Raw genomic sequence first — 66,454 nt, 5'->3', positions numbered from 1 at the left:
CCTGTCTCGAAAAACCAAAAAAAAAAACAAAAAAAATTAAAGTTTCAGGCAAATAGCTGTATTAGGTAAGTATAATAAGTTATATGACTCAAACTTAGAATTAAAAACTGTATTTTCTCTCATATTTAGTACCTATACTGTACTATATACATGTAACATATAAATGTAATGTGTAAATGTAGGTAAAACCTAAAAACAACAGCAACTAGAAAGTAGACCATGTGAAGATAAAAATAGGTGATAAGAAGGATGAGTCATGGGACATAAAAGAGGAAAAGAGACTAAGAGGAGGTTACAAGGATGGATTTGAGTTGTACAGGGAGAATCTACTAAAACACACTTGTGTTAAAAAAATTCCATAATGATATGTAATACCTTGTGTGCTAGTTTACAAAGTAAGAAATATTTAAATATGTATTTTTATTGACATAAATTATGCTTATAATGATTTCAAAAAAATTTCAGCAGAGAAAAAGTATTGAAAAAGACCAGCTATGAGTTAGGTATAGTGGCATATGCCTGTAAACTCAGTACTCCAAAGGCCAAGATAGAAGGATTGCAGCAATTCTGTGGCCAGGCTGGGCTACATAGTGAGTTACAGGACATCTTAAGGCTATACACTGAGAGTATTTCTAAAACAATCCACCCTGTCAAAGATAAAAGAATTAATTATGAATCCAGAATTGAAAAAAAGCATAGTGTAATTTTCACCTGATTATTCTAAAAAGATTGTAGATTAAAGAAAAAGGAATAAAATCTTCTGAACATAGATGTAGAGAAATTATCCATTCTGGAAATCTGAGAGGATAAGAGATTTTTAAAAAGATAAGAAAATAAAAGAAAAAAGAAAGAAATTTTAAAAATAGGCCTGTGATGTTCTGTGTGAGACATAAGGTCTAAGAAATGCGTACAAAGAATCCACGGAGAGAGGAAAGAGCCCTGGATATATAAAATTATTGAAGAAAAGTAGGCCAGATCTGCTGTAAATCCAAGTACTCTGGAGTTGAGGCAGAAGGATCCAAAGTTTGGTAAGGGTGGGGGAAAAAAACCTTAAAGCTTTTGGTCTCTAATTACAGTAAAAAAAAAAATCCAATGGGGTGATAGTAAGAGATACACAATAACACAACACACAAACAGTAAGTAAAAGAAAATGGAAACAACTCGTCCCCATTCCTGTGACCCTGAGAACTGAACCCAGGATCTGTGCCCGTGAGCTCTACCTTCATTAATTTTCTTTTTCCTCTTTATTTCATCAACTTTTCTAAATTGTACAATCTAGCTTTCACTAATTGAACCTAGCCTCCCCAGCACCTAGAATTGTAGATTTGCGCCATCGTGCCTGGCAAGGATTAACTTGTTATTCCTTTTTGGGTTTTACAGATAGAGTCACATAGCCGAAGCTGGCCTCAAACTCTCTGTGTAGCTGAGAATGACCCTGAACTCCTGATGTACCTCCTTCTACTTCCATGACCAGTGTCCACAGCCACTCCTGGGTTTGTTCAGACCTGGGGCTTCATGAAAGTCACATCTAAACATTGTGCTAATAATAGAAATAAAGAGTAAAAATTATCAGCTAAGGGGGCACATGCCTTGTAATCCCAGCACTCGGAAGGCAGAGGCAAGCAGATTTCAGTGAGTTTAAGGCCAGCCTGGACTACAAAGTGATTTTCAGGACGATTGACGCTACACAGAAAAACCCTGTCTTTAAAAACAAAAACAAACAAACAAAAATCCCCCCAAAAACTATCAGCTAAGATTAAAGTTCACCATGATATTTGGGTAAATTTATTAGGAACACATAAAATTCATGTTTTTCAACTAAATAAGAAAGCTTCAAAATCGATTACAGAAAAGTCAGCCTCTTTACGCCTCTGTCTAAAGGACCGGAGGAAGGACCAATGAGCATGTCTATTACTTCTGGACATTTCAAGCTTTGCCATGTCAAGCCTTCGCATTGGTGGATATGCTCCCTGTTAACACTGGCTCCGCCCCCAAGAGCTGTTGATCCAATCATTTGCCATAGAGTAGTCCAGAATTTTCTTCAAGATACAGAGGGGGTTTATGGGAGAAACAAGGGATTCTGGGAGTTTGTCGGGTGCTTGAGAGCTTAACGTCTCGTCGCGTCGCTCGCTCGGCTCCGCCGCTCCGCTCTGCTGCTGAGGTGACTGGACATTCGCGCTTGGGACTCCCGAGGAGAACAAAGTCAGGGAAAATCAACAGTCAGGTAGGGACATTGGTTGGTCTAGACACTAGTTGCCTCTGGCGCCCAGGCAGGGTGTTCCGGGGCTGCCACGGTAGGGTATGGCGAGGGTGTGTCGAGGGCCTTGTTGGACCCGCCTGAATGAGGTCAGGCCTAGTCTAGTCCCTTGTGGCCACAGGATGGATGAGAAGAGGTTGCTTGGGTATAGGACACAGAAGGCTGTGGGGTGGTAGGCTCTGTCTGCAGACTCTGAGGGAGAGGTCAGAAGGGAGCCGTTGGGTGCAGCCAGTCACGCAGAGAGAGTGATGAGGTGCCGTAGTCTAGGCCTTAGGGTGCTCAGTATGTCAGGCTGCATGGGACTGGGCCCTGGTATGTATGTGCGTGTTCACGTGCCGGCATGTTGCGTGTGTGCGCGTGCGTGTGTGCGCGTGCGTGTGTGTTCCCTGCTTGCCTGCACGCATGTGAATGCCTAGCTATAGAAGGAGGGGTGTGGTAAATGGTGAAAGGCCGAGCCCCTGAACAAATGGTGCTCACACAGCGCAGATGCCTCACTGTGAAGTAGGCGTATGTGCCCATTTGGTCTTTGGCGGGAAAACATCTGTTGAGTCTCTTTGAGGCAGGGAGGGCTGCCTTTGGCGCACAACATGGCGGCCAACCTCAGCGTAGAGGAAAGGGAGAGGGGAGGGGCAACAGTCCTGACGGGAGATGGGGCAATATTTTCCCCCTGGTGAGCCAACTCTCAGTGGTGGGGGGATGTGTTAGGGTTCTGGAGCACCCTAATTTTGAGAGTGATAGGAGAGGCTTCGGGTGAAGAAATGAATACCTGCTGGCTTTGGATGAGGCAAAAGTCTATGGCTTTTTGGAGGCCAAAGGAGACCAACAATATTTAAGCACTTGGGGGGCACCCTGCCATCTAGCCTAGAGAAGCTTACTGCTGACTGAGTGAGCTTGTGTGTTGCCATATGCCAGAACCTTGTGAGTGGCAGGTGGGCAAGGATGTGGGGCAGATCAGAAGAAATGGTCACTGCTTGAGGGTGGAGGGCATACAGAAGACAAGGCTAAGTGGCTTCCTGGAATGAATGTGATAATCAGAGACCCTTAGCTGCTGTACACTGGTGGGTGAAGACGGAATGGTGCCTCTGTGGGCTGGTGCTGTGTATTTGGGATCAGAAAGGCTTGACAATCCCACAGATCAGCTATGGGGGATGTCGCATGTGAATTGCAGTGCTGTACATTGTACAATTTCCTAAATAGACCATACATGCATTGAGCAACAATTTTTTTTTTAAAATATCTTTACAGGTTACAAGCAGTAACGTGGGCTTGTACTCACAGATATTGAAGAGGCCGAGGTAAGAGGATCACTTGAAGCTAGGAATTCTATCCTGAGAAAATACCAAGCATTTAAAAGTATTGTATTTTAGTATGTAATCTTTTAAAACTATGGTGAAATTCTTTTTGAAATTAATACTGTGTATTTTTTTGGTAGTGTTGACAATAGAACAGCTGGAAAACTGTTAATGGCTAAATATTTGGAATCCTGTGGGTCACAAAAGTATGATTTGCCTTATATGTTGGTGATAAATTTAATTACAAGGAAATATTTCAAATTCAATAATAAAAAACACAACTTGCCAAAATTAAGAGGGCAAATAAAGAAGGGATCAGCAGAAAATTGTTTTAGACATTTTTTTTGGGTTATTCGAGACAGGGTTTCTCTGTAGCTTTGGAGCCTCTCCTGGAACTAGCTCTTGTAGACCAGGCTGGTCTCGAACTCACAGAGATCCGCCTGCCTCTGCCTCTCGAGTGCTGGGATTAAAGGCGTGCACCACCACCGCCCGGCTGTTTTAGACATTTTTTATTAGAAAAGAACAAATATAGGCTGACAAGGTAACTGAGAAGGTAAAGGCTCCTGACAGCTGGAGTTTGATTACCCAGGCTGACCAGGTGGAAGTGTAGGAATTCCTAAAGTTGTTTTTTATTCATTTATTTATTAAAAATTTCCACTTCCTCCCATCCTCCCATTTCCCTCCTCCTCCCTCCACTCCCCCTCCCTCTCCCTCTCCAGTCCTAAGAGAAGTCAGGGTGCCCTGTCGTGTGGGAAGTCCAAGGCTCTCCCGCCTCCATCCAGGTCTAGGAAGGTGTGCATCCAAACAGACTAGGCTCCCAAAAAGCCAGTACATGCTATAGAATCAAAACCCAGTGTCATTGTCCTTGGCTTCTCAGTTAGCCCTTATTGTCAGCCACATTCAGAGAGTCTGGTCTGATTACATGCTCCTTCAGTCCCAGTCCAGCTGGCCTTGGTGAGCTCCCATTAGATCAGTCACACCTTGTCTGTGGGTGAACGCACCCATCGCGGTCCTGACTTCCTTGCTCATGTTCTCCCTCCTTCTGCTCTTCATCTGGGCCTTGGGAGCTCAGTCCAGTGCTCCAATGTGGGTCTCTGTCTCTATCTCCATCCATCACCAGATGAAGGTTCTATGGTGATATGCAAGATATTCATCAGTGTCTCTATAGGATAGGGCCAGTTCAGGCACCCTCTCCTCTGCTGCCCAAGGACGTAGCTGGGGACATCCCCTTGGACACCTGGGAGCCCCTCTAGAGCCAAGTCTCTTGCCAACCCTAAAATGGCTCCCTTAGTTAAGATATCTTCTTCCCTGCTCCTATATCCAGCCTTCCTCCACCTCAACCATCCCATTCCCCCAAGCTCTCCCCAATCCTCCCCTTCTCCCCTCTCTCTCCCCATCTTCCCTTCCCCCACCCTCCCCCCACCCCTATGCTCCCAACTTTTGCCTGGTAATCTTCTCTACTTCCAATATCCAGGAGGATAAATATATGTTTTTCTTTGGTTTCACCTTTTTATTTAGCTTCTCTAGGATCATGAATTATAGACTCAATGTCCTTTGTTTATGGCTAGAATCCACTTATGAGTGAGTACATACCATATTCCTCTTTTTGGGTCTGGGTTACCTCACTCAGGATAGTGTTTTCTCTTTCCATTTTGCATGCAAAATTCAAGATGTCATTGGTTTTTACTGCTGAGTAGAACTCTAAAGTATAAATGTGCCACACCTTCTTTATCCATTCTTCTATTGAGGGGCACCTAGGTTGTTTCCAGGTTCTGCCTATTACAAATAGTGCTGCTATGAACATAGTTGAACAAATGCTTTTGTAGTATAATTGGGCATCTCTTGGGTATATTACGAAGAGTGGAATTGCGGGATCCTGAGGTAGGTTGACTCCCAGTTTCCTGAGAAACCACCACACTGATTTCCAAAGTGTTTGTACAAGTTTGCATTCTCACCAACAATGGATGAGTGTTCCCCTTACTCCACATACTCTCCAGCATAAGCTATCATTGGTGTTTTTGATTTTAGCCATTCTGACAGGTGTAACATGGTATCTCAAAGTTGTTTTGATTTGCATTTCCCTGATCGCTAAGGAGGTTGAGCATGACCTTAAGTGTCTTTTGGCCATTTGAACTTCTTCTGTTGAGAATTCTCTGTTAAGTTCAATACCCCATTTTTTAATTGGGTTAATTAGAGTTTTAATGTCTAGTTTCTTGAGTTCTTTGTAACATGAAGGGGCCTGCTTGTTGGGGTTTATGTCCTGCCCAGTTCCCCATAGCCAGCAAGCCCCCCAAAAATCACACAGAGTCTACATAGGTTATAAACTGATTGGCCCATTAGCTCACTCTTCTTATTAGCTCTTGTAGCTTATATTAACCCATTGTTCTTATCTATGTTAGCCACATGGCTCGGTACCTTTCTCATCCAGGTAGATTACATACTGCTTTTTCGGTGTCTGCGCAGGAGAGTGGGAAGAGCTTTCTTCTTCCCAGAATACTCCTGTTCTCATCACCCTGCTTCTACTTCCTGTGTGGTTGACTCACCTATACTTCCTGCCTGGCCATTCAGCATTTATTCAAAACATGATTGACAGAATACCGACAATTCTCCTGCACCAGTTCTTTATATATTTTGGAGATCAGACCTTTGTCTGATGCGGGGTTGGTGAAGATTTTCTCCCATTCAGTAGGTTACCTTTTTGTCTTAATGACAGTGTCCTTTGCATTACAGAAGCTTCTCAGTTTCAGGAGGTCCCATTTATTTATTGTTGCTCTTATTGTCTGTGCTACTGGGGTTATACGTAGGAAGTGGTCTCCAGTGCCCATGTGTTGCAGACTACTTCCCACTTTCTTTTCTATCAGGTTCAGTGTGGTCAGATTTATATTGAGGTCTTTAATCCATTTGGACTTGAGTTTTGTGCATGGTGATAGATATGGATCTATTTTCATTCTTCTACAGGTTGACATCCAGTTATGCCAGCACCATTTGTTAAAGATGCTTTCTTTCTTCCATTGTATAATTTTAGCTCCTTTGTCAAAAATCAGGTGTTCATAGGTTTGTGGGTTAATATCCGGGTCTTCGATTTGATTCCATTGGTCAATATCTCTGTTTTTATGCCAATACCAAGCTGTTTTCATTACTGTAGCTCTGTATCAGGCTATGCAGACATTTAAAAAGAGAATTGAATGTTAAGTGCAGATTTTCACCAAAGCTTGAAAACTTACAGATTGCAGGTTTCTTCAGGAGACAGAAAATATTAGAACTGCCACTAGATAAAATATTGTAAATAGATTTAATTTGTCAAAGATTTTCTTAAAACCAAACAAAATGGACCAAGTAGGACTGGCCCTACACTTTATGGGGAAGCTTGGTGGGACCTGGATTGCCTGCCATCAATATGCCTTTCTGTCTTTTCCACTCACAGGAGGAGAAGACTGCTTCAGTCAGCACACATCCCTCTCTGGTCATGTTTCCTTCCAAGTTCACTGCTATGGGACTGGCTATTCTTCAGGACTGGTGCAGGTGGATGGGTGCCAATGCCCAGCGCTCCCTGCTCATCCTGGGTATCCCGGATGACTGTGAGGAAGAAGAATTCCAGGAGGCTGTGCAGGCTGCCCTCAGGCCCCTGGGCAGGTACCGAGTGCTTGGCAAGGTCTTCAGAAAAGAGATCGGGGCAAAGGTCGCTTTGGTTGAATTCGCTGACAATTTAAACCAAAGTATGATCCCCCAACAAATACCAAATGATAGGGGGCCCTGGACTGTGATCTTCCTGCCTCCGGTCCCTGATATCGAGCTACAACAGGACACATTCAATTTCCCTGCACAGGCTCACGGGCAAGCTTTGGAAGGGTCTTCAGGTGGGGCAGGGGCTACAGTAGAGGAAGGAGATGTAGTTAGGGCTGTGGGTGAGGCAGGAGGAGCAGCTGAGGAAGGAGCTGAGGGTGAGGCCAGAGTACCTGTTGAGGAAGGAGCAGAGGGTGAGGAAGGAGCAGATGTGGCTCCTCCTGCTCCCTTCCTACTGGAGGAAGGAGCTGCAGCCAAGGCAAGAATGTCAGAAGAGGAAGAAACAGAGGGCGAGGAAGGAGCAGGTGAGGTAGGAGGAGCAGCCCAGGAAGAAGCTGCAGCTGAGGCGAGCATGCCAGATGAGGAAGGAGCAGAGGATGAGGAAGGAGTTGTAGCTGAGGGAGGGGTTGTGTATGAGGTAGCAGAAGTAGATGAAGCAAGATTGTTAGATGAGGGGGCTGTGGATGGGGAAGATGATGTAGTTGAGGCTGGGGCTGCAAGAATGTCTGATGAGGAGGGAGCTGGAGGTGACATGGGGGTCGCAGGTGTTATAGGAGCTATGGGTTGGGCAGGGGCTGCAGGTGAGGTAGGAGCTGCAGGAGAAGGAGGCGTTTTAGATGTGGGAGCAGGAGGTGATGAGGAGTCTGCAGGTGATGAGGACTCTGCAGGTGATGAAGGGTCTGCAGGTGATGAGGGGTCTGCAGGTGATGAGGGGTCTGCAGGTGATGAGGGGTCTGCAGGTGATGAGGGGTCTGCAGGTGATGAGGGGTCTGCAGGTGATGAGGGGTTTGCAGATGATGAAGGATTTGCAGGTGATGAAGGCTCTGGGAGCGATGAGGGGTCTGCAGGGGACGAAGGATCTGTGGATGATGGAGGGGCCATGGGAGAAGAAGGAGCTGTAGGAGAGGATGAGGCAGGAGCAGTAGGTGAGGCAAGACTGTCAGATGAGGAGGGAGCTGCAGGTGACATGGGAGTTGCAGGCATTCTAGGAGCCGTGGGATTGGCAGGAGCCGCAGGTGAGGCAGGAGGCTCAGGTGAGGAAGGGCCCTTTGATGTGGCAGGAGGGGCACATGGGGCTGGAGCCTGGACCCATCAGTGGGGCCAAGCCATGCAGCCCATCCTGGAAAACATGGCCTACCAGGAGCTGAGACACTTCTCTGGGATGGAAGAGCCCGGCTGTGGGGGTCTGTCTTTTGAGAGCTGGCTGGAGCACGCCAATGACATGCTATACATGTGGCGCCACATATCCGAGACAGAACGGCGTCGGCGGCTGGTCGAGAGCTTGGGCGGCCCTGCCCTGGATCTCCTGTGTGAGCTTCTGGAAGAGAATCCAGACACCCCTGCACAGGACTGCCTGGCTGCACTGGTGCACGTGTTTGGCAACAAGGATACCGTGATGACCGCGCGGATGAAGTTCCTGACTTGCTCCCAAGGGCCTCAGGAGACGCTCTTTGCCTATGTGATGCGCCTGGAAGGTCTGCTGCAGATGGCCCTGGAGAAGGGGGCCATTCAGCCTGCAACGGTGGATCAGGTGAGGGCACGGCAGGTGCTAATGCGGGCCCGGCCCAACCAGATGCTGCAGAACAGCCTGAGGAGGATGCGACTGGAGAGGCGGCCACCTGGCTTTGTTGGGCTGCTCAGACTTGTTCGGGAGACTGAGGCATGGGAGGCAGCTCTGGTAGAAAATGCAGTGATCCAAGTAGGGGAAGGGGTGGAAGTGCATGGTGGAGAGTTGGATGTGGTCCAGGCTGCCCTTGTTGGTGTTGGGGGCACTGAGCCTGCTCCTGCTGTTGGAGAGGCTCTTCCAGCCAGTGAAGCTGCTGGCCAGGCTGCTGCTGCTGTTGTTGAGCAAGCTGCTGAGCCTGCTGCTGATACTGATGGTGCCACAAAGGCAGGCCTTGATTCTGAGGAGGCCAAGGTCTTCCCTGTCACTGACAGAGATGAAAATGTGTTGGCCCCTGCTGGCTCAGGCCAGGCAGGGCCCACTGAGGGTCCAGGTGTGCCTGAGAGCTTGGCCAGTGCAGGAGAGCAAGTAGAGCCTGTACCAGAGGGGCTGAAGGAAGAGTCAGAAAATGAGGATGGGGCATGGGAAGGTAGTCACCCCAAATCCTTTGGCAAATAGGTTGACAAGGTTCAAGGGCTTCCTCCTTCCTCAGACAGTTAAGTCTTAGAGGCAGGCAAGGTAAGCCCAAGGCCCATGCTTCACCCCCAAAGTACAGCAGGGCCCAGAAGAAGTTTTACCCAACCTTAAACCAACTCTCTCCCACAAATCCCCAAGGGTTTCTGGCTACCACCAGCACCACCACCACCACCTCTCGTTTGAGTTATTCAGGTGACCACATTTGTCACCAACTGTTGTCAGGAGAGGTTCCCTTTCCCATGACAATGTTACCTCCAGAGCTAGTCCTGACTTGTTCTGGCTTGACTTGCCTGAAACACATTGCTGAGGTCCCAGCAACAAAATTAAGAATGTGGCCTGAGAATGCACCTGCTCTAGTCTGGAAGATGTGGGAAAGCGGCCATCCCCACACTTCAGTTACTTCATTCTCCCAGCACAGGCAGCCCACTACCTCCCACTTGCAGTGTCTAGGCAGGCAGGCTGCTTTCTGTCATGGAAGTTCACTCTTACCTGTCTGCCTTATAGTGACCCAGCTCTCCAGAGCGTTCACCTTCACACACTCCCCCTCATCCATTGGTTTTGTGCCAAGCCATGAGATATGTTAAACTGGGCAAGTGGAAGTTCTGGCCACCCAGTCAGCCACTTCCATACAGACGAGTGCAGTGAGCTGCTGTGCTAGTCAGGTCTTTCCTGTTCTTTGTGAGCTACTTATTTGCTTTCTCAGTGTGAACCTAGGTCTGCCACTGGCTGATTGTCTTCCAGATATGTGCAGTATAACCTGAGCAGGTCTTTTCTAGAGGCCCCAAGTCCAGCATGAGCCAGCTGGAAGAACAGAAGACACCAAGGGATTGACTGATGCTTATCTTGTGACTGTCACTTGATTGAGCTGCACAGGCAAAAAGACATGGACCTGGGAGGGACTTGAACACCATGTTTTTGTTCCATTTAAGTTGTTATTCATGACCCCTATATCCTCTACTTGGTGGGAGTATTCTGTGTTTTGATTTTTGATGTGTACTATAACTGGCCTGTGTCAATAATAGGGCAGCCCTGCCGGGTCATCCTCCAAAGTAAATGAGTATCACCAGAGGCCATTGTCTTGATAAGATGCACAGCTTGGATGTTTGTAAAGGTAGAAAATAGTTAGGGGCTCTAAGCTGCTTTCAGAGCCCTGAGAGGAGTAGTCTGGGAACTGTAGCTTCTGGTGACTATGATGTTTTCCTGACTAGTGTTTTACATTTTTCAATGGTTTCATTAAGTGTTTCTCTTTAATAAACTTTTGGATGTTTCAGCTGTGTCTTAACCATTTCCTTGGGCAGTTGGGGAAGGAATGGGTTTACAGGAGTATGAAATTTCAGCTTGGCACCCATGGGATATATCGTTGCTGAGAGGGTAAGGAGTAAGCACTTCAGTAAGCAAGCTAGGGATTGTGAGAGATGATTTGTAGTTAAGTTTCACTGGCCTAATTTGGGCTTTTGAAAATATTATACCAACCTGACATGATGACCCATGAGTAATCCCAGCACTTGTTAGACTTACAATTGTAGTCTAACCATGCAGGGACTTTCAGGACAGCCTAGGCTACAGCTATATGTAAAATCCTATTAATTTTTATTTATGCATATGTGTCCATTCATATGCCATTTGTGCAGGTGCCTGTAGAGGCCAGAAGAGGATTTTGGATACCCTGCCGTTGGAATTTCAAATGGCTGTGAGCTGCCCAGTGTGGGTGCTGGAAATTGAGCTATGGTCCTTTGCAAGTGCTCTTAACTGCTAGCTGTCTCTTAAAACATGCAAAATGACTTTTGTTGATGCTGGTTTTCTTAGCTTAGGGACAGTACCACATGGAGAAGACAATACTAACCATTATACCACTTTTCACGTTTTGTTACTCTGCCAGCTGTGAGCCACACTGACCTGAGGCCTGTGGTAGACTGAATACCTCTAGCCTCTGGCCTTCAGTCTTATTCACTGACAGTGCCAAATGCCTAGGCTAGCATAGGCTGTGGGGTTCTATGTAGCTCAGTGTGTAAAACAGAGTATCTTTCAAACCAGTGTCTTTCCTTACATCAATGTAGCCCCCAACTATGAAGTGTGAGCATTATAGACCCTGAGCAATGAAAGAGAGGCTGTGTGGTGACCTGTAAATGTTTGTCATAGCATTTACTCTGTGGGCCACCAAGCCAGAATAGCCCACCGGGGAGAGAGTACAGGTCAGGGTCACCCCATCCAGAGTTTCAGCCTGGATACCCTCAAATGATTTGAGTATCCATGGGGTGAGATGTATCAAGCCTATCATAATGTACTCGAAGGGCCATGAGTTGTACCTGTTGTATCTGTCTTGGGAATGCTTGTTTCAGCCCTTGGAGAACGCATGGGCCAAAAAGACAGATCAATAAACAATAGCCATCAGCCCAATTAGGGAAGAGATTAGTATGGCAAGCCATGGGGACCAATTAAACCAGATCTAGGGTTCTTGTAACTATCCCAGAATGGTCCACATAGAAGCAACATTCTCCAAGTGCCCTGCAAATTCATCCCTGTTCTATAAACAGCAAGTCCAAGCCTCTCCTATTTTGTAAGGTTACCCTTGATAAGGAATCCAAAGACTTTTGTAAATAATGTAATTCAGTCTCTGTCTTTTCTAATTATGTACAGTCCAGTCTGCTCACATCCCCAGGAAGAACAATAGTAATCAGGAGCTGCCCCACAGTTTCTAATAGCAGATGCAGTCCAGTTGCTTCCTGGACAGACATAAAAGGGTGTCTGCATGAGGGCATGTCTCCTAAGGACATTAGAACACCCAGGCTCATTAGGGTAAGATGCCTGGGGTAGGGTGCACCCCCGAGAGCTTCTGCATTCAGGTCTCCCTTCGATCCCCAGAATCTAGTCTCCCATGTCCCAGTTCCCATGCGCCAAATCACAGAGGTCAAACATCAGGTCAGGCCACAAACGTCCAGGGTGTTGTCATCTGAGAAGTCTGGAAGTTTAGGATCCCTCCAGTGCCAGTGCTGGACAAGATCCACATTACCTTCTGTGGTTGGTGGGGGCTTGCTGCCTGGACCTTGGTCCCCATGAGAAGAGTTAATATAATTACTGCTGGGAGGGCCATCTGAAATAAATAAACAGGCAACACTCTCCTCAAGGGTCAGTTTCCCTTGGGCAGTGGTTATTTTTCTTCTCTTGTGTTTGAATTTGAGGGTTGTTCACCTTAATCTCTTTCTTTCTTTCTTTCTTTCTTTCTTTCTTTCTTTCTTTCTTTCTTTCTTTCTTTCTTTCTTTCTTTCTTTCTTTCTTTCTTTCTTTCTTTCTTTCTTTCTTTCTTTCTTTCTTTCTTTCTTGGTCATCTTGGTTTTCTCCATTGTCCTGAGGAGATGGGAGAAATTTTAAGTTACGAGTGGGTAGCCATATAGGCGTTTCTCCTCTGTTTGGGAAGACACATCCATATCCTCAGCCCTGTGTCAACAAGGGATCTGGGTCCCTCCATTGGTTAGTGAGAGGATCCTTCCACCTAACCTTTAGGCAGGGCCTCCTTGGTAGGGATCCCCAATGTTTCTGGAATCTATTTTGTTCATCTGATTTTTGAAAATTTAAAGTATTGATGGTTAATAATGCCTTTTGCAGTTGTAGATAGAGGGAGACTTCTCCCCCTTTGTTTTATAAGGACTTCTTTGAGATATTGGTGATGTCTTTTGACAATCACTTGACCCTGAGGCTTGTTTGGGGTCCTGGTGGTATGGGATATATTCCATCTCTGGAAGAATTATTTTAATGTTTTACTTATAAAAAGGGCCATTGTCAGTCTTGACCTGTTGTGGTAGTCCCAGTGTAGCAAAACATTGTAAGAAGAAGTGGCTTTTGGCATGGGTTGCCTTTTCCCCAGAGTGGGCAGTAGCCTAGCATGCCTTAGAGTATGAGTGTATGGTCACAAACATATGTTTTAATTTTCCAAATGGAGGGTAATGTCTGTTTGCCAAATGATATTGGGGTCCTAACCCTCTGGGGTTCACCCCCAGCCCTTGTAAAGGGGGAATGCAGAGAAACTGTTGGCAAGTCTTACATCTATGAACAATTCTCTTTAATTATGTTGCAGGGATCTCTATGAGACAGGCTCCTGAAGCTGCAGCATCTGCATCAGCATTCCCTTGGGAAATGAGGACTGGGAGGTTTTGGTGTCCTCTGAGATGTTGAATATATATGGTCTTTTTTCTACCTTATAAGAGTGATCTGAGTTGTATAATCAAGGCAGAAATAGGATTAGCATCCAATCTGATATAGGCATAGGGTAAGTGTGGCAGTAGGTTCACCACATAAAAGCTGCCTGAATAGAGATTGCAGGGTTCTGGGACCTCTTGAAGGGCAATATATATGACCATCATTTCCTGATATTGCTGGATCCCCCACAAGGGAGAATTTTGGTAATCTTTGTCTTGACTCCCCCCCACCACACACACATGGGAAAACTACAAAGGTGGCCCCATTCTTCCCACCATCTGTGCAAACAGTGGATGCTTGGGGCAGGGGCCTAGAAGAAAAGACTAAGGGCACTCTCTGTAATGGTAAAAGTAAAATGCTGTGGATCCCCAAGTGGCTGCAGTGGCAGAAACGCTGCAGGTCCCCAAGCAGCGACAGTAGACAGCAGTTCCCGAGAGCAGCCAGTCCCAGGCAGGGACAGCACAGTTCCCTGAGTGGCTGCAGTGGGCCACGAACCACTTGGTGGGTGAGAGACCTCGATGGGGCAGCCAGTCTCACAAGGAGAGACAGATGGATGGACATGCCACAAGACCACGCCACAGGTCTCCAAAGGTGGCTGGTCCTGGGCAAGAGACAGAGACATGGATAGGCATGCCATGCAGAGTTAGGTTGGATATTTATTTAGCGGGTTGTGGAAGGGAAAGGGGAGAAGGGGAGGAGTGCAGAGAGGCAGAGACAGAGAGAGAGAAGGGAAAGACAGAAGCTGCCTCTTCAAGAGGGAGATGGAAAAAGGAGACTCAGGCTGCAAGCAGGAAGGAAGATCTGGAGAGGGAGTGGTCAGGGCTTTTCTCTTATAGGGACAGGACAGATCATTACACTCTCCAGTGTAGTTCGTAATATAGCTTCACTAACTGGGACTCCCCAAAGTGGGTGTCCAGGGTCCCCAGAAATCCCTCCAGGGCAAGGCTCAGTTGAGAAAAATGTCTGACCACCCATTCTAAATCCTTAGTTTTGAATAGAATTATTAATTTAGAGGCATCTTTTCCATAATGTCAGAGGGACGTGTCCCTGATTTTTATGATCATATCAGCTATTTGATCGACTAGAGAGTACACTCTGGTAGTGCCCCCCAGGGTGGTGTGTGCCCATTCTAGTGGTTGTGACTGCTGAACAATGGCAGCCAGCATGGTCTTTTTCCCTAATAATATCCAGCCTTGGATTGGAATGTTAGGATTATATCTCACCAGAGAAGCCTGATGGAGCTCACTGACAAATTCAGTGAGTGCCTGATGACCCTCAGAGGTCAAGGAAATGATCTCATAAGGTTGTTCCCCTTTTAGGAGATCATATAACAAATCTAGTCTCCCAGTCTCTACAGGCAACCAGGGCCTTACCCAGTTCATTTCCCTGGTATCTTTTGTAACGCTGATAAAGTGAGAGGCTCAGGCAGGATTAATTGGGGTCCATTCACTTGACTTGAGTGTTAATTGGGATCCCAATATATGGAATGGGGGTACCTTTTGTATTTTGTAGGGGCTATTTTAAAGCTATGTTGTTGGAAGATATCAACAATAGAGGTTACCCAGGGAGCTAGCCCTGACTTCTCCAAATGCCCAATGATTAGATCATCTATATAAATATATAGTAAAGTATTATCTTTGTCAAAATAAGGACAGAGGATACTATACAAATATTGTTGGCAAAAGGTCAGACTATTAGCTATCCCCTGTGGGAGAATAGGCCATTTGTATCTCTTGTCAGGTCAAGAGGAGCTAACTGTAGGAAGGGAAAAGATGAACTTTTCACAATCCTCCTCATGAAGAGGAATTGAGAAGAAGCAGACCTTTAGATCAATCACAGTGAGGTGAAACTGGGAGGGGATTGCTGGGACCCAAGGTAAGCCCCTTAAAGGGGTCCATACTAGCTTTATGCAGGCATTGATTGCACATAGGTCCTGTAACATTCTCCAGGTCTCATTAGGTTTACATATCACACACACACAGGGCTGTTCCAGGGGCTCATTGAGGGCCTTATCCGTCCTTCTTTAAACAGATTTCTGGTGATTTCCTTGAGCATCTTAAGTTTAAGTTAAGGTAATGGCCACTGCTTTACCCATACCAGCTTACCAGGTGCCCGCCTAAAATGGTGGGGGACCCTGGGTGCAATGGCCTCTACTTTTGGGGGTGAATCCAGGTGCCAGGGTTCTACCTAATGACACCTTGCTCAGTTTTATCATCATAAAAGACTAGGTGGTCAGTGGTAATAGCAGCACCCATTTGTCCTAACAAATCTTGTTCTAGGAGGTTTGTAGACAACCCCGGGAGGATCAGAGGTCTGAACTCTCCTTTGTCTCTGTATGACCCCACCCAAGTGTATATTCATTTCCTCCTGACAAGGATGGAGCCACCTTATTTGTCCCATTCCCCTCTCCCATTTTATCCTTTCCAGGGCTGCTGGGGGCATAAGGAGGCGGCCACTCCTCGTCACAGACAATAACTACTTTCCTTTTTGTCTTTGCCTCTGCCTGCCTTATTCCTTCCCCCTGGAACCTCTCTTCAGTAAATTGCATCCATTTTTTAATCTCCCCCCTTGTCTGTCTCCTTTTCTCCCATTCTTTTGGATTCTTCAGACCTCTCCAGGTCTCTGACCTTTTCCTTACCTGCTGTTGTGGGAGGCAAAGCAGTGGGGTAAAAACATGCCTTAAGGGCCATAATAGCTGGATATATCAGTGCCTTAAGTGCTGGATCATTTTTGTGTAAAGTTGTGCTACCCATCATGGGGTCCCACTCACTCTGAAGACCGCTTTGTTCCAGTGCCAGTTGCCAGGCTTCCTTAGCCTCTTTATTCCCCAGGGAAAGGTGAGTGTACTATCTGCCAGTTCTGCAGCCCCACGATGCAGGACAATCAGACACAATAGGGAGTCAAGTCAAAGCAGGAACTCAGTTTATTACTGTGAGTGTCAGTTTATATAGGTTAAGTGGCATCCTGTGATGTGGAGGTCCCTCCCACCAATGAGAGACAGCAAAGCCCTCCCTCTGGCTGGAGGGGCGTCTACCTAGATTTTGCTGTCTCATCCTCACTCAAACTTGAGCCAGGCTTTTCTCTGTCCTATAGGCCTCGAGGTTCAGGCCCTGAGATAATTTTGGCCCAACAGGGAGCACTTCTGAACTCATGGTTAGGGGCCATGAATGGGTCGCCAAAGGGTAAGGAGGAACTAGGGCACTAGGTTGGCCCACAGATGGATTGGTGGCTGCCTCTCTCCCGTGGCTATCTTGCAGGCTCCAGAGCCTTACTTTCTGGAAGTTTAGGGCTCCTGTCTGAAGACAGACAAGTTCTATTATCATTGTTTAAGTTGTTGCCAGTTGTGCCGCTGTCACCCTCCAGATAAACTGGGAGCTTGGCTCTGACATAGGCCAAGTGTGAACTGTATATCAGATCTGCTGCAGAGGCAGTGGCCTTGCTCTTGCGTTACCCTAGGGATTCCGAGTCTGTTTATTTGGGGCAGTCCTCTGGTGCTATAAACTGAAGTGCATGTGGCACTGGGTGTTCCACATGGCCTGCTGGGAACTTATTGGGAGATGTTGGGAAGCTGAGGGCAATGCATGTCACTGAAGCATAAGGTGCATGTTTGTAGGTACATAGTGCTGGTGCAGGCAGAGGGAGCAAGGAGATACTCCCAGACCATAGATAGTATTAAGCATACTGTGCCCATGGCACTAATCTAGAGCTAATTTTCTCAATTACGTTTATGGTTTTAGGTTATGGTTGACCACAGGAGAAATAAACCAGAAGCTGTTCATTTGTTTTATGCCCATCTTGGTTCAGTGTAGTCCAGAGTCATTTCAGATCACATGGAACTGCCGAACAGTCACCTCACCTGGTCTGTCATTTCCTCATCACCTCCTGGCAAATGTCCATGTGCAAGGCCAAGTGCAGCTCTATGAGAAGGCTCGTCCATGGTGGGAGTTTCAGGTAGCAAGAAGCCAAGTGGCATCTGCATCCTCATCCTTTTCCTCTCCCTGCATCTAGTCCAACTGACTTCAGTTTCAGCTGCAGGCACAAAGTTGGCAGCCCCTTCCAGCAGCTACAATCCCATGAAAAATCAATTGTCATCCAGATATAGAACTCTGATTTTGACTAATAAACCATAAGTAATATACCATCCCCCTAGGTCACTTTTCTGGCACAGGGATTGCATGTATTTGGCTCCCAAGGAATTTCCTGCCCATTTCTGCCTGGCCCCTGGCTTGACAAGGAGCTCCTGGTTCCCCTGCTCTGCTCTTTTCTGCTCTGGGGGCACTCGAGAGCTGCTTCCTTGCTTAACCTTTTAGGGATGACTCAGACCACTTTCTCTTTAACCTCCCAATTGGGTGAGAAAGGCCTCATCTATGTCTAGGTCACAGTTAAAGGAACAGTCAGAATTGCTGAAGAAGCCTTACCTTGCTCAGCAAAAGAGCCTGAGCAGGGTGTCTGATATCCCTGCCCACTAGTCACTTCTAGCCAGAGTTAGGAACACTGAGACATCCCCTTATTTGCACTGTCTTCAGCAACATTGTGGGACATCTGGGTGCCTGTCAGCTGAGGACTGGTTTCCAGTGTGACTACTGCCCTTATGTCAGACCTATCCTGAACCCATATTGTAACATTTTACTGTCACAATGGCTATGACCCTCACAGTGGATATGATCCCAGAAAAGGTCGGAGCTCATCTTGCCCACTGATGAGCCCTTAGATAGGGTAAGCTTCCCAACCTAGGGCAGCCTTCAAGATGGGGCCACAAGTACCCTGTTGCCAGGACTAGCTCCTTTTGTATGACCTAACTTGGTTTGGGGACTGATGGAGCCAAGGACATGCCATGCTCATGGCCTATAATGTTATCTGCCTACAAAAGATACCAACTTTAAAAAGGAAATTCCTTCAAGGTCTTGGGTTATTTTTATTTTCATTTAAACAGAGAAATGATAGGCTGGCCTTGCTTCAAAGGCAACTTCAAAGAGGAAAAAAATACTATCAGAAACTGCTATAACTCCAAACCACAAATTAGCAGTGAACTAGCCAAGGCAGATGTTATAAAAGTGAAAGATGATTTGAAGACACTGGTAGAAATGAGGCACCACAAACCAGCATAAGATTTATACATAAAACAGTAACCATAACTACAAAAATAATGAGGATTAGTGATGTTGAATAATGTTTTTCTTAAACTTGTTGGCCACTTGCTAATTTTCATTTGAGGATGGTAATTCAGATCACTTGCCAGCTTTTAAATTGTTTTATGGTGTTGAGTTTCTTTTGTATCTTACATGCGAGCTTTTGGTTTATTTAGAATCAATGTTTGTACAGGGTGAGGAGTAGGAGTATAATTTCATTCTTCTGCACATTGATACCCAGTTTTCCAATATCATTGATTAGACACTGTCCTTTCTTCAAAGTATGTTCTTGTTGCTTTTGTAAAAAAAATACATAGCTAAAAATACATGCATTTATTTACGGGTTCTCTTTTTGTTCCATTAGTCTATGAGATCTCAATAGATCATAGTTAGAATGTATATTATAAAAATATAAACTCTGATGCAGATGGGGAGCAAGGGAAACTCTCAATCTATGTTTGTAAGAATGTAAATTATATAGCTGGTAGAGAAAGCAGCAGGGGGGCTCCTTAAACATCTACAAATAGAACAATCATATGTTACACTCATCCCACTACTGAGAAGCTATCCAAAGAAAAGGAATCAGTATTTCCAAAAGGTACCTGCACTCACATGTTTATTGCAACATTATTCACAATAGCAAAGACACAGAATAAACTGAAATACACATGGATAAATTAATGATGTGATAGCCAGCCTTATATTTTTATAACAAAATATTGGATATAATCAACTTAAAATGAGGACAGGCTTATTTCTTCTTACATTATTGGAGACTTTTCAGTCATGATATGATTGGCCTTGTTGCTTTTGGGCCCATGGTGAGGCACTACATCATGCTGGAGAAAAATGCATGGTGGAGCAAGCTGCTCATGGTAGCCAGGAAGCAAAGAAGAGTGCAGCATCCCACAGTACTCTGTGCATCTATCTAGTTTGTCATTCATGTTTAAAAACAGCAATACAAGTTAGCAAAGAAACAAATTCTAGCCAAGTACAAGAAATATCAGAGTGAAGAACTCAGAAATGGGAGAGTCACAGACACAATGTTTGCCTACTGAACTAATATTCAACAATGGGGTAATCATATGCTAACTGGTACTATAAGGCAGAGTGGAAGTGTCAAATGCCATGGAAATATAATGTAACAAAAATCATAGGTCGAGGACTGATGCTATGGAAAAGAAGTGTATGTAGGATTTTTTCACCTGTCATTCAAGACATTTTTACTCATTGTTCCAGAACATGCAAGTAAGCATAATATTCCAAACTGTTTAACATTTACATAGTTTTATTCCTTACCTTTTAGGAACAAATACTTCTTGTAGGTCAACAATTCTTTCAGTTGTATTTAAGTTTCTTTCTGTTTACAAATGAATGAGTATAAAATTTTCAATTAGACACAGTACATGCCCCCCCCCCCCATCTCTATGCACTCACACACAATGATCAGAGTTTGTGGGCTGTAATTCAAAGAACCCTAAGCATTGCCATTTTAGTTTGTACCATTTCATGGTCATTAGTATATTTACAAAATTCTAAGAGCACCACCATTAATGTACATGTATTTTTACCACCCAAAAAGAAATCCTCAGCCAGGCAGTGGTGGCGCATGCCTTTAATCCCAGCACTCAGGAGACAGAGGTGGGCAGATGTCTGTGAGTTCGAGACCAACCTGGTCTACAAGAGCTAGTTCCAGGACAGGCTCCAAAGCTACAGCGAAACCCTGTCTTGAACCCCCCCCCCCCAAATAAAGATATCCTCTTCCTATAGTAGTTCTTGCCCATGTCTCTGTCGGCAAGTCACTTTCCAATTCTTCTGGCCTCAGCCACTGGCGGCCACCCATCTGCTCTCTGACTTTAGGATTTATCTATTCTAAAGTTTTATAGAAATGGAATCCTATACTCTTGTGTTTGACTGCACTCATTTGGTGCATTGTATAACCCTGTCGGGAATAGTTTCACCTGCTGATTCCTGTATCTATCTATTTTCTGCCTTGGACATTCTAGGTTTGGGGCTTATGTTAGTGGCAGGTACTGCTTGCTGGGTGCAAGATTTTGGAGTGGATTCCACTATCTCTGGATATTTCTGTAATACACAACTGCTTCCAGTGGATACCAGCTCTCTCTCCTTTTCTTCTTACTTGTCTCATTGTGACTTCTCTCTCTACCTCAGCTATTGACTCTTGAAGTAGTTGCTGTGCCCTTGTGTGCAGGGCCACACACTGGAGGTAGTAGGCCCAGGCCAGGGTCAAAGGAGTATGGAGGAATGGTGGGTGGTTAGGAACTGCTGAGGGGTGAAGATAATGGGGTGTTCCTGACGGACTTGCAGGGCCAAGTTGGAACCTAAGCTTGAGGAAAAGGTGGGTATGGTGGATGAGGCTAACAACTTGAGCAATTGGGATTCTATGAGAGGAAAGGACATGGAGTTGGAAGAGAGGAAGTCATTGGACTGGAAGCCAAATGCATACAAGCGTGGGCTGTTTCTCCTGTGGGCAGCTTTTGTTAGGGTTTCTTTGGCTCTAACTTATGTCTGCCTAGATGGACTAGGGCTGTCTGCCATTTTAGCTTCTTCTATGATTGCTTCAGGTGACTTGTACAGATGACCGGGAAGAAGCCAGAGGATATGTATGGTGTGTGTATAAGGAAAGTGACAGACTCCAGTCCTATCAGTCTGCCCTTGGCTCATGTGATGTGTATGTGTGTGGGGGGCTAGATTCATACATGTGTGTTTGTGTCTCAGTGTTTTTATGTGTTCATGCACATGTATACCTTCCTTATAGATAAAACCAGGATGACAGGGAACATCCAGGAGGGCAGAGGTACTGCCCACTCCTTCTTTCGTAGCTCCCAGTAAAAAACGTGAGGGTATGCTAAGCCCTGGCCACTTTCAACATCGGCAAGAGCTTGCTCTGCTTCAGAATTTTCCATCATAGAGAGAGGTTCCCCCAATTCTTGCCCTCATTTTTTCTTTCATCCCTCCTTCACTCAGTTTGTATCACACAGGCAATCAAGAAGTCCAGAAGCTTCTTGAGGAAAACAGAGACACTGCTGGGTACAAGGTAACCCTGCGTGGCTTCCAATTATAGCTAAGAATTATCTGGCCCTTCCTGTTCCAGGAACTGTGCTGTTTCCTAGACAACCAATTTTGTGTAATCATGGTCAAGGCAACGTACATTTCTGTTCAGAATCAAGGTCACAGTATAATACCAGTTCACCATGGCAACAGCAGACTACTCATCTGACATGGGAGATGAAATTGCAATGAAAACCACATGCAGACTGCTGGCTGCCCAGAGATTTTGCACCATGAAATAGGTTTGATATAAAACTGGAAATCTGTGTTCATAAAAGGCAGAATCCCTTGTAGTTCAATATATGGTATTTACCAGACAGAGCCAGATGTGCAGATGGTGCCATTGGTAAGCAAACATGCCACATAAAGAGCCATCTTCAGGACTTTAATTAATTTCATAAATCCATACTGGAGCAGTTCTTGGTGTAAACATAAGAAGCTTGTAGGGTAAGGGCTTCATGAAGGTGAATATCACCTTGTACCACCTCCTCTGTGTATCTCCAGTTCCCCAGCAGAGTGAGAAGCTCCTGTTGTTGACCCGTAGGAGAAAAAGATGTGAAGGTTAGTTTTACATCTACCTTTCAGGTGACAGTAGATGATAGGGCCTTGTGGGGGCATTACCAGAAGAATAATCTTAAGAAGAATGGCTCCACTATGTTTGTCACTAAGTATATAGCCAAAAATCAAAAAAGCAGAGATCATTTGCTGCTCACAGCTCCATAAAGTTGGCCAACATAGTCAAAAGAAACAAATACCCTAACAAGCTTTCCACTGGCCACAGTGGAAGTTGAGATTCAAAGAATCCCTCCTGCCACAGAACTTCGCCTTTTGTAAGTCTCTCCAAAAACTCTCCTGTTACTCTAGGGAACCCTGACTAATACAGGGCTACATTTGTGAAGGCCTCTGTGCTGCTGGCTGGGAGAGGACAGCCCATATATAGGCCAGCTGAGTTGTGGTGGGAAGGCAGTCACAGTGGATGCAGCAGACATTTAAAAAATAATTACAAAGATTTTTTTAATTATTTTTAAACATATTTGATGGTTTGTTTTGAGATCAAGTATCACTGTGTAGATTTAGCTGGCCTGGTAATCACTGTGTAGAACAGATTTCCATGAACTCAAAGGCTGCTTTTTACCATAAACGCTGAAATTATAGACATGCACCATCACACAAACATATTTGATAACTTTTAATTTATTTATAATTATTATTACAGCTATTACAACAGGAAAAGGAGAGCAAAGAGGCAAGTCTTTAAAACTGAGCAAAATAGCAATTAATATTGAAAAATGAGGTAAAAGAGCGCAGCCAGGCGGTTCAGCAGATAATAGTGCTTGACATACAAGCTGAAGTTCCTGAGTATAATACCTTGAAACCACAGTAGTAGGAGAGTATCAACTATTGAAAGTTGGCCTCTGATGGCTATACACACACACACACACACACACACACACACACACATACTTTGGCACATAGGTGTAAACACACAGCCCAGAATAATAATGAATTAAAAATCCAAAGTAAATTAAGACAATACTATATGAAGGAAAATCTATACTGGTTACATTTTGGGTGGAGTAGGATTCAACTTGGCACAAACTGAAGTCACCTGGTAAGAGGAAATCTCAACTGAGAAAATGCCTTCAACAGATTAACCTATAGGCAAGCCTGTGGTGATGTGGGCAAGTCTAGCCCACAGTGGTTGTCACCTCTTGAGTTCCTGCCTAGTCCCTCAATGATCAGCTGTGACATGGAAATGTAAGCCAAATAAACTCCTTATTACAGCAATAGAAAGCAAACTAGAACAAAACCATAAATCAGAATTTGAAAAAACTCAGAAATTAGATATTACAACTTGAGAATTAGAAATGAGTCCTTTATGTTTATTTTCCCATTAATCACAGTTTATTATCTTTGGGCTCTCCATGGGGCTCCTCTTGGATATCCTGTTTTTGTCCTATGTCATGGAGATCCTGCAACTTTGGAACTACACAATCAGCCCCTTCATGTGCTCCAGAAGATCATAGATTCAGTGGATGCTGAGACAGGATAACTCAGCCCTGGTTCTGGACTTGGTTAGTAGCTGGGCTGGTCAGTCTAGGTTTTCCCTATTGTCACCGTGACCTGGGCAGCCTGCTCTCCAACACTGCCTGGGTTAGCTCACCCGATATAGCCTACAGCAGGGACCTGGACCAGTTCTCCTTTCAGGTCCCATTCAAGTGAGATGCAGGGCCCTCTCTCCTGATTGCTATAGCTGGAATATGAGGCGGGGCGGTTGTTGCTGGGACCTAACATTTTCCTTGGGGGAGGGGGTGAGAAGGCCTGACATCAACAAATACAGACACCAGGAATCTGGTGAAAGGGATAGGGGAGACTCATTTATTTAACAATGGGGAAAACTTATATACCCTCCCAGCACCCAGGCATTCCAATCTGTTGTCATCACATGGTTGCCCCTCATTGGCTAGGAATAATCAGGACCTCTAATAGTGCTTGTTGCTAGTTCCTAACACATCTTAAAATAATACTACAACAGGGGTGTCAGATTTCTCACTCTTATGCTATTAGGGCTGGCTCACCTGCCTTCCCCACAACAAAGTTAGCTCTAGTGTGCTGCCTTGGTGGGGTGCAGAGTCTACTCCCTGTGTGTTGCAGCTGGTGAGGGGTGGCCTAGTTCTCTAACTATTGTGACCCCAGGGCCAGCTCTCTCACCTGCTGCAGATAGCAAGGGGCAGAGATGGGAAGGCATTGTAGGATACAGCTGTGATAAGCTTAATAGGAGCATACCACTCAAAGGAAGTTCTTAACTTCCAACCATTATCACCTGCCAGTGTTGGGCCTAGCCATGATAAGCTTAATGGAGGCCTGAGTCTCAGTAGTTTACCCTAAGGCAATATTGGGTTGCAGGAAGAACCACAAACTGAGATTACCCAGGCACCAGACCATCCAAAGAAAATTCCTAACTTTCCAACTGCTGTAGATAGGATCACCTGCCAGTGCACTCACCAGGACACCCCTAGGCAAATGTCAGCCAATCAGGGGACCTGAACCTTAGAAATCCTCACCTCCATCTTTACTACTATAAAAACCCAACTCTAACTGAGCTTGGGGCTCTCTGATTATTCCAAAACATTGGACATGAGGAGAGCCTGAGTTTGCAAACTTGTATAGAATAAAGGCTCTTTGCTTTTACATATGGGACTAGGGTTCCTTGTTGGTTTTGGGGGGACTTTGTGGATCTGGGCATAACAGGCATCTTTCTCTCACCTATGTTACCACATGGCAGATAAGGGGGCAAGGTCAGCTCTCCTGCCTATTGTGAAATATTATTTTAACTAGGCAAAGATATGTTACATTTATTTATGCTATGGAATGTTACTTTAACTGTGTAAAGGTATGTTACTTTTGTTTATGCTGTGTTTGTTTAACAATCTAAGGATGTGTGTTTAATTATGTAAAGATGTGTTGTATTTGTTTCACCTTGCCTACCTAAGACACCTGATTGGTCTAATAAAAAGCTAAATGGCCAATAAATAGACAAGAAAAGGATAGGTGGGACTGTTAGTGTTGTAGGGAGGGGATGCTTGTTTGTCCCAGCCGCCCGGCTAGCTTAGCCCCCGAAATAACCACACAGAAACTATATTAATTAAAACACTGCTTGGCCCATTAGCTCTAACTTCTTATTGGCTAACTCTTACATCTTGATTTAACCCATTTCTAGTAATCTGTGTATCGCCATGTGGCTGTGGCTTACTGGGAAAGATTTGGCATGCCTGTCTCTGGTGGCTCCATGATGTCTATTTCCTCTGCCTTCGTCCTCCCAGCATTCAGTTCTGTCTTCCCCACCTACTTAAGTTCTGCCCTATCAACTAGGCCAAGGCAGTTTCTTTATTCATTAACCAATGAAAGCAACACACAAACAAAGGAACTCCTACATCATGGCAGGAAATGAGAATTAATAGGAGGATAAATCTAGGTCTGGGAGGAACGAGAGAAGGAGGAGAGAATGAGAGACATGCTTGGGGCAAGAAGCCAGGCAGACACCAGACAGCCAGACACAGAAAAAGAGTAAAAGTAAGATATACAGAAGTAAGAAATAAGCCCCGAGGCAAAGGGTATATAAAGAGAAACAGGTTAATTTAAGTCAAAAGAGCCAGCTAGAAATGTGCCTAAGCTAGGCTGACCATTGAAAACTAATGATAGGTTTATATGTCATAATTTGGGAGCTGGTTGGTGGCCCAAATGAAAAAGCCTGGCACATTTTGGCATTCCAGTGTGGGGCCTGTATTTCCATGTAGGGCCCGAGAAAGCTGAAAAAAGGAGGGAAAAAATACAGCTCCTTTAAGAAACTCTGCTAGACAACAAAGCACTTAAACAGCCCTTTTTCTCACTAAGTAGGAACAAAAGGCTAAGTAAAAATGTCTGCCACACTACAGGGTATAAACTTCCTAGAGCTAGTGTGGTTGGATGTAGTTCATGGTCAAAGACACCTTCAGACCCAGCCGTGAGCTTAAGGCTCAGATCTCACAGAGGTAAGGAGCTTACCACAGATGTGGTGGGGCGGAGCCAGCCACCAAAGCCATAGTGGAATACCCAGTGGTAGCTTAGCACTTTGTTTTGCTTATGCAGACTACTGCCCTTATGTCAGACATATCCTGAACCTATATTGTAACATTTTACTGACACAATGGCTATGACCCTCACAGTGGATATGATCCCAGAAAAGGTCAGAGCTCATCTTGCCCACTGATGAGCCCTTAGATAGGGTAAGCTTCCCAACCTAGGGCAGCCAGATGTCTCTGTCATTTCTATAGCTTTGAAAGTGGCTTGCACTGCATTTTCTGTTTATTCAGGTAATAATTCTACCCTTCTGGGGTCTTTTGATGGAGTTGAAGACTAGACAGATATAGTTGCAGTTTTCCTTAGTTATGATAGAAGGTAAATTAGGTACAGAGCTTTGTACTCACCAAGATATAATAGATAATAGTTATTTCTCTGAATTTTCCATATACAAATGGACTGGATATTGTAAATGTAGTCTTACTTGATAACTGTTCTTATTGTATAAGTCTTAATATGTTAAAGTTAAAATCTCTCTTACTTAGATAAAAGGGAGAAATGTTGTGGAATAGTATTTTAACTAGGCAAAAATGTGTTACATTTGTTTATGCTGCAGAATATTACTTTAACTGTATAAAGATGTATTACTCTTGTTTATGCTGCACTTGTTTAATGATGTAAGGATGTCTTTAATTATGTAAAGATGTGTTGTATTTATTTCACCTTGCCTGCCTTAGGCACCTGATTTGTCTAACAAAAAGCTAAACATCCAATAGCTAGGCAGGAAAAGGATAGGCAGGACTGGCAGGGAGAGAGAATAAATAGGAGGAGAAATCTAAGCTTGAATATTACCATAGAACCTTCATTTGGCGATGGATGGAGATAGAGACAGAGACCCACATTGGAGCACTGGACTGAGCTCCCAAGGTCCTGATGAGGAGCAGAAGGAGAGAGAACATGAGCAAGGAAGTCAGGACCGCAAGGGGTGCGTTCACCCACTGAGATGGTGGGACAGATCTAATGGGAGCTCACCAAGGCCAGTTGGAATGGGACTGATGGAGCATGTAATCAAACCAGACTCTTTGAATGTGGCTGACGGTGGAGGCTGACTGAGAAGCCAAGGACAATGGCACTGGGCTTTGATTCTACTGCATGGATGGGCTCTGTGTGAGCCTTGTCAGTTTGGATGCTCACCTTCCTGGACCTGGGGGGAGTTGGGAGGACCTTGGACTTCCCATAGAGTAGGGAACCCTGACTGCTCTTTGGCCTGGAGAGGGAGGGAGTGGGGGTATGGGTGGAGGGGAGGGGAGGGAAGAGGGAGGAGGGGAGGAGATGGAAATTTTTAATAAAAAATAAAAAGAAATCTAAGCTTGAGAGGAACAATAGAAAGAGGAGAGAAGAAGGGACATACCTGGGGCAAGAAGCCAGGTAGACACTGTAGTGATATTTTGTGACCTAACACATAAAATGTTGTCTGGGCTTTCTGTCCTACAAGGTCCCACAGCCGTTCATTCCCAAGGAAATACACAGAGGTCTACATTAATTATAAACTGATTGGCCTAGTAGCTCAAACTTCTTATTAACTCTTATAACTTATATTAGCCCATTATTCGTGTCTGTGTTAGCCACGTGGCTTGGTATCTTTTTCAGCAAGGCAGTCACATCTTGCTTGCTCTGTGTCTGGATGATGATTGCAGACTCAAAATTCCCTCTTCCTGGAATTCTCATTGTCTGGCCTCTACTTCCTGCTTGGCTACTGGCCAATTAGCATTTTATTAAACAAGTACAGGAGACAAATGTTTACAGGGTAAAACCATTATCCCACACCAATAATGCTTGCTTGAAGATCAGAGGCAGACCTAAGCCACTAGTTAGTTATAGAGATCAGGCAGTGGTGGCACATACCTTTAATTCAGCACTTGGGAGACAGAGGTAGAGGGATCTCTGTGAGTTCAAGACCATCCGGGGCTACACAAAACAGAGTTGGGCAGTGGTGGCTCACACCTTTAATCCCAGTACTTGGAAGTCATACTCCTTTAATCTCAGCAACAGGGAGTTGGAGACAGAAAGGGATATGGCTGATCAGAGAAAGGAATATAAGGCTGGAGGGGACAGAAGTTCAGTGCATGCACTCTGAGGACTTGTAAAGACAGGATCGCCTCTTTGGTCTGTACATTGGTAGAATAAGAACTCTAGTGGCTGGCCGCTCTGCTTCTCTGATCTTTCAGCTTTCACCCCCTGAGAGCTGACTCTGAGTTTTTATTATTACGACCAATTAGAATTTGTGCTACAAGACACCAGTCAGTTATAAAGAAGTGAAAGTAAGATATAGAGAAGTAAGAAAGGTAATAAATAAGCCATAAGGCAAAAGGTAGGTAAAGAGAAACAGGTTAATTTAAGTTAAAAGAGCTAGCCAGAAATGTGCCTAAGCTAGACCAAGCATTCAAATCTAATGATAAGTTTCTGTGTCATGATTTTGTGAGCTAGTTGATGGTCCAAAAGAAAAAGCCTGGTATACATGCACTCGGGGCTGGCCCACCTATGCTAATGCCAACAGGTCAACTCTAGTGTGCTACCCAGATGAGATACATGCCCGTGGTGGGGGGTAGGGCCATTTTTCATGCCTGTGGGAGCCAGCTCTCCTGCTGCAGTATCCTGCTAGGGACAGGGACAGCTATCCCAGGGCCAGCGAAAGGTGGGGCCAGCTCAGTGTGGCTCTCCGATTTCAAAACACATGGTTCCTATGACCCCTTGTGGTAACAGGGGCCCTGGACATCAACACAGATCCCAGCTGCAGCAGTACCATGGACCCAGGCTGACCAGACCCCAGTCATCCACATGGCCTTCAGTGGTAATAGGAGCCACAGACATCAACTCAGATCCTGGTTGCTGTAGCAATATGGAACAATAATTATTTTCAAAGTAATCTATCTCTATTTCCCTGTGTATGTGTGGGTGCGTGTAGGCATATGCCTGTGGAGGTTAAAAGAGGGCATCAGATCTCCTGGAATTGTGGTTACTGGTGGTTACAAACTGTGAACTGCCTAATGTAGGTGCTGGGAACTAAACTTAGATCCTCTGGAAGAACAGAAATCATTCTAACACTGTTAATAAAACAGAAGGAAAAAATCCCAAGAAACCCATTCATTCCTATACTCAGGAATCCCATAAAACAATAAACTAGAGGCCAGGTGGTGGTGGTGCATGCCTTTAATCCCAGCACTCGGGAGGCAGAGGCAGGCAGATCTCTGTGAGTTTAAGACCAGCCTGGTCTACAAGAGCTAGTTCCAGGACAGGCTCCAAAGATACAGAGAAACCCTATCTCAACACACACACACACACACACACACACACACACACACACACACACACACACACACGCATTCTATTCTCTCTCTCTCTCTCTCCCTCCCTCTCATTTTCGTGTGCACATACTTGTACATGTAAAAGCAAATGCAGAAGTCAGAGGGCAATTGTTGTGAATTGGTTTTCTTTCACTCTGTGGTTCCTGGGGAATTGATCTCAGGTAGTCAGGTTTGGTAGCAAGTGCCTTTACCTACTGAGCTATTTTGCTGGTTTAGCAGTAATTATTTAACATGGTAAAATAGCCAGTCAGTATTTAAATTATCTGTTGTTTACATTCTTTATAGTTTGTTAGCATCAGAAGCCACTGATGTTTGCAAGTATCCTAATTTACGGGTTTCCCTTCTCTTTCTGTTTTCCTCCTTTGCAATTTATTTGGCAAAAATATGACTTATACTGTGAATGTTGTGAAGTTGATGGTCCCAGTCCTATTAGATAGTTCAACAATTTTCTATGAACTTCCTATTTCTTGTAAATTGTTTGGTGGATCCAGAGAATCAACTTTAGTAAGGCTATTTCATTCATATTAGTCAAAAATTTTAAATATCTTCCTCAGCCATTTCTAAAAAAAATGAACTGGCACAATTAACAAACCAAGCATCAGTAAGGATATGATCTGAATCACAATTGGTATCCTGTGCTAATGGACATATATGAAAATCACACTGAAATGCACAATGAAGTCTCTGAAGGCATACATGAAACATTAAAAAAACAACCACCAACCAAATACAGCAACCTAAAGCATGCCTTAGCATGTTTCAGAGGATTAATGTCATTCAGAACATTGTCTGTGTCTCATGGCTTGGAACCCATGAGAAAGGTGAAACAAACAGAGAAGGCTCTAATATTTGGAACCTGGCCAGGCACTCAGAGCAAGGCCATGTTGTTTTTCTGTTGGATCTCCCTGGTCTCACCAAAGCCAACCTCAGACAAGGTTACCATGAGACCATGAGAAAATGAGGCAAAATAAGGCCGTTTTGTAATTTTGTCTAAGCACAGATAAAAAGCAAGGTCAGTTGTGTAATCTGGAAAATACCATCCTCCTGCCTGTCTGCCTGCCTGATATGAGGGACTCCTGCTACTTTGCCAGGCACAGCTGTGGCAACTATAGTCCGCCTGCTATAGAGAGAAGAGATATTAAGACATCCACTCATCAGGCCCTAGTTTCCCTGAACTTAACCCTAGATCACCTATCCAAAGTTCAAATCTTCTAATAAGCTCTTAACACATTCTTTCTGAGATGTTCCATTGGTCCCATGGTATATGTACTCTCTGACTATGAAGAAGATTAAGACTTTTGCATTCACAAACAGACATGGCCCTGTGAGGTTTTGGCAAAAGAATAGGGTCACCATAAAAAAAGGATAGCTAGAAAACCTCCATGTGGTAGTTTGAATGACATTATTCATATGATGGAGGAGGGTCATCTGTCTATGTGTTACTTTCATTGGTTAATAAAGAAACTTCCTTGGCCCTTTGATAAGACAGAAAATTAGGTAGGCAGAGTAAACAGAACAGAATGCTGGGAAGAAGGCAGTGAGGCAGTCGCCATGATTCTTCAACCCAAGACGGATGTAGGCTAGAATCTTTCCCAGTAAGCCACCACGTCGTGGTGCGTCACATTTATTATTATTATTATTATTATTATTATTATTATTATTATTATTAGAAATGGGTTAATCAAGATGTGAGAATTAGCCAATAAGAGGCTGGAACTAATGGGCCAAGCAGTGTTTAAAAGAATACAGTTTCTGTGTAATTATTTCGGGTAAAGCTAGCTGGGTGGCGGGAAATGGCCTGCCGCTCCTTCTACATTCATGGGCTCTGGCATTTGAACACTTGGTCTCTGGTTGGTAGTGTTGTCTTGGGGAGACCTAGGAAGTATGGCCTTGCATAAGAGTCCCCAAATGAGTAGAAAGTTGATTATATTCTTAGGCAGGAAAATTTAACTTGATAAAAATGTAGTATTTTTTTTTTTTTTTTGGTTTTTCGAGACAGGGTTTCCCTGTAGTTTCTAGAGCCTGTCCTGGAACTAGCTCTTATAGACCAGGCTGGCCTCAAACTCAGAGATCCGCCTGCCTCTGCCTCCCGAGTGCTGGGATTAAAGGTGTGCGCCACCACTGCCCGGCAAGATGTAGTATTTTTTACAACAATCTATAAATTACATATGTAATTTTTATTCATCTTATATATGTTAGTTCTAATATATAATGTGTTTTGATCATATTCACTCCTCCCCAACTCTTCCCCATCTATCCAACTGCGTGTCCTTTTTCTGTTATTAGTCTATCAACTTGTGTTGCCCATATACTCTTTGATATATGGGCTTCCATTGTTGGATGATCAACTTACCAGGGGCCATGCTCTTAAAGAAAACTGACTTGCCGGGCAGTGGTGGCACACACCTTTAATCCCAGCATTCAGGAGGCAGAGACAGACAGATCTCTATGAGTTTGAGGCTAGCCTGGTCTACAAGAGCTAGTTCCAGGATAGCCAGGGCTACACAGAGAAACCCTGTCTTGAAAAACCAAAGGGGGGGGGGAAGAAAACTGACTGTCCATCTCCCAGCAGATATCAATTGCTAATAACTCCTCAGTTAGGGGTGGGACATCATGCCCAACTTTTCCCACTTTTTGTTGGGACTTGCCAGGTTTTAAAATATAATAAATTTACAGTTATGAAAACAATTTCATAATAGTACATGAATACAGTGGAAGAACAGTAAGAGAAACTCAAAAATCTGAAGAAATACCAAAATACAAATAACCTATTTATTATATGATAAAATGTTGCTTCAGTTCCCTGGGACAAAATAAACTGTTCAAGAAGTGGTGCTATCTGAGAAAAAGACAAATTTACAACTTTTTCATGATTTACATTCCACTAAACCTTGGACAGACCAAATTTAAAGATAAAACAAATGCTATAAAAGTACTTAAAGAAACTATGGGGAATTGAAAATATTGTGTTTAGAATATAGCGTAGCTCTTAGAAGCCAAAACACCAATTTCTATCAGTTCACTGCAAAAGAAAGAAAGGTTTCATCAATGCAAAACTTGTCATTACCAAAGTTCAAGGTAAATGGCCAACTAGCACAATTACTTGTAACTTATATTAAAGATAAGGGAACATGTAGCCCTACCAAACAGTAAGAAAAATGCCACAGTGTGCTAGCAAGATGAGCAAAGGCTACAAAGATAGTTCACAAGAAAGAAAAGTGTGACTTCTAAGTAAGAAATCAAAATCTAGGCTGAAGCGACACACTCATTTTATCTGTTTGGTGACAGCATAATGAAACAGTGGTAGTGTGTGCCCAGCAGACACTATCTTGCATTGATATAAGAGCTGGAATGGGCACAACTTCTCTGGAGGTAATTTGAGGACTTTTTTTTTATTAAAACAAAGTTACAAATGTGTATACCTTTTGACTCTGCTAACCTACATCAGAGTTAATTCGACAGATCTATTTCTATATGTGTGAAGAGATAAAGAAATGCTAGATGCATATTGATTAAAATGAGAAAATAATGTTGATATAAAACCAAGTCCAACAAACATTAAGTTTAAGAAGGAAAGTCAGACTGGTGGGATGGCTCATGGGGTCTTTACACTTGCTGCTGAGCCTGATGACCCGAGTTCAGTCCTCGGGACCCAAATGGTAAAAGAGAGAACCAACTCCTCCAAGTTGTCCTTTTACCTACATATGTACACTGTTGCACTTGAGTGCCCCTACACAGACCCATATATATGCATATGTGTATGCATGCATACAGAAACCAGATAAATAAATCTAAAACTATAAAAGTAAGTCAAACTATAGTGTAAGTAGCATATTGGCATTTGTGTCAAACAAGAATGTGTGTGTGTGTGTGTGTGTGTGTGCATGTGCACATGCGTGCATGTATGTGACTGCTTGTACTTTCATAGACTACTGCTATGGAATATTCCTTAACACTGTGTGAATATATGTCACTATGATTGGTTTAATAAACACACTGACTGGTCAATAGCCAAACTGGATAAAGTTAGGCAGGGAAAGCCAAACGGAGAATGATGGGATGGGGAAGGGTTGAGTCAGAGGAGTCGCTAGCCAGGCGCAGAGGAGCAAGAGATGATCATGCCATGCTAATAAAGGTACAGTCACATGGCAGAATGTAAATAAGGAATATGGGTTAACTTAAAATGTAAGATTTAGTTAGTAATAAGCTTGAGCTATTGGTTGAGCATTTATAATTTATATTAATAAATATAATATTTATATTACATTAAGCCTCTGAGTGAGGTGGTTGGGACAGGAAAACTCCGCCTACTGATTATCAGTGGTTAATTGCTTAAGCTGGCTGGTAGGTATATGTAGGCGAACCATGCTATTTGCCATTTTATGCATATGCTGGGAACTTTCCATAATGAAGTGTTCAAGGCACAGTTAAAATAGTGACACTTACAGGGACTATTTCTAGAATGACACATACAAACCAGTAATACTTATTACCCTCAAGGACAATGCATTAGGAATGGGCTTAATGAAGTAACAGAAGCTCAGCAGTGGTGATTTAAACACATGTATTTATTTTTCTCATACATTTAGTTGTTTGAAAGTAGGCAATTTCTGGCTTTGGTTAGCCATGCAAGGTTGTCAACAGAAGAATCTTCATGATTCTCCTACCATTTTCCTCACAGTATCAACAAAACTAATGTGTGTCCCAGTTTAGGAGAAATTTGGAGAGAAAAGCATAGATTTCATTAATCGAGTCCACTGTAAAGAACTTTACAGCTCCTTGACCAATGATTTCAATTATCTTTTTATTAGCTACTCTCATTTGCAGGGGAGGCTTGGAAATGTACATTTGCATCTTGCAATAAACTTACAAATAAATTATGAGGGATCAAAACAAATGATCAAAAGCACCAGGAAAACATTAACAGAAAGAGCAGACAGAACGTCCTTATGGTGGAAAATAGAACCCAAAGCAAACAAGTTCTTCACAGACAAATAGAAATGTCCTTATATTTAAAAGATACAAGCTCAAAGAACAAGCATAAACCTTTTTTCAACATAGGTTTATAATATGTGATACAAAAATGGACAATTATTCAAAGATAAACAGACATGTCTATAGTCAGTGTGAAAGAAATTGCTATCCTTCTCTCAGGTTGTTTGACAAGCCAAGGAGAGTAATGATAATATAGAGAATTTGAGTGTCATAAGTCATAACCTTGATCTCACAAATGCATATTGCACATAACTGTGCCCAAAAATAACATCAAAAGAACTTTAATACTGGGGTATACTAGCTTATAAAAAAATCTAAAGAAAGTATCTTTAAAATTACTGAGAGATGTTTACAGTCTTCTAAACAATGGTGGAGTAACACATTTTATAGTTTAAAGAGATGATCTGTTCTTAAGAGCAACACAAACTATAAAAAGCTTTGACTTATGTATCTGTTACCTGAAAGAAGCAACTTAAAGCAGGAAAGGTTTGTTTTGGCTCATGGTGTCAGGTGCACGTGGCTGATGCTGTTCACATCACCATGGACCAAGAAACAGAGAGACTATGACCAGGTCTCTCAATGTAATTATTCAAAAGAAAAATGTCCCATACAAGAACATTTAAGATTCAAACCATAATACAATAGGATATATTAAATACATTTAAATACTGATGTTGAAGAGATAGTTCAGAGGTTAAGAGCATGACCGCTCCTCCAGAGGACTCAGTTTTAATTCACAGAACCTACATGGTGGCTTACAATTGTTGCAGGTGATCCAGCTGTCTCTTCTGGAGTCTGTGGACACTAGGCACGCAGGTACTGCACTTATATACATTCAAGCAAACACTCATACACATAAAAATTAAAAAAACTTCATCGCTTCTTGGCCTTTTGGCTAAGATCAAGTGTAAAAAAATCTTTAAATAAATTAAAATTCTGATATGAAGTGAAGAAAGTATAAGAGAGGAGGGTAGAGAACACGTGATATGAAACTAGTGGGAGTGGAAAGGTTTAAGGCAGTGGTTCTCAACCTTCCCAACGCAGCTCTTTAATATAATTTCTTATGCTATGATGACCCAACCATAAAACTATTTTCATTGCTACTTCGTAACTCTAATTTTGCTACTGTTATGAGTCATAATGTAAATATCTGATATGCAAGATAGCTGATAAGTGACTCCCAAAGGGACCATGACTGATAAGTGACTCCCAAAGGGTTGAGAATCACTGGTTTAAGTGGAAATGGGGAGATGCAGGGAAAAGCAGGAAGTGGGAAGGGGAGGGTCAACCAAAAGTGTGTGTAAAAAGACCATAGGAAATCTGATACTTTATAAGCTAATATAAAATTTTAAAAACCATCACTATAGGTTATAAAAGTAGCTAATGAAGCAATAAATTATTTTGAGTTCTGGGATAGAAAAGACACAACTATGAGAGGTGTTTATTCCCTTAAAAACTAATTTATGCCTTCAATACAATAAGCATCTCAGTATAATTACAAAATTCAGTGTATGTATGTATGTATGTATGTATGTATGTGTTAGCATGTGTCTGTAGGTCAGAATACAACTTGACAGATTTGATTCTCTTCTTCCACATGTGGTCTTAAGAATTGAACTCAGGCAGGCAGGTTCAGTGACAAGTGCCTTTACCTGTTGAACCACCTTACCAGCCCTGCCTCATCAAAATTTTAATTTTAATGTACACTAATTCATAAATTCATTTAGAAGAGCAATTGTCTTAGGGTTACTATTGCTGTGATGAAACACCATGACCAAAATAACTTGGGAAGGAAAGGGTTTATTTGGCTTACAATTTCCCATCATAGTCCATCACTGAAGGAAGTCAGGACAGGAAGTCAGGACAGGAACTCACACAGGGCAGGAACCTGGAGGCAGGAGCTGATGCAGAGGCCATGGAGGGATGCTGCTTACTGGCCTGGTCCTCATGGCTTGCTAGGTCAGCATGTTTTTTGTACCATTCAGTACTTCTGCCTAGGAGTGGCATCTCCCACAATGGGCTGTGCCCTCCCACATCAATCATTAATCAAGAAAATGCCTCATAGGATTGCCCAAAGGCCAGTCAGGTGGGGACATTTTCTCAGTTGAGCTTCCCTCTTCCTAGATGACTCTAGCTTGTGTCAAGATGACAAAACAGCAGCTATCACAAGGCACAAATTTCCTTCTGGCTAACATATTAAGACATCAGCAGCAAATGGGAAGTTGGCAGGAGTGCGGCTCAGGGACCCAAGGAGTCAACCATAGTTGTATAACTCAGGTTATACAGATGAATACTAGAATGAAAATATTTTTTAATTTATTTATTTATTATATATACAACATTTTGCTTCCATGTGTGCCCACACACTAGAAGAGGGCACCAGGTCTCATTATAGATGGCTGTTAGCCACCATGTGGTTGCTGGGAATTGAACTCAGGACCTCTGGAAGATCAGTCAATGCTCTTAACCTCTGAGCCATCTCTCCAGCCCATAGAATGAAAATAATTATTAATTTTTAGATGTTTGTTCCATGATGGTAAAATTGGGGCTTTGGATATAGCCATTTCATTTTGGACAAATTGTTATCTTTAAACCCTTCCAAAGTGGACTTGGTGTTATGAGAGTCCTTGAGATTCAAATCAATAGATCCCAGCCTCTATCATTCAGACCCTTCTACTCATCCACCAAACCTGTATACTATTCCTGGCCTTTGAGGTCTAAGTCTATTTTCTATTGCTATTACAGAATTATTGGGATTAGTCCATGAAGTTAGAAAAGAAAATTAGTTTATTTTTGTTAATAAGTCTGAGAAGTCCAAGGCTGGACAGCGGACTTCTGTTGAGAGCCTTTGGCATGCTTGAACCCATAGCAGGCAGGAACTGGAAAGCCAATGGTCAGGTGAGAGAAAAGGAAACATTGGGGAGAGAGAGAGAGAGAAGGAGAGAAGGAAAGAGAGAGAGAGAGAGAGAGAGAGAGAGAGAGAGAGCTCTTTAGCTCTTTAGCTCTTTATAACTATTGCCTCCTTTGGGAACTGATGCATTCTCAAGAAAATAGGAACTCAATCATGGGAGTAAGACATCAATTCATTCATGAGGGCTCTGATACTATAGGCCAAAGACTTCACACCAGCTTTACCTCCCAACATATTGAAAACATGGCAGCGGCTAGTGAGATGGCTCAGTGGATAAAGATGCTGCTGCCAAGCTGCTGACCAAAGTTCTATTTCTGGTAGAAGAGAGAATCACCTGTGACTTCCAAATGTGGGTGGTGATGTTTATATGCAGTTTCATACCAATGTGAACACACTAAAATGTGGGTGGTGATGTTTATATGCACTTTCGTACCAATGTGAACACACTAAAAAAGTAAACAAATGTAAAAAAAAAGTCTTTTCAAAGCATAGCAGGAATCTGGAGGAGGGCTCATTGGACCCCTTACCTTCAAGAATCTGACACCATTTGCCAATTCCAAGCAGGTTGACAGCCCTCTACCTTAGCATCGAGCTTGGAAGGGACAAGGAACAGGAAGGGCTTGGTTTTCCTGTCTCAGAACTTTTCCAGACCACAGCCCCTCACTCCAGCCCTTTATCCTACTCAGTTTTATCCAGCTCTATCTCTGACATACTTGGTGTAATGATTTATATTGGCAACTTCACAGGATGCAGAATTAATTGCCTAGGAGACAAGCTTCTGGGCATACCTATAAGGGATTACCTTATTTTAGGTTAGTATTTGGGCATGTTTGTGAGGGAGTTTCTAGACTGGGCTAATTGAGGTGGAAAAACCCACCCTAACTATGGGTTGCACCATTCCCTGGACTGGGAGGCAGGACTGCATTAAAAGGAGTAAGCTAGCTGAGCACCTGTGTACTGTCCCTGCCATGATGGATTATATCCTTGAACTTTGAGTCAAAATAAACCCTTTCTCCTGTAAATTGCTTTTATTGGGGTATTTTTCACAGCAATGAGACAAGTAACCAAAAAACCTGGACTCCACCTCTCTGAGCTCACCGCAAAGGAACGAGCTTCCACAGATCCACTTGCCTGTAAGGCTGGGAAACAGGTGGCAGGTGGAGGGGCCCTTGTATAGTGGGAGGATGAGGTTCACTCTGCCACTCTCTCTGTGCCTACCTGGACGTGCTGCAGAATCCTATGGGCACACCAGTCCCCTAGTTCTGCGTACTTGCTGGTCAGTGCCTCATCTTCCTCCCCAAGCTGCTCCACCAGGTTGAGCAGCATCATAGGCACTGCCATGGGCTCTGTGGCTGGGGTCCCCAAGAGCTGAGGCTGAAAGCTTTGTCCCATCTGTCTCTCCCAGGAAGTAGCCAGGAATTAACCTTCAGTGGAGGAGGAAGTGTTGTATACTTTTCTGCTCTCTGAGGACATCTATTTTCTCTGCTGCTAAGCAAGTACAGCCTTATAGCCAAGCACCAGGGGTCAGGTTGATCCACCCTGCCATGCCTGGGAGTGGCTCTTGGGTTCAGGCTGCTCATAATCAGTTTGGTCTTGTTTTGGTAACACAAAGGACCCTGGAAGCAGGGGGTACCTCTCCCAGCTGGGTACAGGACAGCGATGTGGTATGGGAGGTAGGACTAAGGTTAAGAAGACTTCTGGGTGGGAGATAACCCGTAGTCAGGATGACAATATAGAACTGGAGAAGTAGACATTGCCAGAAGGTTCTAGACTGTGGACCAGGAAGCAGGAGCTCAAGATTCTGCAGAACTGACAATTCAGAAAGAATTTATACTTCTGGGTAAAACTGGTGTGTGTGGGACAGAGGACAGGGATGGACAGAGAAGCAGTATCAGAACTCCCTCCCATACATGATATAGCTGAGCCTTTAGAAGTGCTGGAGTGATGACCTTTTAGAACCAGCTCCTTGGAGCACATGATGGCCCACTGTTCAGCAAGCAACTGTGACATTTGGTTGGGACCAACCAGCTTGATAGGATTTCCACATCTGACAACTGATTTCACCTTGGTTCAGTAAGAGTGGTCCTGCCTGGGACAGGCACGGACAGAAGCAGGGATGTCAATGAAGCTAGTCTGACAGAGAGAGGGAGGGACAGGGTAGGGATGAGTCTGAAGTGTAAATTGTGCCCACTAAAGCATATAAATCCTAAGAACTTAAGTGAGCACTCATCTCGTGATATTTTGTCTATACCCTTCCTTGTCCCCGACTCTCTTGCAAGAACCATGCCATGTGCTTCTGTGATTCTGGGGTTGAGCACACAGCAGGTGCTCAATAAACACATATTGCATACAGGTCAGAAAAAAGATGAGAAATAAGGAAGTAGAGGGATATTTCTGGTACATATTGCCCAAAAAGTCTGGAATCATGTTAGTGTGTGGTTGGCACTTCGCTTTTTTCCCTTTTTTATGGTTTATTTTTTTATATTTAAAAATTTCCATCTCCTCCCCTTCTCCTCCCCCTCCCCTCCCCTCCACCCATACCCCCTCTCTCCCTCTCCAGGCCAAGGAGCCATCAGGGTTCCCTACTCTATGTTAAGACCAAGGTCCTCCCAACTCCCCCCAGGTCCAGGAAGGTGATATAGACAGGGTCTTGTCCTAGAGATGAGACTGGCCTGAACTTTACATCCTTCTGCCTCCACCTCTTGAGTGCTGGGATTACAGGTGTGCACCACTACTGGCTCAATGTGGCTACCCTCTATGGAAATGCATTTCCAGTGTGTGCCTAACTATTGGAAGGCCTGGGAGTGGAGTAGACAGAGACACAGTTCCACAGTCTTCAGGAAAATGTGCCAGGAGACATTGGGGGAGGGGAATTAAATGTAGTAAGCATCAAAGCAGAAGTGACTCTATGAGCCAGTTGTTTCTGCTTGGCAGGCCTCCAGCTCCAAGTGGGCCAAGGCAGATGGTGTGATGGGAATCTGGAATAGAAGGAAGAGGGCAGTGCCTATACCAGCCCATGAAACGGCAAGGGGGAACTGCTTAGGAGGCTTCATATGTTATCTCCATGATATTTGGATATTTGAATGTTCCACTAAAGAGAGCCAAAACCCGCACATCCTTGTTTCCTCTGATGCCCTTGGTTTTGCTCTGCAGAAGCTGGTGATGGAGAGGCTATCAGGCTCTGCAGGCAGGAACACTAGGAGAGAGGGGAATTCTAGGCTGTGCCCACCCTCCCCGTACTCAGTTGCAAGCCCAGGCTTAGCTTATCCAAATGATCTGTGGTTTTGTCTCATGCCAACTCAAGCTTGCTAGAACCATACTTGTACACACTTAAGGGAAAAATATGAAATTACTAGTAACATATAAAACCAGGATAGCAAATGACAGGTTCATTCCTCACAACTAGTTGGTGGGCAGAGATAGTTAAGCTGGGGTTGGGGTAGGTACACTGGGAAACAGCTGCTTGTCATTCCTGCCAAATCTATAACAATCGATGCCTGTGCTAATGGCATCCTAGAAGAAAGATGGCATACCTGGTTCCTTGCTAGAATCCAGGGAAAACAACTGCCTAAGGAGTCATACTTTTCTTCTAAAATGTTGCTTTCCACTCGATCCCCCATCCTGGAGCTGGTCTTCCCCAAATCAGGCAGTTGCTTGCAGATCTGAAGGAGTCAGAAAGCTTGGAGGCCTGATCTCTTTTCTGAGGCTATGCTCACCAGAGAGAGGGCCAGCAAAAATGACTGACCTTCCACGACTGTCCTTTCTCAGCCTTGAGAGGCGGGTATACTTGCAAGTAACAGAACCCATTTGCCACCTCATTCCCAGTCTCCAGTTGAGCAAGTCAAAGTCTGGACTTACCTGGCACTTTCATCTCAGATTCACAGCTGGGGAGCCTACACTGAGATGGAGAAAATGGTGTCAAGAGCCAACTCATGGCTACAAGCAAACCTCCCTCCCCTACCATAGTACTGCCTGTACCCTCCAGGTGTTCAGTAAGAGCCAACATCACCAAACCCAGCAGAGAGCAAGCTGGCAGCTGTGCTGGATACTAAGCGGGTGATTCTCTATGCGAACTATCTCATGGTAAAGACAATGGAAAGCACTGGACAAAATGAGTCAAGGAAGACCTATGCCATTTAACATATATTTATTGAAATCTACCAGATGAAAGGCACTGTGCTAGATTTGGTAGGGGATTAGACATGAAGGACCGCCCCTGTCTTCTAAGAGCTCACAATTTAATAGTTTGGGGAAGGCTGAGAAAAGGGGATGAGAAGCTAAGTCCACAAACAGCTCTAGTGCAAGGCTGATTATAGACAGTGCCATAAAACGGACAAGATAATAAGACCGGGGAAGAACAAGAATGCCAAAAACTGAATACAAACTGGAGGGACACTACTATTCTCAGAGATACACAAGTAGCATTGAGGATCAAGTTCAAAGATATCATTTCTATTTTTGAAATTAAGTATCCAAACCAACATAATGCCAACTACAGAATGTAAGTACACTAGGAATAGAGGTGTCATCAATCCCCTAATCTAGCGGGTTTGCTGGAAACAGTAAGACACTTCCAAAATAGAGTAGAACAGGCTTCAGTGAGCTCATCTTATGAGCCAAATGCTGTTCAGAAAAGGAAATATACTCATCAGAAGATCATGGGTTAAACCCAGAGACTGACTAAAAGGCATAGAGCTCCACCCATCTTAGTGAACAGAGAACAGAACCACATTTAAGCAGGTGTTCATGTCAATCAACTGGGATTTAGGTCAGGAATGCTGGGTGGGTAGAACATGAGGAAAGCCAGCAATGCAAGTCTTCTCAGGAAGCAGCCCAATTGTCAAATGCAATTGGCTCTTGTGTAATTTCAAAAAGCACAGACCCACTCAAGCTGACTGAAGGCGAGGAGGAGGAAGTCTATGCTGAGGACACACTAGACTGATGCAGGCAGCTGCCAGTAATGAAGAACCTAGAGCGAGGCCTCCCTTAGGGTGGGACCCAAGTAGCTGTGAGAAGGTTAGCAGGAACATGTAGCTCTCCACTATGGTTCTACTCACAGGGGCAACTCTTTGAAGTACCTTGTGCCTCCCTCCATGGTCCAATACCAACCAGAGACTTCAGTTTCCTCTTTTGCATTTCACAGTACTAAAAGGTGAAAACTATCTTCTCCAGTTAGGTCTGACTACTAAGGTTGCTGCCTTTGGGTCAGGTGTCTGGGGTTGGTTTAATTAATGTGGTCCAGAAGTGGGGTGGCAAGTCATGTGGCACACAACAGGGCCACAGCCCAGGACTGCAGGCAGGTCAGGTGTCATGCCACTTCAAGCACACAAATCAAGCACAGAGAATGCAATATCATGGGAGAAAGATGCCCACACTGATCTGGTGGGGATTACTATATAAATCCAAGAGTGGGTATGATTCAACTAATTGATATAGTTAATCATAAGCAGCAATATGGTAAACATTTGCTTTTTTAAAAAATTCAGCAAGTATTTAAAACTAACAAAAGTCATGGAGGATTTTTCTCTTAATATGGTAAAGAGATGGAGCCACCTCTCTAATGGGAGCCAGGATTCTAGCTGCTCTCCATCCCCTTTCAAGAATACATGTGCTTAGAAAGAAAAGTGCAATGAGGTAGATACACGGATGCATAGACAAGCACACACTGCAAGAAGCTTGGTCACATTTGCATGGGACAAAACACTACACCTAGAGGATCCACATTACCCAAGGCAAAGGATGCAACTATGTGTGTGGCCACATGTTAAAGCCACACACTGGTTGCGTTTGGAGAGAGAGTGGGGATCTCACTGCCAACATCATTTAAAAGGTGATCCAATAATAGTCACGGAAAAGACACTGGTTTTTAGTTTTGAATCTAAAAAAAGGATTTGAGAAAAAAATTACAGAAACCAAACAGAAAAGAGTATAAGAGGGCAGGAAGGGATGTGAAGAGATACCATGCTCTATGACATGCCCTGGGCAATGACCACTCTGCTACCTTCTGAGTTAGTGCTACTCTAGACTTCAATAAGATCTTTCGCCAACCTTGACAAATGATGAGCGAATGAGCAAGAAACGGCATTCCTTCAAGGTGCCAGATTTGCCCCCTTGTAGATGTCAACATTCCTTACCCAACGATAGCTGTACAAAACACATCCCAACAGCTCACTATGAGAAAAGTAATCAGAAATAGAAGTGGGTCCAGACCAATTCACAAGAAACCACCAGAACTGAGCCTATAGTCTGGAGAAGCCCCAAAGGGCCACTGTGGTGGCCTGGGGACATTAGAGAAGCCCTCCTGGCCAAGATCATGGAGGTCATTGTCAGTCAGACTTGCTTCCCAGAATGTAGTTGGGAGCCTTTCCAGGCTGTGCCCCTTGGAGAACACAATATCCCTCACTAGGCTGCCATAAGAACACATTTTCTGGCCCTCCAACACCCCTCAGGACACAACCAGACACTCAGGCTCAACCTTGGTGTGGCTATCTTCCTCACCTGCTGTTTCTCCTGAATGGGGATGCCCACAGCAATGGCCTAACTGCAGGGGGATCAGTTTTGATTTTTGTGTTACATGATCTGTCAGAATGGCTTCTTGCCCTCTGATCCTGCTTTATTGCCCCTCTTGGGTATGGCTATTCCAAGTCCTGGACTAGACCTGGTACTCAGCTTCTGTGGCACGGCTTACAGGCTACTGGAGGAACACAGCTGTTTCTCTCCAGGCCTCTTAGATGTGGTTGCAGGACGTGATGCCACACACACGGGCAAATTTCTCATCCTAGTTGCCCAAAGTAGAAGCCACAAAACTGATCTCTTTCATTCCAGAGTCATTTGCTGGGAGGAGGATGGAGGTCACATAACATCACCAGTCAGGTGAGTCTTCTATGTCTCTGGCCCACTCCCATCTAGCCTGCCCACTTCGTATGTTCATTTTCTCAGTGGGCAGGGGATTCAACTTTTCTTTTGTAAGTAAATTCTCGAAGAAAATATCATCATATCTAAGTACTGAAGCAATGAAAGTCATGAGTTAACAGACAAAAAAGAATTCAAGGATATGTAAAAATAATCCAAAGCCTATACAACAAAAATGTAATAAAAATACTAAAAAAAAGGCAAATCAATAAAAATTGGAAAATAACACCCCAATTGATATAGAAAGAAGCACTAAATCCATATATCCAAAAGTAACTTGATAACTAGTCAAAGGAGATGAATGGATAACGTGCATGCAAGAAAATGAAAATAGTATTGAAATCGTTGCATGAAAGATGAGACTAGTAGTCAGGAGGCCTGAGGGGTCCATCCTTGTCTCTGATACTAATGAGCTGCCGGATGCCAGCAAGTGACCTTCACTGAGCAGACCTCCTTGCCGGGCAATGTTCTTGCAAGCAAGGCACACTCCTTGAGAACCTTAGGAGGTAGGGACTGTGACTGCTCCCCACTTCACAGCTGCAAACTGAAGGCTGATATGAGATGAGGATCTTCCAAGAAGGAGATGTCACTTTACCTTTAAGTCCTGAAGATGACCTTCTCATTTGGGGGTGCTCTCTCACTTTATGTTGAACAAGATGATACCATGTGAGGATAAACCTCACCTGATGTTTGTTTTTGATGTTCATAGGGGTCAGTGGATTAAATTGGCTTAGCTAAATGAGATGCCAAAAAAGGTTTATCTCTAGCTCACTAAGTTTTACTAGGAGTGCTATTCCCCCCTCCCCCAAAAAAAGTCCCTTTAAAAGGCCATTTGGGAAAGCACCACTTTATGTGGCTATGTTGTAGGTACAGTACTAATTTAAAAACACAAAGTAATGGTTCTAATGTTATATGAATATGTTCTTATGGCTTGGAGGAAACTTCTGGTGAGAGCCTCATGCAGGGATTGTCACAGTGCTACCACACCACAAACAGAGGTGGCTGATGACTCAAACAGGCTCCCATGTTGGTGAGGTCAAAAATGAACATCAAGAGTTAGAAACAAATGGAGTACGGTGAAAAAGAGTATTCTCTAAATTAATATATTAGTCCATATAATGTGATTTACAATATGTATGTATAACTAAATTAATAAATTAAATATTATGCTATTTGATCTATTTACAATCCCTAAAATTTTATAAATTCAAGTAGACCAAAACCTCGGGGCAATTTTCCTTTCAAGAAAGGTGCCTCATCATACTGATGCCATTGAATTTCCCTCAGGGGTAGAGCTTCGCAAGGACCCCCCAGCTCCCTACTTAGACCCCCATATGCAGATTTTTTTCTTCTCATTCTGGATATGAAGATTAAAATACCTTGATGGTATTTTCTGCAAGGAAAAGTAGGCAAGCTATGTTAAAATGGTAAAGGTCACCCTCAATAGGTCTAGTGGGAAACATGAACATTTATAAATTGCTGGTGGCAGTACAAATCATTTCAACCTCTCACACAACAAAATAGATAGAAGCGCTACAAAACTGTTCATCTCCTTTGACTGGGCTACGGCCTCCGTGGACCCCTGCTACAGGTCCCAGGGCAGTGTCTACTGGTGATGGGAGGGCTGGTGCTTCTGCAGTGCTGAGTGCCTCTTGAACACACGACCACACTCGCTGCACTCACAGCTCCTGTCAGCGCTGTGGATCCGCCTGTGGCGGCTCAGGCCTGAGCTCCTCCTGAATGCCTTGCCACACTTGTCGCACTCATAGGGTTTCAGTCCGCTGTGGATGCGCCGGTGCTTGATGAGGTCAGAAGGCCCCCTGAATGCCTTGCCGCACTCGCCACAGGCGTAAGGCCGCTCATCACTGTGGATGCGAGTGTGCTCCAGCAGGCTGGAGCTCTGGCGGAAGGCCTTGCCGCACTGGGTGCACTCATAGGGCTTCTCACCCGTGTGGATCCTCCGGTGCTTGGTGAGCTCTGAGCTCCTCCGGAACATCTTGCCGCAGTGAGGACAGCCGTAGGGTTTGGCGCCGCTGTGGATGCGCTGGTGCTCTGCCAGGCCGTTGACACCACGGAAGGACTTGCCGCAGTCGTCGCAGTCGAAGGGCAGGTGGCCCGTGTGCATCCTCTGGTGCTTGAGTAGTTCCTGGCGGTCCAGGAAATCCCTGCTGCACGCCTTGCACGCAAAGGGCTTTTCCGAACTGTGGAGCTTCTGATGTCGAAAGAGGTTGGTGTTGGCTTTGAAGAACTGCCCACACTCCTCACAATCAAAGGGCATCTCTCTGCTGTGCACCCTCAGGTGCTGACTAAGGCCTGCGTTCTTCTTAAACCTTTTCCCGCACTCCTCACACTCAAAGGGCTTTGCCTCCCTCTCCATTTGCTCCCTCTTTTCCAAGGCATCTTCCAGAGCCCGACTGGGGCCAGGCCGGGGCTGAGTGGCCACAGCTGCGTGGCTCTTCCTGTGCTCATTAAATTCTGACACCCCCCTGAAGACCTTCCCGCAATCGCCACACTCCCAGCCCTTCTCCTCACTGTGAACCCTCTGGTGCTGAACAAGGAGCACTTTAAGGCGGAAGGTGTCCCCACACTCTTTACATGCAAAATGGTGTTCTATGGGCAGACTTTGTGGGCTCCCTCCCCTTCCCTCAGAGTCCCCATTCTGTTTGACCTCAGCGCCGGGGTCATTGGCCCTCGGGGAGCTCGTGGACGCCATCTCTTGCAGCTGGGCTTCTTCAGCCATCTTCTGGTGGGAGGTCACAGTGGAGTTTTCTACAATGATAAATGACACACAACAGTTTACAGAGGGCCCAGGAAAAAGGTTACTTTCCTTTGTTGATAAACCCCTCTCCCACAACTGCTGAGAACCAGCAAGTGCCTGTAAGCTAGCAGAAGCAAGCACCAGAGGGAAATGTGGGGGAGTCCTGATTGTGGACATTGCTTATCAAAGGAGCTGTGAAGATGCCTTTGCTTTTAGCAAGGGTACAGTCACACCTTATTACCAGAGCTTCAGGGGACCTCTTAACACTAATCCTAGACTCCACAATCTTAGCTGATGTAGGTGTGTCTTCTATCTATCTGATGATTTCATTGGTTAATTAATAAAGAAACTGCTTGGCCTGATAGGTCAGAACATAGGTGGGTGGAGTAGACAGAATAGGATGCTGGGAGTGAGGCAGATGCCTCTCCTCTCTGGGACAGACGTCATGGAGCCAGCTGCCAAGTCATACACGCTGAATCTTTCCCGGTAAGCCACCACCTTGTGGTGCTACACACATTACTAAATGAAGCAAGATGTGAGAATTAGCTAATAAGAGGCTGAAACTAATGGGCCAGGCAGTGTTTAAATGAATACAGTTTGTGTGTTGTTATTTCCGGGGCTAAGCTAGCTATGCGGGAGCCAGGCAGGATGAAAAGCAGGCCTGTTCGGCTCCTCACTACACTTAGCTGGTCTTCCTGAGTTGGAAACATCAACCCTAAGAGCTCAGCAGCCCCACGCAACCCAAATCTGTACCCTTCTCCCAACTTTCCTCATGCTTCTTCATGTTCCCTTTATGCTCACCAGGGTGCTTAGTGTGATCTGTGTTGAAGGATGGATCTGATACCAACAGAACTTGTCCTTGTGACAGGTAAGATACCAAAGCAGGACTCACAACAGGAACTCCTGTTAAGGGAAGAAGGCAGCTGGTGATATCAGCATGAAGGAACAGGGGAAGAGCTGTCAAAGGAGATCCCCTCCAAATATCCTGGGCTGGGCTCTTTGTGACTTTATTATATAAGTCACACATGCAGTTCAAATGCACTTCCCAAGTACCAGCTCCTTCCAGGGACTCTAAGGAGGCAGGCTCTGGGCCCTCAGCAGAGGTCCCAGAAAAACAGTAGTTAGCATCTTGGCCACATGAACTTAGCCCCTTGTCCACTGAGCCACCCCAATACCCCACTGCTGAATGTCATGCTCTTCCCAGACCTCTACAACACTTAAACCAAACTCTTAACTGTTCCTTCTTCAAAAATCCCCCACCCCATGCAAATACCTAATGGATAAACAAGAGCTCTCAACAATAACCTTCAATTAACTGGCCATATGATTGGTATAATTTATGTGTGTATGTGTATGTTCAATATACTATATTATATAGTACATATATACTATATATACAATATATATTGCATTTATTTGTATATATTAGTATAATTTGTCATCTCAGCCTTATGGTTAAGATCTAGTATTGTTCTGATCAATTTAATGTTTGATATGTTTTTTATTTGAAGACAATGTATTACATTTCAAAAGTATTCTAAATTATGACAGGTTTGCTCTAATTTTTATTTTTACATTTATTTTTTTAGTGTGTGTGTGACTATGTGGGAATGTTTATACCATGGTGCGCTTGTGGAAGTCAGAGGACAACTTGCACAAATTGATTGTCTCCTCCTACTTCTGGGGATAGAACTGAGGTCAGCAGGCTTCTGTGGCAAGAACTTTTACTTGCTCAGCCATTTCACTGACTACTGTTCTAATGTCCTTCAAATGAAAGATGGGAATGGAGAGATTTTTCCATGCCATGAGGAGTTGGGGGAGCTGTTGTTGAGTGTTCTTTCTCAATAAGGAAGAGCAAAGTGAAATTGTGTGTGGGTGGCCATGTATCCTCAGCTCAACTTTCAGTAAATGGTGAGTCTGAGAAGCTCTGGGAACATCCTTACCAATGGAGGTCACAGTCCTAGAATATGCCACTGCCTGCTGCTCCGAGTTCAGACTCAGACTCAGCCAGTCTTGTTCTGTGAGGTACCACGGTACAACATCAAATGACACCAAGTCCTGAAATAAATCCATTGATAGTCAGTCCTTTAACCTAATTCTGTAATAATGAAGGGTGGCACCAGTGATGTCGGGGGCAAGAAGATAGGGCCTGAAATATTTACATCAGTGTATGTTACTAATGTGGAGCTCTAACCACAATCCCAAGGAGTCCTAGAAAGAAAACATGATCAAGCACAATGAGACCTGGGTTGTCTAGCATGGGACTCCCATTGTCTTCCCAAAGGACACAGACTTAGCTCTCTCACATATACAATGGGCATCATAAGCACACTGGGCATCCATTCTTTGGCAGCCTGTGGGAGAGAAGCAGAGGACAGGAAAGAAGGCAGTAGCCAGGGCTCACACTCTGCCGCAAGTCATGCTGGGCAAGAAGCAAAGGCTGAGGCCAAAATCAGGGAGCAGTGACAAAATCTCAAGCAAGGCAAGAGGGAAGCACAGCTCACCTGGGCCTCCGGCATCTCAAGAGGGACTGCCAGGACCTGGTTTCCTGGGGCTCCGTCTTGGGGAAGGGCAAGACCTTGGGGAACAGGTGGAGCTAAGGAAAGTGAAAAAAGCTGTGAGTAACAACAGCCCTGTTTCTTGGTCCCCTGGGATGGCATTAGTGACATCCTATTTTGTAGTTTTAAATCTTACAGAGTCTTCTCTTTCAGGCGGGGCAGAATGACAAGGCAGAGCATGAGTGTGCCTGAGAAAACATATATGAAACAGCAGGAAAGTAGGCTGGGAAGGAATTAATATAGGTAGGCCAGAGGGGGGCAAGATAAGACAAACAAATGCTAGCCTAGGCAGAGTCAGAGATAGCTACAGAGAGCTACTGGCAGGAAGACTAGCTGCCAGAGACTGGCTGATTACAGAGTTTCCCTAAAGTAAGCCTGGGTGAAGTCAATACTCATACTATAAAGGGAGGAAGCACACTAAAGAAAGTACCAGAAAACTGACTCAGAGATAAGGGGTCCTTTCATGGATACTTGAAACTGATGAGGCCACAGAAAGGAAGAGAGATGACAAAGAGCAAGAACCTGAACTTCTTGACTAGCAGTGGGGCCTTTAAAAGTAGACCCTAGTATAATAAGTCATTGGGAGAGAACCATGAAGAACTCTTATGTTATTCAATAAAATAGGAAGTTGAAAAAATACTTGGAGAAAAGTACTTCTAAGAAAAGTTATTCAAACACTACATTGGTAAAGAAAACATCACATGTGTATGTATGTATGTGTGTGACCTTTTCCTCCACATTCTGATGTCACTCAATACAACTCACAATTAAGTGAAAAGGAAGCATTTTAGCCTTAACTGAAGGACAACAAAACCCCAGGTACTCAGAAAGACTTAACTATGGCATCTTCGAAGGGGGAAATGAAAATGTCCACACGTATAGCCATGGTAGAGTAACAAGTTACAAACCTGTGTTCAACAACAGTTTTTAATACCAGGGTAGTAGGAAGATCAGGATCAAGACTGCCAGAGAAACAAATAAGGCAAGTCTTGTCATCAGTTTAGTGCCCTGCTTGGTAGCGATGTCCAGAGTGAGAGTGTAGGAGGGGTGAAATCAAATGAACAGAGCTTAGCAACCTCAACAGAAGCTTCACAGGCTAGCATTCAGGGTGGCAGGGGAAGAGGGAAGTTGCAGAGCAGAGTTCAGAAAGCACTGTGCTATGTAGGAAGAAGAAGTGGGAAGGCTTCCCTTGAATCTTTTCTGACTACAAGTACTGAATGAAACTCCCCAGGACTGTAAGGTGAACAGTTCCCAAGACACACAAAGGTGTTCAAGATCTTACCAACTCACATAGAGTCTTTATGATTCCCAGGGACATTCAGAGGCCAATACAGAGGGACCATGGTGTAATGGTAAGATTTGTCTATCCTTAAAGTCCAAACTACAAAAGATCTGCCTTATAAATCTTAATATTGGCCCCAGTGACATCAAAGTGACCTACAAATAACTACTTATAACCCTCAAAGTCTAGACACTCAACAAACTAATCATTACAACATGTAATTCCCAATAAAAATTGAACTGCCAAGAAACACAAAATATGTCACCAACAGTAAAGAGAATAATCAGTCAATAGAAGCATCCAGAAATGAATAGAACTAATAGATAAAGAAAATGATAATTTAACTATGCCCCAGCACTGAAAGAAAAACAAGGACATGGGGAGAATCAGAAGATATAAAATAAAAAGAACCAAATGAAATTTTTGCAGATAAATGTATATAAAATTAAAAATTTCACTGGGTGTCATTAGTAGATTTGATAAGAAACAGTGGAAAACATGAAGACATGGCAACAACTGTTATCTAAATAAAGCCAGAGAGAGAGCTACCATTATAATTCAAGTTCTAAAAATGGTAAGAGAAAACTCTTAAAAGTAGCTGGAGGAAAGAAATGATGCAAAAGAAAGAAAGCAATTAAGTCTTATAAAATTTTATAGTCAGAAAAAATTAATCAAAAATGAAGGATAAATATTTTATACAAAAGCCAACATTTATACAATTTGTCATTAGCAGCTCTGTACCATAGAATATACTAAAAGAAAACATTCAGGTGAAAGAAAATGGAATCAGATTTAGAAATACACAAAGAATGTAAAGGCATAGGGAAACATAAAACTTTCATCTGCATTTCAAAATCTTTGAAATTTAACTGATCATTTCAAGAAAATGCAGTTGCTAAACATCTAAGAAAAAGGGGAAGAGAAGAGATGGGACAAATGGAAATACATAGCAGGACAGGAAACTTAAACACAGATCATTAAGCTAAATGATGGACTACACACTTCAATTAGAAGGTACAGATTGTTAGAATGTATTAAGAAAGAAGAGTGCATACTGTCTAAAAAAGTGTTAAGGACACAGACATGTTAAAAGCAAAAGCACAGAAAATAGTATACTGTAACCAATAGGAAGAGTCTAATCTCAATACACAAAAAAAAGTATGTGGGGAGAAGGTAAATGACCAGGCTGGCTCAGAGTTCTGAAAATTCTACTGAAAGGTCCTAGAACTCAGAGCAAGAAGAAAACGTGAAAGGTTTCATATAAAAATCAACAGGTAGCCAGACTAGGATAACATGCAGCACATTACAAAAATGTGAAGATACAGGTAGGGATAACATTTGACTGAAAACCCAAGAAGGAGAAAGAAAGCAGAGAAAACAAATACACACATAGTCACATTTTCATAGAAAAAAGGAAAACATTGAGTCTGACCTGGAGCTAGAATAAGCACATTGATTCAATGTTTGTGTAGCTACGAAGGAAAGAGATAAGGTCTGGAATGACACATTTTCAGTTTCTTTAATGTGTGGCTTTTTAGACATCAAGCTGAATTTCTTGATATCAGAAATTATTGATATTAGATAGCCTTTGGCAGGTAAATGTGGGATAAGACAGACGTTCAGCATGCTCGAGAACAGGGCGGAGACCGCAGAAGAATGGCCCTTGAGGTCATATAAAAAGATCAGCATTTCTTAGGATACCCATATGCAGTAAAACAAAGAGGACTAGTGGAAATCTGTCAGCAGTCTGTGAAGGGGGAGTGACCAGAAAGGCTAGGCACAGCCTTCTTGGAACCATTTCCTTAAGCTATCAGCTTTACAGAAAGATATGGGCAGAAGGTCTAATGTCACCCAAAAGTCCTTGCAAGCCCTCCTACGCATTTTTAGCTAACTGCTTAGCAAAAGTGTTTATCCAAATGTGTGAGTTCATGAAGAGATATTCAGTGGACAAACCCTCTCTTTGTCCCAGTGTCACCAAAGCAGTGATCCTCTGCCTTAATAGATTCTTCTGATTTGGGCTTCTTAAACAAACACAATGAACTGATCATAAATTTATAAATGATTTTGTTTTTAAAAACAACTCACTTCAAATGAAATGGGACATCACATCATGTATGTACTTCTGGAAAAAGAGGGTCTAGTATAAACCTTTTCTTGCCTTCAAGCCAGTAATAAGCTTTGGTCTAGAGCACAAATGCATATCCTGCCCCCTCCCCCTTCAAAATCAACCAATTCAGACACACTGACCTTCATGCAGATATACGGATGCCAAGGTTGTGGCCCTCAAAGCCTGTGAACCTGCCAAGAATACCATCTGTTATCGTAGGAGGTTTCTTCTAATAATTCAGGCCTTAATGCAAATGTCACTTCCTTAAAACCTCTTTATTCTCCAGCCCTGGCAGTTTCTTCCAAACATTTTCACTAATGAAAAATTCTCCTTTGAAGTAGCTTGTTTCTCTCAGAAAAAGAAAATCTGAGCCGGGCGGTGGTGGCGCACGCCTTTAATCCCGGCACTCGGGAGGCAGAGGCAGGCGGATCTCTGTGAGTTCGAGACCAGCCTGGTCTACAAGAGCTAGCTCCAGGATAGGCTCTAAAAAAGCTGCAGAGAAACCCTGTCTCGAAAAACCAAAAAAAAAAAAAAAAAAAAGAAAAAAAAAAAGAAAAAGAAAATCTGATCCAACAGGACAGTACCTTCTCTCCATTGGCTATCCCTAAATTCCCAGTGTCTGTAGCAGCTCCTGGCAACATGTAAGACATGGCATGATGTAGATATATGTTTCACAGCTACCTTTAAACGAAACTATCATTATGCCATTGCAGAGCCTCACTGCATAAATACATTATGCTTTTCCTATTACACACACACTCAGACACACACACACACACACACACACACACACACACCTTTAATGGAACTAATCCCATTGAAGTGTTTTTTCTTAACTGGCAAGATTAACTGTTAAAACCATGGAGCTACAACTCTAAAAGAACTGTTAATTTTTCTTCCTATATAGCAATAGAAGCAGCCCTTCCTGTACTAGTTCACCCTAGGGATTTGGCTTGAAAGCACGTTAGCTCCTGGTGGCTATGTGACTGCCACCCACCCACAATAACAGAGCCCCTGACCACACAGACATAATTTAAAAGGTACTCATGAAAACAAGAGGGAAAAGGTGGGCCCTGCTTTCACAAAAGTAAGTAAAACTCTATGCAATTAGCTAAGTGTAGCAGGAAAGGTTTATCCTAGGTATAGGAAAATCCTTAAAAATGATAATAGACATGAATCCATGCTGTGTTTAAAATTAAAGCAACCACCGATCCTGAAGACAACTGGATCACTTAGTCTCTGTGTTGTACAACTATTCCACTTTAAAATGGTGGAATTTAATCCAGAAAAGAAGCTGGATGCTATGACAACAGTGACAAGCACAGGTGTCCATTGCCTTCTGAAATGGATCTTTGGCGATCAAGGTCCAAGCAATTCCATATAGAACATGAAAGTCATTGGAGTGCACCCAATGGACGTGGAGGGCAACACTAACCTTGAACATAAGACACTTTTACTCAGGATAGAAAAGCATACCCTGAATCCTAAACAATTTTCTACAGCATACTAGTAAGTGGGAAAGGAAGCTGGGGGAATTGCCACAGAAAAACAGACTTTCAAGGCAAACAAAACTGTCTTTCTTTCCATGGGACACAAAGGCCAGAGCACAAAGGCTTTGTCAAGGTCAACTGCAAACTTCATGTTGGGTCTAGCCAAGTCCATGGCTGCTGCGAGAAACCACACACACCAATAGTGTTAGTGTTCATTGTGGGGCTGACCAACTGTGAATTCTAGAACAGCAGGCCTCACGTGCTGAACAAATCTCGCTTCAGAACAATATGCACATTTTTAAAAAATGTGTTAATGTATAGTCATTGATACTTCCACGTATGTGTTTACTGCAGTATTATTCATATAAGTAGCCTGAGTATCCAACAACAGATAAATAGAATACGGTATAAGACACAATAAAGTGTTATTCAGCCATAAAGTAAGTTTTACCTAAGCAAATTATTTGAATTTATTGCATGGAACTACAAATGTTAAGAGACCCAAAATAATCACTGTATTTTTACCCGAAAGAACAGAAATTGAGAGTTGAATTCAACACAGAAATAAAACAACTTATATCATAAAAACTGGTGAATAATTTGGTGTCTTTTATATTTCCCTGGACAGGCATTATCTTTCTGTGGCAGCAGGGCAGGAAGCAGCAGCAAAGTCACTCAACTAAGACCCATCAATCAAAATGTACTGTGGCCATGTTTAAGAGAGATTTTCCTGGTTGATAGTTGATGTTGGAAGGGCCCGTCCTTGGGCAGCAGAGCCCGAGCTGTATAAAAAGCCTAGCTAAGTAGAGAACCAGGAGCAGGTCAGTAGTGCTCCACCATGCTTTCTGTCCTGGCTTCCCTCAAGCCCAATAAACCCTTTTCTCTCTTAGTTGCTTTTGATCAGGTGTTTTATCACACCACCAGAAAACCAAGCTAGAAGACAGCACATAATTTAACTGTTCAGTTCCCTTTAGGGCCAGGGCAAATGTGTTTCAAGGTTGTGAACACTCGAAAGAGACCCGGTTTTAATGGGTGCTTTCAGCTCCCTCTCCCACACAGTGATTCCCTGGTCTCCCCATTTTCCTTGCCAGGCAACCTCTTTGCTTGGCACTGTGTCTAAGATTGCCAGAATTGTTTCTGGCTAAGTAGTTCATCAAGACTAGCATATATGAGCTTCCGGAACCCAAACACGTCTTCATAGCAGACACATTCTGCAAACACCTAGACTTACCCAAAAGAGACACACAGGGATGATTCATCTTGTTTTAGACCAGTTCCAAGAGATTAGTCCAGCAGGGATGGTCTCACCTGTTGGATTGAAAGAACTCAGGTGAACAGAGGCAGGCTCATGTGTGCACCTTCCAGGAACCTGTCCTTTGGAAACGAGTGCTCAAGGGCAGGACAAGCTGTGTAACTGAACCGGCACTGCCAAGGCCTGGATGTGCTTCAGTGAATCCAGGGTGCAAGTCCTACTGAGTGGGCCCTGGGGCTACAGGTGCGCCTGACATTTATGTTCCCAAATGAACCTGGCAGGCCAGGAGGTGGGCAAGAGGCTCATAGGCCCATCTTGTACTGTGAAATTTGGCTGCTACTCAAAAGCAGAGACTCCTAAAAGGCCAAAAGTGATGGCTGTCTTATCAGGAAAGTCTGTTTCTCTTGGGCTATTTGTGCCTGTGTTATCTTTTGTCTGTATGTGTGGGTGGGAAGGCATCTGTTTTCTCTCTCACATTGTCTGGGCACCTGTCTTTCTGTTTAGGATTCCCTCTTTATTCCATTCTATAAAAAACCAGAAGGTAGACCATAAGGGGATTTTGTATTGTTTGTTGTGTTTAATTGAGGAAAGATTTATGTTCCCATTTCTCCAAAAATATGCACTGACATCTTTCTAAAAATCAAAATAAATTGTAAGTATAGAATCACTGATGCTACACTGTCCAGATATAAAATATTCCAAACTGGGGATATGGTGAATCACTATACAGCTGCCCCAGGTCACCCAAAGAACCCAGACAGTTTTAGAAGGCTGAATCATTGTGTTAGAAGCTAGGCTTATGAAAAGTCTAGTGGTAGAGCAGCAGGTCTGGGTGGGTGTCATGGAATTGGCGTCTTTCAACATGTAGACATTGGGGCTGTTTAGAATTTGGAGGTTCCCTCATGTCTCATCAGACTGTTTTCCCATCCAGGAGCTTCCTTCTGAAGCTGTGCTGGTGGTCAGACCTCAGGCAAGAGAACTCACTTTTTAGCAGATTTTCTAAAGGGTCTATCACTGACAGAAGGCTAGAAATCACTGTGCCATGGAATTCTAAATCCAGGTCTAGGACCACTTTGGGGCAATGGACCAGACGATGTCAGACACTGTGAATGTTGTTTCTATAACAAGGCCCAATGGGAGAAGGGAGAAGGGAGAAAGCAAGTGGTCCTACCTAGGAGAAGTGCTATTTAACTGGTCCTATACGAAATTGTCTCCTAAAGGAAAATGTAGAGGGTGAGGTTAAGAAGGAAATGTTCTACTGACCAAGGAGACCGGAGCGGGCTGCCTGCCTCTGAGTCCAAGGCTGGCTAGAGAGTCAGCTGGTACAGGGTGAGCCCTCTGGGAAGAGGGCCAGGAATGAGGGGGGCGCTGAAAAGGACTATCGGCTTTGGGCAGCAGGCAAGTAGGAGTACTCGCGTGTGTTAAATGACATGTAATTAATCACCAAATACAGACTGCAGGAACCAGCAAAGGAGTTTAGGAGAAGGGGGCGATGGAGTGGCGCCAGAAAATGTGGCTCCCAGGAAGGCCACAGTAGTAGAAGCTCTCTTCATCCAGCAAGCAGTCCCTTCTGCACCCTCAGCTCTCTGCAGCAGGCAACATACCTGCTCCCATTATTCTCACACAACCCCCACTCAAATGGAAAGGTAGGTATCCCCAAGCCAGAACCTTCTTCTGGGCCCCAGAGGTGCAACCCCCTCCCCCATTCTGGGAAAAAGTCTCTTCACATCCATTCCCCCACTGCGCCAATCCCTGCGGCCTCCACGTCGATGGGGGTTGTGGGGTTCCACCCCCAGCTCCTGACTGGTTCCCAATTCTTAGCATCCTCCAAAGAGCAGCACAGACCTCAACACATCCGCATTTCCCGCCTTTGACCGCTGCCCCCAACCCTGCACGAGAAGGCCTCAGGGCCTTTCCATGCTCACGCACCACCGGAGACCTGTCCCCTTCGGCCCCTGGCTTGCCCCAAGGCGGAGCAGCTCTCCTCTCTGCGAGACGCCTCCTCCCCCGCATATTCTCCCGCGGTCCACGCACTCACTCAGGCCCCCAAGCACATCCTCCCACCGCCCCTCATGCTCTTTTGGGCCGCACATCCTTGATCGCGCACATCTCTCACGATCACTCGAGTTGCACGTCCCTCTCGGGGTCTGCACGCTCACCCGGCCCGCAGCGCCTGACTCTGGGCCCTCGCAGAAGCGGAGCTGGCGCTGTGCAAGAAGGCCCGGCGTGGCAGGAAGCGCCAAGGGGCCGCCAGCGCCTGGCGGAGCCCTGCAGCTCGGTGGCGCGTTTCCGGAGCCTGGGTGTTGGGGGTGGAGGGTGGGGGACCGCCTGGGGTACTGAGAGTGAAGCCCCGCCCTGGCCTCGGTCCCGCCCGGCCTGTCCGCTACCATTGGCGTGAAAAGGGGTGGGAAGGATGGGGGCGTGTCTGGGGCGGGGTAAGGAAAGGAGGTGGGGTAGGTGAGAATGGGAGAGCAAAATGCATGGACCCTGGGTAATGAGATAAAAAGCATGAAAAGAATGTAAAAACGAATGATGAATGAATAAATGAGCAAAATAAATTGATTAGTAGTGGAGAAATTGACAAAGCTAGGACTTTCAGAATGATGAGAGGCCTGGGGGAAGGCACTCAAGAAACGAGTGCAGGAGTCAGAAATCCTCATAAAGTCATGTATGAGCCTTCATTGTGCCATACACCGAGAATACAATCGTGAACAAAACTAGACTCTTATGCCTATCTTAAAAGCCACACATCAGGCACCTCAGAGCTCCTTTGAGAGTATTGAATGTATAGTAGGGGGCACAGACCAATAAATAAACAGTAACCCAAATTTCAGAATAGCAGGTTATATCATGAATCCCCAAACAAGTGTCTTGGTTTAGAGGTGCTGCAAGCAGTTGCCAGTTCAAGATAACTTTTCTGGTCAATTTCATTGCTTTGCTTGGTGCATCCTTGGTGACAAGTAACTGCTTTCTTAAAGTGGTTTCCTGAGTAAGTCACTAATAAACAAAGATCAATATAAAACCCTCAGAAGAGAGATGAGAAGCTCCTCCAACATCCATCCAGGTGATATTTGAAGTGGTCAGTAAGGAAATGTGTGCATGCTTTTGTGAAACTGCAGCATTTGCTGACAAAATCAACATCAAAGGTAAACACCCTGTCATCCAGATAATCTTGGCATATCCAGCATAAGAAAGGAAGGTCAGGTGCCTGAGAATTAACTCAGCCTGAAGAGTGCTTGTCTTGCAATAGTACAAACTCCGTTCCTAAACCCCTATCTAGATATAAACCATTACGAGGAGTTTGGAAATTTCCCGTGCATCCTATAACAGCCCATTTCTAGCATGATTCCACAGGGGAAACCACTATTCCAAATTTTCTCAAAATAGACAGTGTATTTATTACTATTTCATCAGAAAGGAATCAGAACGTATATATTATTTTATACCATTTTGTGTCTGAATTCTTTCCTTTACTATGATATTTTTGAGATCCCTCTATATTGTTGAAATATGTTCCCTTTCCTTTCATTGCTGAGTCACATATCATTGTACAGCTAGTTGATTTGTGAGCTGTTTCCAATTTGGGTTGTTATTCACTATATAAATAGATGTGTATGTTTTTATGTGAACATGTGCTTTAATTTTTCTTGAGTAAAAGCCTGGGAGGGGAATTTGCCAAGTCATAGGGTAGCTGTATGTGTTATTAGCAACTGCCAGAATGTTTCTAAGCAATTGAGACGCCTACAGAAATGTGTGAGTTCACTTTCTTTCTCATCCTCATCAACGTTCGGGTTGCCAACCTTTATTTTTATCCATTCAAGTGGGTGTGAAGTGATTTCTGGGATCATATCCTTGATGACTAATTACATTAAATATGTTTTTATGTTTGAAGTGCTCATTTCTGTACCTTCATTTCTAATGTGTCTCAAATCATTTGCCCAACTCTACATAGTTGTGTTTTTCTATGTGTTTTAAAAATTAAAACCACATGTGTTAGAATTTTTTAGTTATTTATTATTATTATTATTATTAAAAATTTCTGCCTCCTCCCCACCTCCCATGTCCCTCCCTCTCCCTTAACTCCCCCTCCCCCTCCATTTCCAGTTCAAGGAGCAGTCAGGTTTCCCTGCCCTACGGGAAGTCCAAGGTCCAACCCACACCATCCAGGTCCAGGAAGGTGCACATCTAAACAGACTAGGCACCCCAAAAGCCAGTACATGCGGTAGGATCAAAACCCAGTGCCATTGTTTTTGGCTTCTCAGTCAGCCTTCATTGTCCGCCATGTTCAGAGAGTCCGGTTTGATCCCATGTTTTTTCAGTCCAGGTCGAGCTGGCCTTGGTGAGCTCCCATTAGACCAGCCCCACAGTCTCAGTGGGTGGGCGCACTCCTCGCAGTCCTGACTTCCTTGCTCATGTTCTCCCTCCTTCTGCTCCTCATCAGGACCTTGGGAGCTCAGTCCTGCACCCCAGTGTGGGTCTCTGTCTCTATCTCCATCCATCACCAGATGAAGCTTCTATGGTGATATGCAAGATATTCATCAGTATGGCTATAGGAAAGGGCCATTTCAGGCTCCCTCTCCTCAGCTGCCCAAGGAACTAGCTGGGGACATCTCCATGGATACCTGGGACCCCCTCTAGAGTGAAGTCTCTTGCTAACCCTAAAATGGCTCCCTTAATTAAGATATCTTCTTCCCTGCACCCCTATCCACCCTTCCTCCATCCCAACCATCCCATTCCCCCAGGGTCTCCCCATCCTCCTCAATATTAATCTGAACACACTGAACCTGATAGAAGAGAAAGTGAGAAGTACTCTATAACACATGGGCACAGGAGACCATTTCCTATGTACAACCCCAGCAGCACAGGCATTAAGGGCAACATTGAATAAATGGGACCTCCTGAAACTGAGAAGCTTCTGTAAAGCAAAGGACACTCTCATTAAGACAAAAGGGCTACCTACTGACTGGGAGAAGATCTTCACCAGCCCCACAACAGACAAATGTCTGATCTCCAAAATATATAAAGAACTCAAGAAACTAGACTTTAAAATGCTAATTAACCCAATTAAAAATGGGGCACTGAACTGAACAGAGAATTCTCAACAGAAGAAGTTCAAATGGCCAAAAGACACTTAAGGTTATGCTCAACCTCCTTAGCGATCAGGGAAATGCAAATCTAAACAACCTTGAGATACCATCTTACACCTGTCAGAATGGCTAAAATAAAAAAACACTAATGATAGCCTTTGCTGGAGAGGATGTGGAGCAAGGGGTACATTCATCCACTGCTGGTGGGAATGCAAAATTGTGCAACCACTTTGGAAAGCAGTGTGGCGGTTTCTCAAGAAATTCGGAATCAACCTACCCCAGGATCCAGCAATACCACTCTTGAGAATAAACCCAAGAGATGCCCTATCATACTACAAAAGCGTTTGTTTAACTATGTTCATAGCAGCATTATTTGTAATAGCCAGAACCTGGAAAACAACCTAGATGTCCTTCAATAGAAGAATAGATACAGAAAGTGTGGAATATATACACATTAGAGTACTACTCAGCAGTAAAAAACAATGACATCTTGAACTTTACATGCAAATGGATGGAAATAGAAAACACTATTCTGAGTGAGGTAACCCAGACCCAAAATGATGAATTTGGTATGTACTCACTCATCAGTGGATTCTAGACATCAATAAAGGTCAGTGAACCTATAATTCCTGATCATAGAGAAGCTAAATAAGATGAACCCAAAAGAAAACATATAGGTATCCTCCTGGATATTGGAAGTAGACTAGATTGCCAGGCAAAAATTTGGGATCTTAGGGGTAGGGGTGGGGTGGCGGTAAGGAGTGATGGGGAGAGGTGGAGAGAAAACATGTGTTAGATAGAATTTGACATGCAATAAATTACATGTTTAAAATGTGGTAATTAAACTTTGATTTAATCATACTTAGATAAGGTTTCATAAATACACAAGCAACTATAAAGTCTTCACCAAAAATAAAGGCAACATGATATCTATCACCTTGAAAGTTTTATCAGACCCTGGTAATCTCTTTTACCTCCTTCCTTATGGCCAGGTAGCCAATGATTTGCTTACTATTCCCAAAGATGTTTGTATTTCCTAGAAGAATATATGATTCCTGTTTGGTGCAACAATTTGATGATATTCATAGTCTATTGTACTTCTACAATAAAATAATCTAGGCTAGGTGTTATGGTTTAAATGTACACCTTCAAAGTCCAAGAATTATCAATCTGATCATATTAAGAAATGACATCTTCTAGCCAGGCAGGGTGGCACACACCTTTAATCCCAGTACTAGGGAGGCAGAGGCAGGTGGATTTCTGATTAATAAAGGACTGCTTTGGACCTATAGCAAGGCAGACCTTAAGTAGACAGGGAAAGACTCCCGAAATAATCACACAGATACTGTATTAATTAAATATCTGCTTGGCCTATTAGCTCTAGCTTCTAATTGGCTAACTCTTACATGAAAATGTAGCTACAGATAATTTCATGGGTGAATTCCAGAAGATATTTAAGGAAAAAATTACAGATTTTACCTAATACTCAAGAACTAGAGCAGAAAAGGATTTCCTAACCCATGCAGCAAGTACTAAATCCTTACAAAAGATTATACATGTAGGAATGATAGAAAAGTATCCCTCATGAGCAGTATGGCAAGAATCCAACAACTACCAAATCAAATCCAGTAACATAAAAGGGAGAGTTTTTGAATCTATCACTCACAAATGGAGTTGTTAGGAGACTCAGATTCACCTGACTCAAGGCCAGAGCTCTTCTGCTATCTATGTGGTGTGAAGGACTGTGATGAGGAGCGTAGCCAGTCCCTCTTTTGTGCTGACTCCAGTCTTAATGAGGACAGGCTGTGAGTGCAGAATAGCACGAGGGACCTGGTTTTCTTTTGTTTTGCCCATTTATTTGCCACAATTATTAAGTGGAAGGTCTTTGAATGTGCTTGTTGCTCCTGGATGACCCAAGCCCTTACTACACAGATCGTATCTCCAGGAAAACAATGACACCTCCTTCTCTCTAGTCATTTACCCTGCACAGAAATGCATCACCAAATGTAATCAAGATGGTTACAGTTATCTATCCCCAGATTAGAAGCCAGACACTCATTTGGCCACATCTAGAAAAGGCCTGAAAACCTCCTGGACTTTGCTTAGGTGGGGACCCTAATAACTGAAGATAGGCTAGAATGAGATGAAATCATTATAGGAAGGATTCTCAGGCCAAGGCCTGAGAAGAAGAGAGGTGTGGGACACCAGATACAGAGACCTGTGTGAAGGTGTTCTGGGTGCAGAGTCACTGATGATTGGGGAGAGTGAGGAACTCCTCTTTGTGAAAGCTAGGATACTCTAGACTGGTGTGGGTGGGCACACTCAGCTTGTGGAAATAATAATAAAGACAGTAAACATGCTGCTCCAGAAGAGAGAAGACAAGAGCTTTCAGAGAGCTTGTATGGAAGGATTCTGGATTTTGAGTTTAGCCCATTAGCTCTAGCTTCTTATTGGCTGGCTATTACATCTTAATTTAACCCATTTATATTAATGTGTATATTGCCATGTGGCTATGGCTTACCAGGTAAAGTTCTGGGCATCTGCCTCTGGTGGGGCTCTATGGCTTCTCCCTAACTCCACCTTCTTTCTCCCAGCATTCAGCTTAGTTTTCCCCACCTAGCTCTGTTCCCCTATAGCTCTTCTATAGGTCCAAAGCACTTCCTTTATTTATCAATGGTAAACATAGCATACAGAGGGAAATCCCACATCATTTTGCTGCCATATCTGCAGGGCCCTAAGCATCCATGGGAGGTTGTGTTCCTGTGGCCCAGCTCACATAACCTATTTACTGTTCTTGCCTTACATCTGCTCCTGGACATGGCTGGTGGTGAGTGCTCTGCTGGCTTCTTTCTGTCCTCTGCAAGGCACTCACACTGTGTAATGTCTTGTGGGCACAATTTCTCTACCCACTGTCCTGTTCTCAGACAGGAGGCCTGACTCATGTGTGGACCCCCTTTAACACTGAATGTTAATTAAGTTGTTTGGCTTTTGCTGAAAATGGAGATAAAAAGAGAGGTGGAGATCAGATGTGTTCGGCTCAGCTGTTCTGATTTCTGTTCCTGAAATCCCACCATTCAGAAGGAGATGATCTTGGGTTTCCTGCTACATAGTAGGTGGAGGGGGGAGGACACCATAGTGGGAGAAGACTCAGCTCCCAATTGCTGACTGAGAATGGGAAAAGACCCATGGAAAGTGTGGCACTTTCCGTGAAATGAAGGCAACAGTTGGCAAAGAAGTGAGGACTGCAGATTCCCTGCAAGGCCTTCAGATCAGAGTCCAGCCAGCAATATCCTGACTGTAGCTTCGTGAGCTTAGAACGCAAGGAACCATTTAAGCCAGGCTTGCCCTTCTGATTTGGGGCAAGTGGGAATTAATAACTAGGTACTGTGTTAACCTTCAAAGTCTATAGTGATTGCTTACACTAGGCTGGATGAGGTAGGTGACATGATGTTCCTTTAAAAGTGAGGCTTCTTCCAATGCATGTGATGTTTTTCCATTACTGCCAAGACCATGAGTTATAGAATCTAGCTGGGTTCCCTGCTGTACTCTCTAGGATGGTTGCAACAATCCAATTCCAGAAGTGTTTTTTGTCTTGCTTTGTCTTTCATTACATGTTTTTGCTTTCTGAATTTACAAACCATTTTTCCACAGCAACATTTCTTGTCACTGCAATAGAGTCATAGAAGATTTAAAAGTGTTGGAACCTCCCTTTCATCCTCTTTCATACGATTTCTAAATCTCTGGCACAAAGATGTTTAACTGGTTCTAAAATTTTTAGGCCTACATTGTTCTCCGTATCCCATGTCCTGTGAGCAGGGCTATTTTCAAAGAACATGAAGTTCCTGCTCGGCACAGCACACTCTATTCAGCCTTAAACTAACCAAAAGAGCTTCAGACCATGACCTGGGGCTCGGAATACTCTTATGCATCCACTGGAAAAACAGCACAGCCTGCATTTGTAAGGTTTTCCTCTGGGAATCGCCCTTGGTTCTTCATGATGGAAGTTTGAAATTAGCTTCCTCCATTCAAGCCCATAACTCTCTCCTTCTTTTTCCTTTATAAGCTCTATTATCCCATCCAATTTTCTTTTTTTCCCCAAAGAGATCTCTGAACCTACATAATTTCCCGCCAAGCCCCAACCTTATACCAGTTATAATCAGCCCTAATAAATGTCCCTAACCCTAAGGACAAACTTTGTTGGGAGAGGAGATGTCGTCTTCTAGAATTACTTCCAGCTGTCATGGGGGCAATGTTCTTTCTATGGGATCTTGTAAAAAACTAAAATGATGGTTAAGTTTTAAGATTACTGTCTGCTATGACTGCAAATAGTCTCTGAGTACTCAGTAGGTTTTTTCTGAGCTTCCTATGTGGAGGTCTTGCCAGAATGTTGTAAAACAGTGCACCATTTCAGCTAACCAAGTTGGAACCATCTTGAGCAGCTGGTACTCAAAACAGGTCTTGTAGTAGAGCTATCAGTATCATGATGTCATATCAATCAGGGGGAGTTGTTGTGGGGCCCCCATCTTCTTCTTCCTGGAAACTTCAAAGATTACTGCAGGAAAATTCATTGTTTATTGTGGAAAACTTAAAAGGTTTATTGATATAGACATATATTTAATGAAAAGTATGATAGAGACAAAAACATGTATGGAGAGAAGTAAAAATTTCTTTTAATTTTTTTGTCCCATACCAGATGGCTCCTGATATGAGACAGAAAGTTTGAATTTTTTAACAACATATTTGCATTTAGAAAAGGATAGCCATTGTTCAACTTCAAAGCCAGCTTTAATTTTTAAGTGAGTCTCAAATTTTATTATAGTGATACACAGGCACACACACATACACACGCACACACACACGCACACGGGCACACACACACACACACACACACACACACACACACATATATAAAATGAAATTTTACCCTGCAGATATTTTTGTTGGTGATTTCTTTTGGATAGTTATTTTTTTAGGCATCTGGATATCCAAGGTTTTTGACTTTTTGAAGATGGGTACTCCCACAGCAGAATCCTTTTTCATTTCTTGCATGAGTATACATGTTTAGTGTACATATGTGTGTGTTCACATGTATATGGACATATGTGTAGAAGGTGCCTGTTGAAGCCCATAGTTGATATCTGGAGTCTTCGTTGATCCCTCTTCACCTTATTCACTGAGACACATTCTCTCAGCTCTACCCAGAGCTCTCTGACAAGCACTTTACCAGTTGAGCCATCTCCCTAGTTCTCCTTTTCCATTTCTTGTAATCACAAGAAATGTAATCATTTTCAGGATTCCTTCAATGAATGA

The 66,454-nt window shown here is 43.7% G+C and overlaps 2 protein-coding genes across 5 annotated transcripts; one reads left to right on the top strand and one right to left on the bottom strand.

The window, feature by feature from the left end:
• The first annotated feature begins 7,039 nt into the window (after window positions 1-7,039).
• On the top strand, window positions 7,040-9,454 carry LOC119804510 (paraneoplastic antigen Ma6E-like). Its single transcript, XM_038315904.1, has 4 exons — window positions 7,040-7,398; window positions 7,447-7,490; window positions 7,878-7,942; window positions 7,976-9,454. The coding sequence occupies exons 1-4, from the start codon at window positions 7,040-7,042 to the stop codon at window positions 9,452-9,454; spliced, it is 1,947 nt and encodes a 648-aa protein (XP_038171832.1).
• A 36,604-nt stretch (window positions 9,455-46,058) lies between these two features.
• Znf275 (zinc finger protein 275) lies at window positions 46,059-58,345 on the bottom strand. Of its 4 annotated transcripts, XM_038316622.1 has the most exons (6): window positions 58,217-58,345; window positions 56,037-56,113; window positions 49,873-49,964; window positions 49,312-49,426; window positions 48,170-48,271; window positions 46,059-47,379 (listed from the first exon to the last, which is right to left on the bottom strand). In XM_038316622.1, the coding sequence occupies exons 2-6, from the start codon at window positions 56,062-56,064 to the stop codon at window positions 46,217-46,219; spliced, it is 1,500 nt and encodes a 499-aa protein (XP_038172550.1). In that variant the 5' UTR covers window positions 56,065-56,113; window positions 58,217-58,345; the 3' UTR covers window positions 46,059-46,216. The 4 variants fall into 4 exon arrangements, with proteins under 4 accessions (XP_038172550.1, XP_038172554.1, XP_038172551.1 ...); XM_038316626.1 differs by lacking the exon at window positions 49,873-49,964; XM_038316623.1 differs by lacking the exon at window positions 58,217-58,345 and having other exon boundaries at window positions 56,037-58,208.
• Window positions 58,346-66,454: the final 8,109 nt, after the last annotated feature.

The sequence above is a fragment of the Arvicola amphibius genome, chromosome X (assembly GCF_903992535.2).
Source record: "Arvicola amphibius chromosome X, mArvAmp1.2, whole genome shotgun sequence".
Lineage (NCBI taxonomy): Eukaryota > Metazoa > Chordata > Mammalia > Rodentia > Cricetidae > Arvicola > Arvicola amphibius.
Note: the sequence above shows the minus strand (reverse complement) of the source record. Positions and strands in the feature narration are given on the sequence as shown.

Excerpts from the sequence above, each read along its gene's own strand:
- LOC119804510 (XM_038315904.1), top strand. The coding sequence starts at position 7,040 with ATGGGACTGGCTATTCTTCAGGACTGGTGCAGGTGGATGGGTGCCAAT. Across the intron at positions 7,491-7,877 it reads AGCTGAGGAAGGAGCTGAGG|GTGTTATAGGAGCTATGGGT; the intron begins GTGAGGCCAGAG and ends TGGGGGTCGCAG. Across the intron at positions 7,943-7,975 it reads GAGCTGCAGGAGAAGGAGGC|TCTGCAGGTGATGAGGACTC; the intron begins GTTTTAGATGTG and ends GGTGATGAGGAG.
- Znf275 (XM_038316622.1), bottom strand. The coding sequence starts at position 56,064 with ATGAATCATCCCTGTGTGTCTCTTTTGG. Across the intron at positions 49,427-49,872 it reads TTGAGATGCCGGAGGCCCAG|GACTTGGTGTCATTTGATGT; the intron begins GTGAGCTGTGCT and ends GATTTATTTCAG. Across the intron at positions 48,272-49,311 it reads TAGGACTGTGACCTCCATTG|GAGTTCCTGTTGTGAGTCCT; the intron begins GTAAGGATGTTC and ends TTCCCTTAACAG.